Source organism: Spermophilus citellus, assembly GCF_964194105.1.
Source record: "Spermophilus citellus genome assembly, chromosome: 2".
Taxonomy (NCBI): domain Eukaryota; kingdom Metazoa; phylum Chordata; class Mammalia; order Rodentia; family Sciuridae; genus Spermophilus; species Spermophilus citellus.
In genome coordinates this window covers 199,854,113-199,926,201 of record NC_138183.1, presented here as the reverse complement: position 1 = coordinate 199,926,201, position 72,089 = coordinate 199,854,113, and the positions used below count along the sequence as shown (strand labels likewise).

Sequence of the window (72,089 nt, the reverse complement as noted above, 5' to 3'; positions counted from 1 at the left end):
CGAGATTCTAACAGACTCTGGGTCTGTGATTATCCATCTCCAGCAATTCCTTATTTTTGAGTGTTGGAGACAACATTCCACAAGTTCAGCACAACTACCAAAGCCACCCTTAGTCAGGATGGAGCCAAACCTGTGCCTTTAATATATCCCATCTGCAAGACATGGTGGTTCTCCTTGTCTTCTGTCTCTTGTCAGTCACCAGGGTAATGGAGATGGGAATTCCTCCCTGTGAAAATCCTTGGGACTAACTGAGCAGTATAGGAGGTATAGGCAATGCAAAAAACTGAAGCAGGAAATATTCAAGGTTCACAAAAGAATGGGGAACACTCTTCCTTTTGCCCTCTTCCGGCAAGCAGAGTCTTACCCATTGCAGCTGGCCCATCCCTGAAAGGTAAGGAGAAAAGTCCTTAGCAGGCTAGAACTGAGGCCTCTGTGTCTTTCCCTGGGTTGTCTGATTTTTATTCCTCTTCTCCTTTCTTTCCTTGAGGGCAAGGATCTCTCTAGATTTCAGAAGAGATTAATAGAGTCCCTTAAGGAAAAATTCATCTTAGACAAATTTTGAGCCTGCTTTAAGGATAAATTAGGGGAAAATCCCAGAAAAAGAGAACCTGCAATTTTGTCTGTCTTTCCTTCTTTAAACAACGCATTTGGGATCTGGAAGTCCCATTCACAAAGCTTGCAGTCAAAGCTGAGCTAGGAGTAGAAATAGAGTGAGGCAACTAGAGTACAATATTGAAGCACTCTCAGGTGTCTCTCTTTCTTCTTACTAGACCTTCCCTTAGGTGGTCTCTGGGTGACTGGGATCTCTCTAAGATCCCCTGGGAGAATCAAGGAGAATCCCCCATTGTGTATCATAATAAGGCTAGAATTTTCAAATCAAATTTAAGTTAGGAAACTGACAAGAAAAAAATAAGACACAGGAACACTCAGAGAAGACAGGTGACAAACAACCTTCATTAACCAACAAACATGCCTGTCATCACTCATATTACAAATAGCATTTCTGGGAATAGAGAATGAGACTGGGAAATGAGACTGAAAGTCTGTTTTTAGTATTGGGGGTGGTCCAGCATTGCATGACACAGCCAAACTGTGGAATGAAGGGCTTCACCCACTTCAATTAAGACAAGACTTACTGAGATCAAACCATGCACAGGCAGTGTGTTCTTACTCTGAAGAAATCTCAGGGGGATCAGATAGTCTATCACCTATGGACTTAGCAATGGAAAAAAGGGCATCAGTACAAGCCTCAGCACAAGAGGACAAGACAATCCTCCCAAGAGCTGTGTAGAGAAAGATTCCCCTCTAACCTCCCAAGGATCACTCACAGGAATCAAGGAGAGAAAGAATAAATAGGAGAAATGGCATACAGATTTATTTTCATGCAAAATAGGAAAAGAACAATCACAGGAGCATGTTTAACATTATTCATAAACATATAAATCACATATTCCCTTTTTTATAGAGGAGAACAAAGAAGCAGAGAAAATTTTGATGGCTTATAAATTATTATGAGGTGAAAGAAGGGTCTCAGGGATGATCACTTTAAACTTTGAATGAGCCCAGGGGACAGAATTTTGTAAGATAAGTCTACACAGGTAGAGTTACATTCTCAGATTTATTTTTATTTTGTTTTGTTTTGTTTTTGAGATAAATAATGGAATTTGAGGATGGAGTAGAAGGCATCCTTTCTTTTGCAGTCTGGTCTTAATGCAGATAAGGGGAATTCCAGAGAGAGCTTCTCCCATTACATTAAGTTGGTCAGCATGCCAAAAAATAATGGGATATGAAATAAACATGAATAAGAGAGAACCTCCCACCACATAAAAGGAGAACTGGGAGATGCCCTGTTCTCAGTATTAATTCAGCTTCCTCTCACCTGTAAATAGCCAAAGCCTGAGCTACAGCAGTGAGTCAACTGCATACCAGACCTGGGGAAGGAACCTATTCTTGGTGCACTTCTCTCTGAAGCAACCTGAACACAGACACTTAACATCAAGGATACAAACAGGTGAACAGAAGGTAAGAAATACAATAAACAAAGAGATACAAGGGCAGACTCAAAGACTGAAATGTGAACAGAAATTGCTGGCAATAGTCATCAGAAACTGTCAGTGAAACAGAAATTATGACATGGTAAGGATACAAATATGAATTTGGCATCCTCATTGTTCCAAAAAAGAGCTACAAATCTGGGATAACAGACAAGAAACAATTTTGTGATTTGTTTTATCAAATAAAAACAAATCCAGATTTAAGTAAAGACGTGCTATATTTGAAAGATTGATTATTGCCACATTAAAAGGGTCTTGAATGTCATGGCCAAGTCGTTTTTATTGTACCTTAATAGAACAAAAAGTTTTCCAAATTTTATAACCAAGTAATAAGTTATTTAAATATGCTTTTTTTTTTAATGTAGTGTGAAAGAGGGACCAGAAAAAACAAAAGCCAAAAGTAGATGCAAGAGTTATTGCTACACAGTAGTCAAACAGGTCAAACTAATGTCCAATATGTAACAGGCAAAATAATGATCTAAAAATTCTAGGATTTTTATAATCTCTTTGCTAAATCTCTAGTCCATATTAGCTGTGTAATCAGAATTGCTTAAAGACCCATTATCATGATGGATACAAAAAGGGAAAGATAACTGACAAATTTCTGAGAATGAACACAATGAAAATGTTGGCGAGAAATCCTAATTTAAAATATCAAGATATTAGATTTATAGATAATTCATTTTAGGAAAATAAAAGTGCAAAAGTGAGACTAAATAATAAGAACTATCATGGAATGCCATCATCATTTCATTTCATCAGCAATCATTTGTTGAGCCAAATATACTGGTTTCAATATTTTTTTGAGTAAGATTTCTTGTGCAAAGTGAAGCAACCATGAAATTAAGAAGCTCAATATATATAAAACAAGACTGAATGGAGGTAAGTAGGAGAATAGGAACAGGATTTAGAGGGCAGACAGTTGATAATGCAAAGAGGTTAGGAACACTCCCTTGGTGATGTAGGACAGGGAGAAATCCCCTATATAAAACCTTTACTTGTTATGTGGATTCTTTGACTAGATCTAAGAAACAAATTAATAAAAGGCAGATTGAAAAGATAAAAGCAGGAAGTTTAATTAAATTTATGAGGGCATGGGGTTCTTCACAGGGAGTGAAGGCCAATGAAATGACCAATGCTTTTCATACCCTTCAGAGAAAAGAAAATACATTTGGAAGGGATGCCAGGACAAGTGGATCTCTAAACTAGCATAATAAATTCTAGAGATGTCATGAAGCTTTATGGCAGAGGAGAGTGGAAAAGCTAATGGAAGATAGAGTTACCCCAAAGAGTTTCTTTATCGGGTTCATTACACCCTAACTACCAGTCCTGACCTTAGCATCATGAGGACACTTCTCTGAAGATAATTGTTATGGCTTGCTGCATGTAGGAAAAGACAGTCCAAGTGGCTCTTTTTGAAGTCACTGTTTTCAGGTGATTTGAAATAATCAGTATACCTACTAAGCATATTTTGAGATTGCCTATCCTTAACTTTTTGAGAAACCAGAGAGAAAAACATAGAAATAGATTGATGTAGTATTAAATTCTAAGGTGGGAAAGGTCTGACCAGATGGCTTCCACAATATCTAGAATTACAAAATGAAGTAACTAAAGGCAAGAAGAAACTCAAGCAAACTTTATTTAGTGTAGCTCTTCCTGTGCCCCTGGCTTCTTTCCAGGCTCCTAGATTGTAGGTTAAGGGAAATGTTTACCCTTCTAGACCTTTTCTAATCTCTCTCTCCAACTCCATTGAGTAGCAAAGGGGCCAGCACTTAGAGTTCAATAACTCCATAAGTTAGATATTCAATTATAAGTATATGAAGTTTAATGGTACAGATAAGAGGAAAAAGTCAAGTCAAAGAGTCCAAAAGATTGGGAAGATGGAGCTATTACAAGTTATTTTTGTCAGTTATTTTTCTTTCTTTATGGAAAGCATATAGTACTGACAAGCATACATTTTTTTGTATTGACTTCTTTCTCACAACTCAATGTTGTGAGATTAAGCCATATTGTTATGTGTAGCCATGATATTGGTTTTCATTGTTGTATTAACATTTTATTGTATAAATGTGTCACAATTTACATATTCATCTGGATGTGGCTATACACTTGAGTTATTTTGTGTGATTTTTATGAATAGTGCCGCCATGGACTTTTTCATGGATGTATCTTGATGCATATGTGCACATATTGGCATATACCTAGATGTGGAAACCTCTGCTATTTCCCACCATTTCATTTTATGTATATCCATGATTTCTCTATCTTTTTGTATTTTTTTTCTTACCTACCTTTGTGGTACTTACTGAGATTTATTTCATTTTATTATTCCATTAAGTAAGGATGTCTCACTTTGATTTGAATGTGTCATGAGTACTCTCCATTGACTTTCAATACATTAAATTCATTCCCTATCAAATTCACACATATTCACTCTCACTACATGTACACATGTGTGTGTGCGCACACACACACACACACACTTTATCCTCATCCATGCAACACCATTTCCTGCATTAAACTAGCTGGAATTTTACTAACAGTTTTTAATTTCCACATTATACAACAATAATTATTTATACTAACAGTTTTACTTGTTCTTTTACAAATTTTTTAATCTATATAATCTTAGGTTTCAACTCATATTCATTAAAAATATTAAAAATGGTTCTGTATTATCATAGTGTATCAGTGATCGTGCTGACATCCCCATATCAGTCTGATTTTAACTACTCTGGAAATAATAATGTGATCTTTGATGTATCCACTAAATTTTTGTTGTTGTTTGCTTATTTGTTTTGGTTTTTGGATGCCATATTAAACCTGGGGCACAAAACAACTAAGCCACATTCCCAGCACTTTTTTTATATTTTATTTAGATACAGAGTCTTGCTAAATTGCTGAGGACCTTACTAAGTTTCTGAGGCTGACTTTAAACTTGTGATCCTCTGTTTTAGCCTCCAGAGCCATTGGGATTACAAGTGTGGGCCACCATGCCTGGCTCCACTTGAGACTTTTCTCTTTATTCTAGGAGTAGGTAATTTCTATCTGGACATATAAACAAAATAATAAAATTATTGTTGTTATTTTTTGTGATGAATGTTTGATGTATACTTTCAACATGAAGAATCAGACCATATTGCTCTGGAAAATGTTCTTATATGGTTAACATGATTTTTTTCTCCCGTTTTCTTACTAATCTCTCCTCAGAATCATAGCAGAGTCACTCAGATTTGGCAGCATTGCTGGACCTATGCTCTATGTTTCTTTATAGTTCACATTTTTCATTTCTTTATCCTTGAATCTAAATTTCAGAACACCCTTCCACTGAACATTTTAGCATAGTAATTGAAGCTTCTGGTATGCAAATACTCTCCAGACATAATACTTCAGTGAAACTAGGATGCAAATAATCTCAGATCAGTGGTTTTCATGTTCAGCAAATATATGTATTTTTACACTACCATATTTTCTCCACTGAAAATAGCTGTTTAGGACAGCATTTTCCCAAAATGTAATTGACCACTTGATAGCATTTATCAAATGAAAAAAAAATTTAGATATTCATGAAAAATAAATTCCTAAACAATATCTAGACTTTCCTTGTCAGAATCTCTGTAAAAATAGGAATCTGCTTTTTTAATTTTTTTGAGGTGTTTTTTGTTTCTTTGTTTTTGTTTGTGTGTGTGTGTGTGTGTGTATGAGGTTTTTTGTTGTTGTTGTTTGTTTGTTTGTTTCCTAGTACTAGAGTTTAAGTTGTCACTCTCTCATGTGCTAGGCAAGTGTTATACCAGCAATTTTAAAATTCTTAAAAATTTTGAGACAGGTGTCACTAAGATGCTCAGGCTGACCTGAAACTTGTGATCCTCCTGTCTTGGCCTCCTGAGTAGTTGGGATTGCAGGTCTGTGCCACCATGCCCAGAAGGACCCACATTTTACAAACTAATCTCCTTGTGATTCGACCCAAAATAAAGATTGAGAATCACAGCTTTGAACTATTAGCTCAGACTTTTAGCTCTACATTGACTTAAAACCAAGTCTGTTTGATACACAAATGCACTAGTTAAATCAGGCATAGAGTGAGGACTTTATAATCCTAAACACCGCCAGTAGTTTACCTGCCCATGAATACAAACACTTGACTACTAGGCTCAGCCTTGCAATTCCACTTTTAATCTTCATGGTACCCTGGAGATGACAGAGAGCTTCTCTTTTCCCTGTGTTTTCATTCCAGTCCTATTAGAACCCCTTCTTCTTAGACCTTGCTCATCCCATTCAAGCCTTGGGTGTCTTTTCATGTTGTTTTACTTGATTCATTTGTCAGCTTCCTAGGTGATTTGATTCCTAGGCCCATCTTAGCCAGAAACATCAGCAAATTTGCCTTCACATCTGAAAAGAGAAGGAGGCACCTAATGAATTGCATGTGCTGAAAGTCCAGCTAAACTCCTGACTCTCCTTAAGCTCCAAGTTCCTTCTACCAACTAAAGATGAAATTGTGTGTGATGATGGGTAACTTAGAAGTTATATATATTCTCAAATGACAGCCAAACTGTACTGTTTTAATGGGATTAACTCCCTAGGGCTGTTCTCTTTTTCCTGTCTGTGTTATAACTTGTGCTACTGAAAAATTCTCTGAAACCCAATTTGAACATCTATTCCTTACAAGTTATCTGGTTTTGATCTTCCAGGTCCCCAATAATGGCTCAGGAGTTTTTGCTAATTACATAGTAATATGAAAAATAATACCTATTTTTGGCACTGAGATGTTTGAAGCTTATATAACACATACCTAAAAATTTGGAAACAGCTTCGAATCAAGAGGGTGGAGACTAGAAGATCTTTGAGAAGCATGATAAAGTTTAAACTACCTTGAATACACTATAAATTGAAATCACTTAAGGATACACAGAGAGGGCATAGAAGAAAGTAAGAAACATGTTACTAAAACAGGAGGAATAGCCAGGCAGTGTGGCACATCTGTAATCCCAGCAGCTTGAGAGTCCAGCAGGAGGATGGTTAGTTCAAAGCCAGTCTCAGCAAAAGTGAGGTTACTCAGAGAGATCCGATCGCTAAATAAAATACAAAATATGGCTGGGGATGTAGCTCAGTGGTCAAGTACCCCTGAGTTCAATCCCTGGTATACCCCCTGCAAAAAAGAAATAGGAGGAAGAGGATCCTTGTCATGCTGGTTAAGCAGTTAAGGCACTTCCAGGTAAAATGTAAAAGATGGCTGCTGATTTTTGATTATTGATTATTATTGATTATAATAAAATATGAGAGGAGAAAGATAAATCCAGAAAAGAATTTATATACTAAAGGAAAGTATAAACATTGATTCGAAGATGTATTCCATAATTATGTTTCCATAAATTACATAATGTTGAATTTCTCAGCCTGTCTAAAAGGATAAACACATTAGATTTAAGAGATTCAATCATGAATCTCTGAGGGAGACCAACCTCACATGTGACTTAAGTTAACTCCCCTGCTGGGCGATGTAGCCTCAGGCACCCATGCTGCTAGACTGCCCTGCTCTTCTAGGGTTCGAGTGACTTATGTCTTCCTGCCCAGGCTTGTCTTGCTACAGCCCCATGTGTGGAGCTACACTCACCTGTTCCTTTGTAATATAACCCCTTGCCCTGTTTAGGGTAGAATCTTCCATTGAAGTGACTTGTGTGTGTCCCCTTCTCTTACTGTGCCCTTGGGTGTGGCCTACCCCGGTGTCAGTCAACCTGCTGACAGTGGACATCATGAAGATAGACTCAGCTCCCTGAAACCTGATCACTTGCCTCATTTGAATAGCTTCTCCACAATAAAAGGGGTCAGCGAGTGCGCTCTCTCTCTCTCTCTCTCTCTCTCTCTCTTTCTCTTCCTGCGGACCCTTAAGGTCAGAGGAGCCATCACAGCGACCCCAAAGAAAAAGGTACTTGTGTCTCTTGTGTGGTTATTTTGTGTAGCCCAGTTAGCCCAGTTTACCTGGAGTGAATCCTGAGCCTTTTAGTCGAGAGAACAGAAACCTGGCAAATCTCTGCTGGGTTTGATTATGCAATCTTTTGCTAAAGCCTTGGAAATATCAAAGGTCAGAGTAATCAGGTACACAAAGAATATTGTCAAGGGAATAAGAGTTTAGCACCGTGATATCAATCAAACCAGAAATCTTGGAGGGACCTGTAGGACACTGTTCATTAAAAACCCCTGCAGGAGAACAGTGTATGACAGGGCTTCTCTGAAAATTAAGTATAGATATGACTTGTGTCCAAGAGTTAACACCCAATGAAATACACAGAAGAGGGCTGGGGTTGTGGCTCAGTGGTGTGGTGTTCCCCTAGCATGTGTGAGGCACTGGGTTCAATCCTCAGCACCACAAAAATAAATAAATAAATAAAGGTATTGTGTCCATTTATAACTAAAAAAAAAAAGAAAGAAAGAAATACACAGAAGACCCGCAATGTCTTCAGAAAATGAGTTCAGCATAAACACTGCTAGTTTGAATTAAAAGAGACAAAGTACAAAATGACAGGAAGCTGTTATGTTCCTCCACACACACATAAAAAATTCTACTGGCAGGAAGCAAAATAATGTTACCAAAAGATCTGTCCTTGTCCCCAGTGCTACTTCAATAATGAAGACTCAGTTTTGGTGAAGAGGAAAAAGAAGTATTATTGCTCCTCTGGCAATGGAAAAAGGGGACTTGTGTCCCAGAGGCTGTGATTCTGATCATCAGTGGGAACAACTTTTTAAAAGATGATTCAAAGACTACTTTACAGGTGTTCCCTGTCAGGGTCATAATTCACTTGCAGGTAATTGTTTCTTAGGTCTTTTGGCACTATCCCCCAACATCTCAACTACTTCATTCTTGGTGTGTGTGTGTGTGCTTAAGGATAGATAACTTACCCTATATAGGAAGAAGGGTAATTCTGCTTCCTCCAAAGTTAGGGAGTAGAGAGGAGAAGAGAAAGGGGAAGTAAAAACCATGTTGATTTTAAAGGAAGCCACAGTGAGTGGTAGAATAGCAATGGTTAATATCAAAGCATAAAATGTGCCCCAGTTACACAAATAGAACTGCTTATCTGTGGACCTTTGCTACCTTTCATGGAAAAGTAGGAATGACGCATAAGGCAGTGTCCAAAGCCCAGGGAACACAACCATAAACCACTGAGTTTTACCCTCAGACTGGGAAGCCTAATTGAGAAACTCCGATTGAAATTTTCCCAGCTAGATTTCAGAACTGTCGTGGATAAATCATTCTTTTTTATTCTATTCCTCCTACACCTATGTTTTTGATCAGAATGCCAACAGCTGTTATCCTATACCTTTCCCGTTATTGTATGTCAGGTTTTTTGGACTCTGATGGCATATATCTTTAGTTTCACAAGTCCATATGTGGGGGATAACAGTGCCCCAGGACTGACAGTTAACAAATTACAAGAAGGTTAATCCATACTTGGTCCTGATTTACAGGATATTCTGGAGTTCAAGCTTCTGAATACTGAGATGATACTCTTAGAATCTGAGACAGATGAAATTATTTCTTGTTTGGGAGGCACATGAACTCTTAGGGACCAGAGAACACTGTGAGAGGCAAACCTCAAGGTGTCTGTCAATGGTTTTCCACCTCTTTGGGTCCATAACTTAGAGGAATCTCATGCTTAAATGTAGGTGGGTACTAGGACTTCCTTCTAGACAAAGAATATGGCACAGCTGAAGGGATATAGCACCTGTACTTAGATTACATTGTCTGAGCTTCCATTTTAACAGATAGGAGAAGGAAATTCTTCTACGCTGGATTTGAAGAAGAAAGTTACCAATACTGAAAGAAGCTCCTGTGGGGGGGGGTGGATCTTTTGATGAGGAACTATGGGCAGACTCTAGGAGTTATGAGTGGTCTCTAGAAAACTGCCAACAAGAAAACAGAAACTGCCATTCTATAACCAAAAGGAGAGGAATTCTGCCACCAACCCTAGGAGGTTGAAATGAATTTTTTCCCCAGTTATTTTAGACCATTTGTACTACCATAACACAATAACATAAACCATACCATAACACCTAAAAGTGGATAAATTTTGAAGGACAGAAATTAATTTTTTCACCACTCTGGAAACTGGGAAGACAAGAACAAGTCACTGGCATTTGGTGAGGACCTTCTCGATTGTTCCTCTCATGTCTTCAAATAGTGGTGAAGCCAGAATTAGACAGGCAGTCAGTATAGATGGGTAAATCAAATCAGATCGGATCAGGGAGGCCAATTTGAGTGAGTCCAGGAAGTTGGAGAGGGATTGAAATGCTAATGTCTTCAGAGGCTTTCCTCCACCCTTATCAAGATAACCTGCTCCTGCTCCAACTTATTGCTAAGGTAACCTGTCCCAGGGATTGTCCCTCCCTACAGGGAGTTGTTAATAATGCCCTGTTCCTCCCCAGATCACACCACCTTGGCCCCCTCATCTGCTTCACACCTTTTGGCCATCCCACCAAGCATCTCCTGGACCTCGTCACTTACCCAGGAAGACCATGTGGGCAAGAGAGCAGAGCAAAGGAAGCCTAGGACATATGAAAAAGACAGGATGCTCTCACTTCCCGGGAGGCCAGGATACCAGCTATGGCCCCCTTCTCCCTCCTGGAGAAGTCTATGTTACCCCTTTTTAAATAAACCCTGGCTTTATATGCTTGCTTTGGAGTGCTTTTCTAATGTTATACTTCAACATGTGAGGGAGCCGAACTTGTCACCGGTAACCAGCAGTATCAGTGGGAGACAGAAGAGCAAACAGGCAAAAGAATGCCAAACTAGCCCTCAAGATGCTATCACCTCCCAAATGTAAATGCTACATTTTTCTCTCTGAAGTTGCTACTAACTGAAAAACCTGTTAGCTTTGCTAGTTGGATTTATTCTACTAAATGAATCCTAAACTCTGCCTTCTATAAAGCCCTCAGGTATGGATACAATTCAGCAAAGTTCTTTGGCCTTTCCTCTGGTGCCCAATACCTTGTTCCACATTTCTACCTGAGACTTCACAGAATTGCCTTTATCATCCATATTTCTACCAATATTCTCATCAGGACCAAGTAAGTCATCTCTAAAAAGTTTCAGTCTTCCCCTACAATTCTTCTCTTCATCTGCCCTCACCAGAAAGGCCTTAATACTCTATTCATGGAAATACAGGCTTTCTCTAGCCTCTGCCTCCAAGTTCTTCCACCTTCTGTTCATTATTCAGTTCCTAAGCCACATTTTTAAGTATTTGTCATAGTAACATTTTATTCCTCTATACCAATTTCTGTATTGGTCTATTCTGTGTTGCTGTAATTGAACACTTCAGATTGAGCAGTTAATTCTGAACAGATATTTGTGAACTTCCCTATCACCAGAGGAATTCCTAGAGTGTAGGACTCCAGTCAGAACAAGTGGTGTCCGTGACACACATGGAAAAGAATTTCAGTACACACCAGTCTGAGACACAGAAATTTACTTAGGAAAGCAGATGATTATTCACAGGAGAATATTGGCTGTGGAAAAACTTTTGTACTAAAGAAAGGAGAACATGGGCCATTTCCAGAGGGAGAGACACCAACCCCTTGGGTAGGTATGTTGATATTTAGAGGGGACAGTAGCTAAAGGCAGAACAAGAGGTAGATATAGGGTGGAGTTAACACAATTTGACACCAGCTTTCATGGTGCCTACCCATCATGTTACTTTTAGCAGGCAATGAGGCTGACCAAGGACTAGAGCTAAGGACATGCACTGGATGGCTTATTGTTGCTTGTTTTCCATTTCAAAGGTTCATGGGTGTTTCCTATATTCCAAGGGTTCTTGGTTACTTTCTTTTTGCTACTCAGTAGATCTTACTGGGTATTCTGTACTCCCAAATTCCTATTTCAACAGCTGTGGATGCTCGAAAGTAAAAGATCCAGGGATAAGACTCTGGAAAGAAGCTTTTTGTTATATCATCACACATAGAAGGGAGAAGGGCAAAAAGGCAAAAGAGTGTCAAGCTCTTGCTTTGACAATGGCATTAATCCTGCCCATGAGGGTTCAGTCTTCATGACATAATACCCTCTCAAAGGCACAATTTTTTAATACTGTGAAATCAAAATTGAATTTCAGCCTAAGTTTTGGAGGGGACAAATGTTCAAAGCACAGCAGATGGAATGCCTATTATATCCATATAATAAAGACATGAAGACAAAACTAAGGGACACCTGGTAGTGTTGCCAGCATCCTCGGCAATAGGACTGACTCCAGGGGCCCAACAAACCAGGTCCAGCCACTTGCCCCAAATACCAAGCAGAAAATGTAATGGTAAAAAACAGGAAAGAAAACTTTAATCAATAGCCATATTGGGAAGGCAAGGTGAGATCCAGCAGTCTCAACCCTTCTTTCAACTTGCTAACATGAGCTTCAGGTTTAAATAGGGAAAGAATTGAGGTCTGATTGATTATTCTCTCATTAATGATTCTTTGAGGAGACAGCTCCAGAAATGCCCTTATCAATTGAGGGAGCAATCTGCACTTGATGCTCAGTATGTTTGTCTCCCAAGCATGTGTTCCTGGAAGCGGGTGATGACTGAAGTCCTCCAGGCACCATTCCAGGTATCTGAAACAGGCTGCTACAAATCTCTCTGCAAATATGTCTGACCACAGTATTGAAAGGTGCTGAGACATATTTTATATATGCCTAAATAACCTTGTATAACTAGTTTTTTAGATAAACACTCCTTAAATCATTAACATAACTTCATGCAGAGCTGAGCAGAGACCTGACCAAAGCTTAAGGTAACAAGGAGTCAGATACAAAATGAAGGCACAGATATCCAGCTTTATTCTGCTTCTTGTTACCAATGGAGCAACTTTACACCTAGGAGAAGACTCATTCCTTTTAGCAAAGTCAGCTTTCTGATTCCCTGTTTCAGAAGAGTTAGGATGAGATTAAAGACAAATTTAAGAGAATAATTGAAAAGACATGGTGTACTAAATTTACTAAATTTACATTAATAGGAAGATACGGGTAGAATACCAATTAGCTAAGTATGGTACTGACATTGAATGGGAAAATACTACAGGAACATGTGAGATCTCATCTCATTTGTTGTCCAAAAAGAGTGAGTGAGGTAGTCAGCACAACACCACCCCATGCACATTATGCTGCCCCATTGCAACATTGGTTATAGGAGATTCCTCGTATTGACATATACAGAGGACTTGGTATATAAAGTTGTCCATGTAATAGAAAGATGATATTAAAAGGGGAAGATGAAAAACAGGAAGTCAGTGACAATCATAAACTAGGGTAGAAATGCCATCAAAATACAGGACAAAAAATATTAAATAACCTAAGAGGTCAAACAGAGAATATAGTCAATATAGTTCGAGGGTATTGCTCTTGTTTCAAAAATAAACCATCGAGCTATCAAACCTAAGCATGTTCTCATGCTCCAACCCTCAGTCTTGAGCTTTCCAAGTAGTTGATCATGTGTGATAGAAAGGGCTAAAATCAGGCTGTTAAGTTGCAACTCACCATGTAAAATAAAAAGCCAAATCTACCACCCTCACAAAAAAAATGGTTTTTAAATATATACACAAATATATGTAAATATCAAAAGTTAAACAGGGGATGAGAAGGACTTGGACTTGCATCACTAATACACTCACGATTTTGATTATGTGGCAGATTGGTCAGGACAGAGTCAAGAGTAACTGAGTGTCTCTTTTCACAAAGCCATGGCCACAACAGAGTACACCTCAGATGAAGCTTTGCTCCGAGACAAAAGGAGTCAAGATCTCCAAGAAATGCCAAGAGAAGTAGGACTGGATGTTAAGTACTGATTGCACAAACTACAGGAAGACCTGGGTGTGACCTGTGCCCAAGCCTTACAATATTTAACAGGAAAAGACTTCCAGAAGCTGATCCCAGGTACAACATCTATGGGAGAAAACGGCCCTGGAGAGACTGCTTGACCTGCCCCATTCAAATAGTCTTCAAGAGTTCTAGAAGTCACCAATGGAGAGGATAAAGAGAAAGCAGAAGCAGGCAGAACAAGCACTGCAGGAGCTGAGGAACTTGCTCCCAGAAGGGAGGCAGAGACAGGAAGAGACAGTGAAGAGAAAAGAAGCAGAGCTGAGGCAAGCCATAGAGATCCCTGAAGAGTACTGGCCAGTGCCTGAAAGGCCCTTAAGGGCAGTCATGGAAATCATGCAGAGACAACTCAGTCCCATAAAGCAGACACTGACCCACAGGCAGACCTCCCAGATAGAGATCTACAAGATGGGCATCAGAAGGGCTGGCCCTGCAAGGAATTTGCCAATCATGCAACCAAAAGGACCTGATACAAAAGAGAGAGGAGCTACTCAGTGTCCCCAGTAATTTTTCCCTCTTTAGCCCTCAACAAAGCACAAGAATGGATACAAAACAATTTATATCTTTTCAAGAAGAATCCATGTTCACCAGACTATATAAAAATGTAAGTGCTTCCACCAAGGCTAGAGGCTGGGGGATTCAACTAGAGACTGTAATGAATAAAAGCAAGCATTGAGAATCCAAGGAAACCCAACAAGCAAGTTCTGAGCACACTTCTTTATGCTCGACTAAATTCAGTTGTGTCCCCCTGGCCTCTTGCCACTCTCCCATTGGCGAGCATCCATTCTCCAAGCCTGCTCTCCAAGAATGTGAATACAACAAAGGCCTCTTGGATGAGAATGCAGACACAGACAGATTCACCTTGCTGAAGCAGAGGACTGAGAACTACTTCCACAGGTTTGTTTCTCATGTTAACCAAGGCTCTCTGCACCTGGGAGGAATCTACAGGTGGAAGTTTGTTTCAAAGGGTTTGCAAAGTGACCAGCTGGCTGATGTGAAGCAGCAGACAGAAGTTGTCCTGAATATTGCATATGGGACAGCTACAGTGGCTTTGGAGTGGGAGTTGCTACAGGTATGAAGGTTTCAGACTCATATACAAAAAGAGCTTCTAAAAGCCAAAATCTCAAAACCAAGGTCCAATTATCTGTGGTCCAGACAGGTGTCCACAAGAAGCAGATGGCTTCATCCAGTGGAAAGCTGGCCTTGTTGTCAGTAATCAAACTTGGTGTGGGACTTCAGGTGGTGCCCATTTGGGACTTCATCCTCCCCAGCCACAGAAGTGATTTTAAAGATCCCCTTAAGGTAGCTAACTGCCTGAAAGACAACTATACTGCTTTGACTAACCTTACTGCACAGATCCAGGAGGGGACTGAATTATTTAGTGCTGGGAAGGAGGCAAGAGTTTTCTAGGATGATGTAAAATTCTGGCAAATATCTGATCCTCGGGAGCAACTTCAAAACCTGATCAAATTCATGCAAACACTGAGTCAAAAAATAAATCATTATGGCACTTGGATTAACATATGCCTGACAGACTGGGATCTGCAGAATTTCCTAGTAAACACTGTCAATTTTAGCAAAAATTATTTCAGACATAAAATTACATTTATTAAATCACAGTTGTGCAGCCTTCTGGATCCCCAGGTCTACAAAGTGACACACTTTCCTCCGGTTCACTCCATCATGCAATGGATCTACCAGTCAGAGTCACAGAAAGAACAACTCAAAATCTCCCATTTTCTGAGTTCATTAACATTTTAAAGGAAACCCAGAATGAATTCTTTGAGGTGAATGTTAAATGTGAAATGCAAGGTGTGGCTGGGGTTATAGCTCAGCAGTATAGCGCTTGCCTCATAAGTGTGAGGCATTGGGTTCGATCCTCAGCACCACATAAAAATAAATAAAATAAATAAAGTAAAAATATGTGTCCATCTTTTTAAAAACTCATTAAAAAATGTAAAGTGCAAGAAACAGTGGAAGAAGCTCAAAGAAATGCCACATATGAGGTCAACTTAGCTCTCAGCAGTTTCTTGAATCACCTCCAAGCAGCAGGGCAGCCAGACACACAGATCTTGCTACTTTCCAGTGCAGCTGGTGCAGGATATCCTGTGGTAAGCATATTTTTCATCATCTTCTGGGGTGTGATAAGTTGAACTTCCTGCTGGATTTAATGCAAACTGCTTACAATAAATACCAAGACATCAAAAATATTTCCAGCTCCAGGGCCCATGCATTCCTGGTGCTCACAAGTTCAACAGCCACAGCTGGAGTCAGAGTTCTTCTCCAGAAGAGAAGACGCAATGCATGACACTTACGAGACAACACATGGGGAAATTATTATCTAAAGAAGTTGCACATGTCCTCATTAAACTTGGAGCAGATCATGATTGGGAAAACCTAGAGAGAGACTTGAGGTTACTCATTGATGGTGACTATGAAGCCACCATCTCTTCTTTGCAAATAGGCAAGTTAAGAAAGGAATTGGAAATTCTCTTCCATGGAAAGAAATAGTCCCAGGAAACAAATGATAATGAAAATAACAAATGGGAGGTGATAGAAAATGAAGCCATTCTAAACTCACTACAGCATCTAAACCTAGAACATTACTACTCAAAAAGGATGAGTAGAGCTAACTTCCAACTGGTCTACAAGAATTCTGTGTACAACATCAAGCCAAAATTAGAAAAGAAACTTCTCATCTATTTCCTTCAGAAGCTACTAATGCTGGATTATTGACTTAGATTCCTGGTCTTCAATGATGATGAAAACATAGAACATCAGGTCTCTCCAAGTGCATCTAATCAGGAAAATGAGGCTTTTGATCCTTGTGAAGATCCTTTTTTGAAGATGGAGATATTCTCACTAATACTTTTCCTATTAATCCCAGACCCCACATTCACGCCATGGATATTCAAATGGCCACTTTTCACTGTGCAGATGATTTTGCCAGACAATATATTTGGGGCAAACTATCCACCTGTCAATTTGTCCTGTGCCTCCTGGTGCAAAATTCCTGCACTTCTCAAATTGAATTCACTCTCTGGTCTCTCAGACAAATTAGAAGTTGGCAGCAAGCAAGAAAAAATCACCACAAGGGAAGCACAGTCCCAGGAGTCAGCGGATGTGTTGTGTCTCCACCCCCATTGTGTCCTTCATTAGAGTTGACAATGGCCTGTGTGCTTCCAAGTCTCAGAACATGAACCGTCTTCTTAGTAAACATCAATATGATGTATTTTTCCACAACACTGCAGACAAAGCAGCAAGAACTGCCTCTTTTAAAAAAATAATAATGTTTTATTCATTGATTCTAATTAGGTATATATGACAGCAGAATGCATTTTGATTCATTGTATACAATTTCACCACAACTTTTCATTTCTCAGGTTGTATACAATGTAGCCTCACTCCATATGTGCAGTCATACATGTACCTAGAGTAATGTTGTCTGTCTCATTCCACCATCTTTCCTGCCTCCATACCCCCCTCCCTTCCCCTCCCTCCCTTTGCCCAAAGTTCTTCCATTTTTCCCATTCTCCCCCATTATGGATCAGCACCCACTTATCAGAGAGAACATTCAAGCTTTGGTGTTTGGGGATTGGCTTACTTTGCTTAGCATGATATTCTCCAACTCCATCCATTTACCTGCAAATGCCATAATTCTATTCTCTTTGAATGCTGAGTAATATTACATTGTGTATATATACCACAGTTTCTTTGTCCATTCATCTATTGAAGGCATCTAGGTTGCTTCTACAGTTTAGCTATTGTGAATTGAGCTGCTATAAACACTCATGTGGCTGCGTTACTACATTATGCTGATTTTAAGTCCTTAAGGCATAGACCAAGGAGTAGGATATCTGGGTCAAATGGTGGTTCCTTTATTAGGTTTCTTAAGAATCTCCATTCTGCTTTCCAAATTGGTTGCACCAATTTGCAGTCCTACCAACAATGTATGAGTGTGCCTTTCCCTCCACACCATCGCCAACACTTATTGTTGTTTGTATCTTGATAACTGCCATTCTGACTGAGATGAAATTATAGAGTAGTTTTAATTTGCTTTTCTCTAATTACTAGAGATGTTGAACATTTTTTCATACATTTGTTGATCAATTGTATTTCTTCTTCTGAGAAGTGTCTGTTCAGCTCCTTAGCCCATTTATTGATTGAGTTGTTTGGTTTTTCTGGTGTTAAGTTTTTTGATTTATTTATATATCCTAAAGATTAATGCTTTATCTGACATGTGGGTGGCAAAAATTTGCTCCCAAAATGCAGGCTTTCTCTTCACCTCATTGATTGTTTCTTTTGCTGAGAAAAAGCTTTTCAGTTTGAATCCATCCCATTTATTCATTCTTGATTTTATTTCTTGCACTTTAGGAGCCCTTTTAAGAAAATTGGGGCCTAACCCAATGTGATAAAGATTTGGGCCTACTTTTTCCTCTATTAGGCGCAGGGTCTCTAGTCTAATTCTTCAGTCCTTGATCCACTTTGAATTGAGTTTTGTGTATGGTGAGAGATGGGGGTTTAGTTTTATTTTGCTGCATATGAGTTTCCAGATCTCCCAGCACCATTTGTTGAAGAGGCTATCTTTTTTCCAATGTATGTTTTTGGCGCCTTGTCTAGTATGAGATAACTGTATTAATGTGGGTTTGTCTCTTGTGTCTTCTATTCTGTACCATTGATCTACATTTCTATTTTGGTGTCAATTCCATGTCATTTTTGTTACTATAATTTTGTAGTACAGTTTAAAATCTCAGTTTTACATTTATGAAGAGTAAAGTCCAAGTTCTGTATTTTAACCCAACTAGTAGTTACAAAAGTATGTTGCTATTTTCCCTATCTGTATTTTATTTTCTCTAAATATTATTTTTAAATAAAGTAGAATGAAAACAGTAAATCTAAAAAAGAGGGTGAGAAACACAAGGAATTAAGGCAGAAAAAAAGAGCAATATAAAGTTGCTTTAACAACAACTATCTAATGTTGCCCAATATCGTAGTTATTTTTATATTTTGTGTGCAATCAGAGGTAATAGCATAAATTGGGGAAGATGGGAACCAGGCCATATTCTCCTGGGAATAACACCCCACCCCCATAGTTTAATTATCTTTCTTTCTTTCCCATTGAACTAGAAAAACAATCATGTTTTTCTGGTGCCTTACACTCTGAGTCTTGTCAGCTCCTCTAGGGTAGAACAGCAGTGCGCCACCCAGATCCTCCTTCAAGGAAGGACTGCTGCCCAGCTGAGGGGAGTGAAGGAAGCAGCCATTCATCGGTTGTTACACCTTTCACATCTACCTCACTTGCAGAAAGCCTCTTTGCCTGAGTTCATGCTCTCCTGGACAACTTTTATTCAGTGATTGAGTGAGACACAGAGTCCCTGCCATGTTGGCCGGACACAGGATACTCTCTCTGATAGGCCCCCTCACTCCAGTGTTCTACCTGTTTCAAGAAGGTTTCTGAGGTCTGCATCACAGTTCACTTTCTACCTCTGACATATCCTATTTCTGCCCCCTTCTTTCATAGGTGTTGATCCCTAAGAAATATCTTGCATACTTGCCGCAGTCTGGCTGGGCACAATTCAGGAGCCACTTGTCAAAAGAAACTAACTTTATTTTTAGAACTACAAACACCAAACAAAACAGCTCCTCAGGAAAAAACCCTCAGAGCCCAACTGCCACCACCGGCTTCCCACAAGCCTCTCACCCCCACACAAACCTCACCACCTCCCACAATCCTCCTGTTCTTGAGGCCGATTGGCTGGGTTGCATGGGCGGAGCCAAAGAAGTCCCCCAATGAGCAGCTCCATGGAGGAGCCAATCAGCTAGATGTTGCTGGGGCCGCTGTGAGCCAATCATCAGCTGGCAGTCTGAAGGGCAGGGAAACAGCCCAATGAACATCACTGCAGAGGAGCCAATCAGCTAGATGTTGCTGGGGCGCTGTGAGCCAATCATCAGCTGGCAGTCTGAAGGGCAGGGAAACAGCCCAATGAACATCACCGCAGAGGAGTCAATCAGCTAGATGTTGCTGGGGCTGCTGTGAGCCAATCATCAGCCGGCAGCTGGAAGTTTGCTGGCAGCTGGAAGTTTGCTGGGGCCCCTTTGGCTGTGGCTCTCAACACATACTTTTTCAGAATCTGCTTCTGGAAAACTTGGTCATTGACATTCCTATAGGTCTTGGTAAAGATTGTCATGTCCAGATGGATTTGAACAATGGTTGTGCATAATAAAGATGCAGCGCAAGAAGAAAATAAAGGCTACATAATATTCTCTTTCCACCATCTGTAGAAATGGAGCATCATCTTTTCAAGGGGTGAGAAAATGCAAGTCTTCCAGAAATGACTAGCAGGGAGGAAAGTGAGCTAGTCACCTTTACATTACCATGACAAAAATACTTGACAAGCACAATTTAGAGGAGGAAAAGTTTGTTTTAGATCACAGGTTCAATGATTTAGTCCGTGGTGGGCCAGCTTCAATACCCTGGGACCAAGGTGAGGCAGAACACCAAGGCAGAAGGTTGGGGTGGAGGAGCACAGCTCTGCTTAAGGCAGCCAGAGAGCAGAGAGAGAAAGGGAGAGGGGCTGCATGGATGATGAACCCTGCCAGAGCACACCCTAGTGACCCACCTCCTCCAGACAAGCCCCACCAGCCTACAATTACACACAATTAGTCCATTCAAACTTGGATGGACTGAGTAGGTTACTGTTCCTATAATCTAATAATTTCACCTCTGACTATTCCTGCACTAACACAGGAAGTTTCAGGGGATACCTGGTGTCCAAACCAAAACAGGACCTCAGCCCTGTTGAAAGCACTAAACAGGAGCATGAGATGTAGCAGTCTTGTGGGCAACTCATTAGTCAATGGTAACCAGAAAACTGGTGGTTTTCAAAAAAAGAGATAAAACTGATGGGCTAGAGCTAAAATAAACATTTCCCCCATGGTCTTTGAAATGGGGGTGGGGTAGTCAAGAAAAGGAACCTAGTTCTATCAAATGAATTCCTTAGAAATGATAGGGAGGTAGATTGAGCCAAGAAGATTTAATTGCCTTGGTCCAACATGCTTCAGCCTAGAAATTTTCCTGGCAGAGTAAAATCTTCCCATCCTATGTACTAAGGAGACACCTATAGGGGCAATTAGAGATTCTGAACTTCCATCTGCCAAATTAAATCTATAAAGTTTACCCAAAGACTTTCTTGCACCAGCACATAGTTTTCTGGGTCTCTAGAGACCCAATATGACTGGAAAATAGTAATTGTTATAGGTTCTTCTGGCACAAAATGTTATCCTTGGGAGCAATTACTGGTCTTAGTAAGAGCATCCTGAAAACATGAATTTTCCTTGCTCTTTTCCTACCTTCAACCCTACAACCACTTCCTATGACCTCCCATCTTATTACTGAGGTCTTTGTCATCTAGCTTCTGGTTAAAGTTTCATGAAGTTGCAGGCCTTCTCTTACCAGCAGGTGGTAACAAGCCTTATTAGATTCCAAGATACCTTGATCTCAGTACTGTCAACATTTAGGGCCAGACAACATTGTTGTGGGGGACTGTCCTGTGCATTATAGAATGCTTAGAAGCATCCCTAGACTCTATCATTAGATGCAGGGAGCACTCCCAGCAGACATGACAACCAAAAATGTCTGTAGCCATTGCCAAATATTCCTGAAACATTTGTATTGCCCCAATTGAGAACCATCATTCAGTGGGACCCTAATGAAAATAAAATAAATAAATTTTGATGACGTTTAATTATTTTGTCACTTTTTGAATAAAGAACATGCATTTTGTTAAAACAAAAACATTTTAAATGTGGAAAAATATTAAATATCCCACCTTCTCGAAACATTTCAATGGCCATCCTCCCAGACACATGGACTTAAGGATAAAAGCACACAGTTTAGCAAGGCATAGCATACACACTCTCCTATAATCCCCTTTCCTCTAAAAATCTATTATGGACATATTTCTAGGCCAACAATTATTGATCTATTTAAAAATTAATTTTAATGCCTATATCATATATTAATAGGAATTAACTAGGTTCTTAAAGGTGGGCAAGGGAAGTTTCCCGATTTTCACTACTATAAAAGAGCAATTCACAGTCAATGTGGCCTACATATCTAGAATTTTGACAGGACACAGTTTTATAGTATGATTAAGACATAGCTCTTCTTCAAAGTTGTACACAAACTGATGGAAAGAATATGAACACAGACAGAATAAAATGTGATTAGTTGCCTTGAAACACAAGGTGCAGATGTTGGCAAAAGGTGAAGAGATAACTGCTTAGGGGGTCAGAGCTGTCTTCATAGAGTTCAAGGATGGTACTTATAACAATCGTGTGGGGTTCTTTTTTAAGTCTTTTTTTTTTTTTGAGAGAGAGAGAATTTTAATATTTATTTTTTAGTTTTCGGCGGACACAACATCTTTGTTTGTATGTGGTGCTGAGGATCGGGCCGCACGCATGCCAGGCAAGCGCGCTACCGCTTGAGCCACATCCCCAGCCTCACAATCATGTGTTTAAATGCCTATTTCTCCTGCGCCTTACTCCTTACATGCAGGCCACGGCCAGCTTTTTCTTCCTTATATGTCCTATACCTGGGATGATCATTAGGGCCTTACACTTAATAAACCTTCAGTGAGCTTCCCCCTTAATCGAGGTATTTTTCAGAACCTTCCCGACTGGATAGCATTCTCTCAAGGAATGAGAAACAAGAATGACAGGAGCAAGAGGGCTATGTTTGAATTCCCTCCAACTTTCCAAACTCAAAGACAGATCAGAAAAGAGGGAGAGAAAAGAGAAAGTTCAGTTTATATGCGGCTGATTCTCTTTCCTCTTCTGAAACCTATTCAAGGAGAAATATCACTGACTTTGCAACGGAGCAAAGGGATGAATTCTAAGGCTTATGCCACAAATTCAGATGATGTTCAGAAACAGAGTCTTGCTAAGTTTCTCTTTATTTTGCTTTTTAATCTGATATTCCTCCCAAATACCCATCCATTATTTGGCATAAGGAAAAAAATTAACTAAAATTTCAAGCTAGCTTATTTCAATCTAACCATATAAATAAACTTTTAGAAAAAAAATCATTAAGATTTTACTATATCCCAGTCAGAATGACTAATTATATATATGTATTTAATATAATATACTAATTATATATATGTATATAATGTAATATATATATATATATATATATATATATATATATATATATTACATTCCCATCAACAGTGTATAAGCATTGTTTTTTTTCCATATCCTTGCCAGTGTTTGTTTTATATATATAAAAAATACAATCCAGATAAACAACAAATGCTGATAAGGATATGGAAAAAAAAACAATGCTTATACACTGTTGATAGGAATGTAAGCCATTGTAGAAAACACTATGGTGACTCCTTAAAAACTAAAAATAAAGCTACAATATGACATAGCTATTACATTCCTATGTCTACACATAAAAGGAATGAAGTCAGCATAAAGAAGAGATACTTTCATACACATGATTACTGTGATACTTTGCATAACAGCCAAGTCATGAAATTAGCCTAAGTGTCCATCAACAGAAGAATGGATAATGCAAATATGGACTATATATAAAATGTACTATTATTCAGTCATGAAGAATAGTGAAATTGTGTCATTTTCAGTAAAACAGAACAGGATGACATGGTTTTAAGTAAAATAAGGCAGACAAAACTACTAGTATTGCATTTTTTTTCCCTCAAATGAGATTTTTTTAAAAATTATTTGAGAGTAGAAAAGAGACTATTATGGAAAGGTAAGGCTGGGCCTGGGGGTGGGGGGTGGGGTAGATTAGAAGGAAGATGGATAAGATCAAAGCACAATTCATGCATTGTATGAAATATTGCAGTGAAGTAGTTTTTCAAAATAATAATAAACAGATGCCTTTAGGAATATTTAAGTTACTATTGGATAAAACAATGCTTGGTCAGTTGGAAAACCACTCTTTTGTCTGCTTCTTTCCCTAGTGTTCCAGGCAAAGTGTGTGGTTTATACAACCTCCTGACACTGAGAAGGTGCGCTAGCTGCCTGCTAGCATTTTATGCTGTCGCTGGGCCATCTGCTGGTCTCTGGAGTACAGTTCTATGTGTACCCAGTGAACATTTATGACAAAGCTCTGAATTGAGTAGTTAGCATGGGAACTCTACCATTTGCAGGAATAACGTTTTTGAGCTTTTCTCACTGTACCAAGGATTCTGATGGCTAGACAACCCTAAGTTCTTTGCCACATTTTTCATCCTACAAATTGATACAGCACTTCATACTACCTTATGGTTAAATGAAGTCACTCTGCTATAAGATAGGGCAGCTCACTGGGTTTCAATTTAATATCAATAACACATAAAAGCTCAGGGCAGAGCAGGGCTGGGAATGTGTCATAGTGGTAGATTGCATGCTTAGCACGTCTGAGACCCTGGGATCAATTCCCAGAATATAAAATTGATAGGAATGCTTTACTACTGAGCTCTATGCCAGTCCTTTTATTTTGAGACTGGATTTCAGTAAGTTGCTGAGAGTCTTGTTAAGTTTCTGAGACTGGCCTTGAACTTACAGTCCTCCTGCCTCAGTCTCCCAGGTCACTGGGATTACAGATGTGCACCATCACGCCTAGTCACTACTAATTTTTTTGCATTGTTTTAGCATATGATTTCAATTCCTTTCTAATTTATTCTGTTTAAAAATATATATTTTCACATCCATTTCCCTACTGCCTACAATTAACCTCTTAAATACATATTTTTAATTCGTACCATATTAGCTTCCACAGGTATACAAAAACTTAAGTCTTTACTGTTCTATCCACCCTATTTATGTTGATGTTGTCACAAATATGTCCCTTTGCATTTTATGCAAGTTAACCAAAATTTATATTTAACATTTTATACATTTATCTTTTAATTATATTCAGATGTGAAAGACAGTTACAGGCAAGAAATACAATAGCATGAGGTTTGTATTTTCCTAAGTAGTTTACCTGTGTTTTATATTCCTTCCAATAAGTTTGATTTACTTGTCTAGTTTTTTTCATTGCCACCTAAATTTAACATTTCCTGTAGGGCTAGGATTACTAATAATGAATGCCCTTGACGTTTCTTTATTTGTAAAAGTCTGAATTTCTCTATAATTCATTAAAAAATAGTTTTTCCACTTGTAAGACTATTGATTGACCATCTTTCTTTCCACATATTAAATGCCAACCCACTGGCTTCAAGACTTTTTGATTTATGCTAAGAAATCATGTTATTTTTATTCAGAATCCTTTACACAAATCACTTCTGTCTGGCTGCCTCCAAGACTCTTGCTTTGTTATAATTTTCTTTTAAAAGTGGTTAAATACATGTCAGAGTGGATCTCTCAGGCTTGTCCTTCTCAGAGTTTCTTGACCTTCTTCAGTGTGTAGATTTATGTCTTTTGTCAAATTTTGAATTTGAGGGCTATTGTTTTTCATAATTACTGTATTTGTTCACTTGTCATCACTCAAATAAAATAGCTGAGGCAAGATACTTATAAAGACAATAGGTTTACTTAGAGCACAGTTTGGGTGGCTCAAAAGTCATAATCACATGGTCCCCTTGGTCTAGTTTGGCAAATAATGAATGACATCACATCATTGTAGGACCACATATAAGAGCACAAGTTGTATATTGAAACAGGAACCGGAGAGAAAGGGAGGGGCCAGTAATACTCTTTTTTTTTTTTTTTTTAGAATTTTAGTATTTATTTTTTAGTTTTTGGTGGACACAACATCTTTATTTGTATGTGGTTCTGAGGATCGAACCCAGGCCACACGCATGCCAGGTGAGCACGCTACCGCTTGAGCCACATCCCCGGCCCAGTAATGCTCTTTTTATAAGAACCCATTAGACAGAACTAACCAAGATATTGTCCATGATTTCCTTTGTACCTCTGAGTATATTTAAGCCAGTTGACTTCAATTCTTTGCCAAGTGATTCTGATGACTCTCTATCACCCAAAGAATCTGTTAATTTTTTGTGACTAGGTCAGACTTTCTTATTTATTACGTGCTTTTTAATTTTTGGTATAAATCTAGACATTTTGAAACTCTAATGTAGTTAACATTGCAAATCAGTTTATTCCTCATGCTCATGATTTTTTTTTTTTTGATTGTTTGATTTTTCTGGCTGGTGTGAGTTGTAATTGTCTAAGGGAATTTTTGAAACCTTTTTTTGGAAAAACAGAATCTGAATATATGGTCTTAAATGTGTCTTTCCCTTTAGCATAGTATATGTTCAATCATGTATTAATAAACACTTTTATAGTTCTTGCAGGAAAAAAACAAAACTCTCATCCAGTCTTTACTTAGCTTAATGTAATTCCTTCAATGCTTAACCAGGCCGCTTATCATTCTGCCTTACTCTTTACTTCCTGATTATACTGAGCCCAAGGACCAATGAGAGCTATAACTGGGGATATATCCTGCTCTGGAAAGGCATGTAGCTTTTCAAATTTCCATATACGGGGATGTTTCAACTTGCTAATTCCCTACAAAATTTCTCTTACCAATCTTTCCTCTTAGGTTTTCAGTTTTTGATTTCCCTCATAATCTCTTCCCACAGACAATAGTGGATTATTACTCATTTGCCTCTAAATGTTGTCAAGAATTCCCTCTACATAGCCATTTTTTGGGGCTATGAATTTTATCCAAATCAGAAAGGTTTTATTTAGCCAGTTGGCGACTGATCCCTGCAGGACCCAAATTGTCTCTGCCAGGAACAGCATTGGGTCCAAGTTCTATGGGGTTTATAAGAGAAAAAACCACATCTTAAAAATGTAGGTGCAGGCAAGTAAGCAGGATACAAAGGCTGAGAAAGCAATTAGCAGAGCAAAAACAGACAACCACATCCTGGGTTCGAGCACATTTGTGAGTATATGAAGTACAGAAAAACAATTTTTTAACATCTTAGAAACAGCTTATATTAATGTTTCACACAGGAGTCATAAAAGTGGAGTCACTGTGGCTATATTTACTTACACTTGCTATATCTTGTACTTAACTATTGTTCCATTAAGATATACTTATCTGTAACTATATTAATCTGTGGGCTTATACTTATTACCCTACACTGTTTTATTTCTAACAACTTATAACTTAAGTTACATGATTACCATTACTTCTTCTAATTTATAACTAGAGAAGCTTAACATTATTTATTCTATAAAACTTATCACAAATCCTAGTATCCTACTTATTAATATTTCATGACTTATAATCTATAATTTATAACCTATAATCTATATTGATTAATCTCAGACCATAACACTATGATTTCCCACCATGGCTCAGTGCACCTGCTTTAGTGTTAACATGTTAGATTTTTTTCCAACAGAGTCTCTATTATTTTTCTCCAGATTGACAGGGAGCTATCTGCTCATAGGCTTTCCCTATCTGGTATCATGGCCACTTGGGTACCACCCAGGGGCAGAGTCTAAATTTCCTTTCCCCACTTTCGTGCTCATATCAGTCTAGCTACTTATTCTATGAGACTTGAAGAAAATCTCCTTTGACTCTGGCCATTATGGAGTAGAAGGTAGATCCCCAAGTCTTCAGGCAGTCCTGGTCCTTTTTCTTTGATGGGCTCAGCCCAAAGAGCAGCACTCATTGACTGGAGTTTCATGCCTGAAATCCCCTCAGGCTTGCATTGCATACTTGTAACGTTCAAATGCCATTGTTGTATCCTCATGTGAGGGATTAATGTCATTAGAAAAGAGTGACCTTATTCCTCTTCTGCCTCCTTCTCTTCTGATTCAGCCATGTGATGAAACAAAAAGAAGGTCTTTATCAGGTGTCAGCACCTTAATCTTGGACATTTGAGCCTCCAGAACTAGAGTATACAAACAGTCAAACCACAGCATTCCACCCTGACCTCTTCAAATTCATGTTCTTTTGTATACAAAATATGTTTATTTCATCCCAATACCTCCAAAAGTCTTAACTTATTCCAACATCAATTCATAAGTCCAAAGTCTAGAGTCTTCTCTAAACTGGATATGGGAAAAATTAAAAGTAAAACTGGAAGTTTACACAGTGGTTCGATTGCCCTGGGGCCTTAAGTGAAGGGCTATAAAATCAGGATGCTACCTGGACCCAGAAAACAATGAGGCAGAGATGGCCGTTCAGAGCAGGATTGTTGCAAAATGGGAACAAAGGCAAGAGAAATGAAAAATATACATGTTTTGGATGGACTTTAGGTTTTGTTAGAACAGCAAGTGGGAACTTGGAGTAGCATGTAGCCTGAGTCCATGGATTGTCATGCCTTTTAGGGCCTGGCATGTGCACAGCTGCTGCCCTCTGGTGAGAAGTCTCATGTACGTACATACGTACGTACACACACACACACACACACACACACACACACACCACATATACAATGTTAAAATGAGGGTATACGCTGCTCATTTGGGTCATTTGGCCATTTCTGGCCTAACACCACAGGTAGAAAGTCATATAGCCACCAACTGAGTTTCTGAGCAGTTCATGGGCCAATGTAGGAGCTTAGGATGATGTTAAGTGCCTGTTATTCTAGGAATTAACAGTTGGTAGATCACCTTTTGAGGAATAAGAAGAATGCTGGTGATTCTGTTTATAGTTCTGAGTAATCTGACCACCTTCCCCTAACGGATGTCTTCCATAATGCAACCCACAGAAAGGTAGGGCAGATTAATGTCCTTATATGGTTTTTCTCCTTAATGATAGTGTCAGTTCATGCTGAGGACCAGTTCTTTCATATCAATTGCTTGTCAGAGGCTCTGACAGACCCACAAAGGAAGTGGGACCCTTAAAATGCTCTGACATAGTATGCACTGTGTTAAAACCCACCCCTCTTAGCCAGAGAAGCCACTAGGAAACTACACTGTTAAGTCTATTGGGAATTAAGTTCAACTGTGCACAACAATCCAATTCCTCTGGGTACATCTGAAGGAGAGAATGATGTCCTAAGAAGTCCCTCATATAAATGTGAAAAACCTACAACCCAACAGATGTGAATATCTCAACATAAAAATTCAAGAAACATGAAATACAAGGCAACGTGACCCCTCCAAAGTTTTCAGTTTCAGGAACACCTGAGAGGTCATGGCCATGAGCAAACTGGAAACCATGTACAACCAGTGGACCTGGGAGCTCAGAAGTCATATGCTAGAGAAATTCAATCAACTTTGGAAAAAAATGGGTCTATGAATTATCCTCTACTGTCCCTCAAGTCACAAAGCCTAATATTGATGTGGATTCAGAAAACAGTCTCTGGGAGTATTTCAAAAAGGAGACAAACCTGGTTGACAGACTCAAGGGAAATTATGGTGTTAAGTTTAAAATCAATTATGATGAGCATGTCCAAGTGATTTAGAATAATTTTCTTTTCAAAAAGAAGTTAGAGGCCTATGATAGAGATTTCATTATTAACTGCATTTTTTTCAAGATTTCATGAATCTACTAATAGCATTTTGAGTCAACAATGTGACTATGATCAAAATGACTTCCATGAAATCTTCAGAATAATAGATTAAGTAAAATCTGTACACACTAAAAAAAGATATGTATTTATAAGCAAACATTATATGAATTATCTTTGTGTTTATTCCAAAGAGCAACAAAGCATTTTAAGAAAATACACAAGGCTTTCAAGTTAGCAAATGATTCTATAAACTATCTAGAATTCAAGAAAAATGAAATTTTCATGACTTTCAAAATCTCCTCCCAAGATACAAACTCTATCATGTCTTTTGTTTATTTTCTATGGCAAAGCTCACTCCTGCTGTCTCTGCCACCAGCAGAGGACATTGTGGGGGAGATCTGAGTTACCTGCTCTACATTCAGTGGAAACAGGGGCAGCCTGAAGAAACACATTCTCATCTCTCTAGCAGAAGAAGAAAATTTGATAATTATTGGCAATACATTCATAATCCAGAATTTCAATGGCTTTGCAGAGGGGCAAACAGAGTGAATTCTAAAGCTCATGCCATAATTCAGAGTATGTATGGAAACATATTACTCTCTTTATGTTACTCTATAGTCTGATATCCCTCCCAAATCCCCAATCCATTGGTTGGCTTAAGAAAAAAATTAACTAAAATTTCAATCTAGCTTGAATTTATTCTAAATATACTTTTAGAAAAAAATCATCAAGATTTTTACATTATCCCAGTCAGAATGACTAATTATTTTTAAAAATCCAGAAAAATAACAAATGCTGGCAAGGATGTGGAGGAAAAGGGATGCTTATACACTGTTGATGAAAATTAATACAGCCACTGTGGAAAACAATAGGGAGACACCTCAAAAAACTAAAAATAAAACTACTGTATGATGCAGATATAACAATCCTAGGATATACACAAAGAAAATGAAGTCAACATCAAAAAAGAGACATTTGACTACCTGTGCTTCCTGCAGCACTCTTCACAACACCCAAGACATGGAATCTGCCTAGATGTCCATCAGCAGATGAATGGATAAAGGAAATATGGAACATATATACAATTCAGCCATGAAGAATAATGAAATCATGTCATTTTCAGGAAAAGGGATGGAACTGGAGGACATTATGTTAAGTGAAATACGCCAGACAAAATGACTAGTATTGCATGTTTTCTTTCAAATGAGAAAAAAATATTTAATTACCTGAAAGTAGATGAGAGACTATTAGGGAAAGGTAATGCTGGGCCTGAGGTAGGAGAGGAAGAGTAGAAGAAAACTAGATATGATCAAAACAAAATTCATGCATGCAGTATCACAGTGCATTAGGTTTTAAAAATAGTTCCTGGCTAAAAATATATAAATCACTACTGATGTAATTCTATTCTGCAAAATAAAATAATAATAATAATAATAATAACAAAGTATACCTTTAAGAAGTATTAAGTCCCTATTGGATAAAAGAATGCTTGATCACTTAAAGAGCCTCTCCTTTGCCTGCTTCTTTCCCTAGTGTTTAAGTCAAAGAATGTGGTTTATATAATCTCTTGTCATCCAGAAGGGTGCTCTAGCTGTCTGCTGGCTTTTTTATGGTGTAGCTGCGCCATCTGCTGGTGCCAAAGTATAGTTCTATGTGTACCCAGTGAACATTCTGCAATTGCATAGTTAACATGGGATCTATACCTTTGGCAGGGACAATGTATCTGAGTTTCTCGCTGTACCAAGGATTCTGATGGCTGTAGAACAATGAGTTCATTGCCACATTCTCCATCCTATAAATTGGTATAGCAGTCCATATTACCTTATGGCTGAGTAAAGTCACTCTTCTATGATAAGACAGGGCAACTCCCTGGGTTTCTATCCAATATCCATATGCAGATGCTAATTTACAATAAGGTGAGGGGCTAAGAAAAAATAGAAATACTTTGCTTTAGGCAGGGCAGAGTGAAGGGAGGAGAGGGAACATGGGAGTATGAAGAATAGTAGAATGAATCAGACATTACTACCCTTTGTACATATATGACTACATGACTGACATGATTCTGTATTATGTACATTCCAAGAATGCGAAGTTATACTCTATTTATGTGTAATGTGTCAAAGTGCATTCTACTGTCATGTATAACTAATTAGAACAAAAAAAGAAAGTGTTAAGTGTGATATTCTTTTATACAGAATTTAGCAACATGTGTTCACTTTAAAATGTTTCTGTATCTGTCATAGAAATTTTACAACTAGTTATACTGAGAAATAATTAATAATTAGGAGCATTGAGGTGCATAAAGATATTAAATTTAGTTTCCTTTAATAATAGTAGCACTTGAAAAATAACCTACATTTTTATACCTGGGGAAGGTAAGTATCTGGTGATTAATCTACAAAATAAAATTATATACAACCACTGGAAAAAATAAACTTCAGGGAAGGGCAGGGTTGAGGATGTGTCTTAGTGGTAGATTGCTTGCCTAGCATGTCTGAGGCTCTGGGTCCAATTCCCAGAGTCTAAAATAAGAAGAAATAAGAAAGAGCAACTTTGTAACGACACCTATAACTAAGCATGCTCTGCTACATTTCTGTGACTGAATACTAAAGTTGATCCATGGAAAATCCATTTTGGATGCCAAAAAACTAATTTTTCTACTTTTCTTTTGTTTTGTTTTTCTTTTTTTTATTGTTGGTTGTTCAAAACATTACATAGTTCTTGATATATCATATTTCACACTTTGATTCAAATGGGTTATGAACTCCCATTTTTACCCCGTATACAGATTGCAGAATCACATCAGTTACACTTCCATTGATTTACATATTGCCATACTAGTGTCTGTTGTATTCTGCTGCCTTTCCTATCCTCTACTATCCCCCCTCCTACTTTTCTTTTGTAAGAATTCTTATCTCCCATCTTATCTCAGATGGACTAAAGAGAGGTCCTAATCATACCATTTTTATCTACACCCTCATCCTCAGTTTGTCATGTCTGAAGAGTACAAAGCCTATACTCTGTTCCCTTCACTTCCTGGCCTTTGGCCTGAAAAGTGTGAGATCTGAAGATTAGATTGGGAGACTCTTCCTCTTATACAGAAAGGGAATGAAAGAGAGGGCTGAATTAAGAGGAGCCTTAGAAAATTAACCTGCTGGGAATTTCCTAGACATTTTCAATGTAGTCAAAATTGGGCCTCTACAAAAATTTAGGGGAAAAGAAAGCTGATTTCAGAATAACCATGGTATGTGAAAAGCAGGTAAATCTTTTATATCCACTAATTACTGTGGTTACAACCCAGCCAGGCTGCCACTGCCTTAGTAGACACAAAGGCTTGACTAGAGCGGTGTCATGGAAAGACTTAAAACTGTCACCCTTGACAGCAGGGCCTGATGGTTACCATATCCCCCAGGAGAGTGAGGAAAAAGATATTATTATAGGGTGTACCTCCCAAATATACTTGGCCCACTGAACCTGTTCATTGTCTAAGGGGATAGGGATGAGGTTGGATGGAGTCACTGGTCTAGAAGAAAGATGAGAACTTTCATGACAGAATCATTCCGGTGTTATTTTGCCACAACGTCCTTTGTCTAAGACACATCTGCTATTAACAGAGCTCTCTCTTTCCCCCTATTCCAATGTGTCCTTCATGGTAGTTGCCAGAAAGCTTTGTTACTTTACAAGTGATATAGACACTTAAAACTTTTTTCAAATAAAACTATAACTCTTGATGATTCTCCCAAAAAAACTATCACCCCCCTTTCTGTCTTATCATGAACTTTCACCTCAGTTAGATATCTGGTAGTCATTCCTTACACCTAGAGAAAGCACTTGCCTTAAAGTTAAAACCACACATCTTTAAGTCTTGGGAACAGGTGAACTGTGGCTGGCCTCCTGTAGCTTTTCCTCTTAGCCTCTAGAAATATTTTCCCTTTGAGGCTCTCAACAGTTCCCTAAGTGCTTATTAAGCATCTGTCAATCCCCAGAATCATTTTAGACACTAGAGATGTCATATATATCAAAAGTTTGTCATTAGTCAAATAGTTGCCTGAGATATTGACTAGCAACATAAAGATGAGAAGAAATCTCTTCCATGAAGGATCTCACAGTATAATGTACCATTGCCACTGTCAAAGTGGCCTCAAGGGACAGTTGTATCTCCTCTAATATTTGGACCCAAATATTAGTACATAGAATCCTAGAACACTTGCTAAAGGCTCAAGGACTACACAAGGAAGATACATTGTATTGAGAATTTTGCTAAACTGTCCTATTAAAAACTTCACCTCAGTTTGTGAATGCACCCTCAACTTCATCTAGACACTGCTTTAATTAATTCCAAACATAAGAGAGACCCAGATAAACTGAGAGCTCCTTCTCCATTTTCAAAGGTTCTTCGTTTTGGGCTCCAGTGCATTACATTAAGGTTGACAAAGTAATGTTCCTACCACTGCCAAAAAAACAAAATGACAATTTTATTCTAACATTAATAAATAACACTGTGTAAGCCAAATATACAGCGGAGACACAGTTAGAAAAGCCAGGGACTGTCTCCTTATATTCATTTTTTGTAAAACTAAGTCACATTGATTTTATTTCCATATTATTCAGACCTGCATCCCTTGTTCCCTAATGTGAAATCCTGCAAATCTCTATCCTCCATTACTACAACAGCCTCCTCCTCCCTCCTCCCTCCACACTGCACATAAGCTGATCATCTTAATTTCTTTGTATCTCTAGTGGCTCATTTCTAATGGAAAGAGTCCAGATTGCCCTGTCTCCCTTTCATGACCAACCATACTCTGCTCCAGCTACTTCCCTTGCCTATAATTTTATGTTCCAGAAGCATAGAAGTCCTTATTTTGGTTGTTTCCCTGTGTGCAGCTCCCTTTACTACTTTTTATTCCTGCAGTCCCTACTACCCTGAAACCCTTCTCATTTTCAAAAACTTTTGGGTGGCTCATCTGAACATCCCATACCTAATTTCTTTTCTTTTAGGAATCCTGATGGTCTTGTCCTGAGAGGCTAAGGAATGAGGAGTCTACAGCCCTTGCTGGCCCATCTTCCAGGAAGTCAGTTTGAGTATATCTACCTTTGAGTAGAAATCATACATAGTTTATAGCCCACCAAGAGTCTCAAAATGGCTTATTAAACTCAGTTAATGAAAGACCTAACAGGATGGGCTACAACAGACAGACAATCATGGACTGGAAACACAATAGAGAAGTGAACATGGGCCTAGCAGAGATAGAAGCAAACACAAGAAGGTTAAAGGCCTCTCTGGAGGTAAAACTGAATACCATATCTTCCCTTTTTAATAAGAAGCTGGACAACTCATGGTGGGCTGGGGGTGTTGGGAGTGGGAGAAGATGGCTCTTGGTCACTCACAAATTCAGTAGTTTTAGGCCCAGAATCTTGTTTACAATCCCTTGGGTATGCTATCATTCTATCATATACTTACCCCACACCTGTAGATGCCCCAACTAACACTCTGGTCCCACCATTACATATGATCCTTACCTCTATTAACTAGTCAGCCCCTCTTTACCAGGCCTCTGACCCTTTCATGACCAGACCTGATTTACTCCTCAAATTTTACCCTCCAGATTCTCACTATGAAAACCAAGCTTCTTTTCTCTGGTCCCCTCATCCCTTTCCATGTAGATATCCAAATTTTAAACTCTTACAACTTCAGTTCTTTGGTCTCACTCTTTTTTCCTTATATATACCAAGTGTTTTTTGTTGTGGTTCTTTTTAGATATACATGACAATAGAGTATATTTTGACATATTATATATACATGCAGAATATCTTATTCTAATTAAGATCCCAGTCTTGTGGATGTACACAATGTTGAGATTCACTGTGGTGTATTCATATATATTCATAGGAAAGTTATGTCAGATTCATTCCACTGTCTTTCCTATTCCTATACCCCTCTCTTCCATTTATTCCCCTTTGCCTAATTCACCGAACTTCTATTCTTCCCCTCCCACACCCTGTGTGCTAGCATCCATATATCAGAGAAAACGTTTGACCTTTGGCTTTTGGGGAATGACTTACTTCACTTAGCAGAATAATCTCCAGATCCATTCATTTACCAGCAAAAGTCATGAAGTCCTTCTTCTTTATGGCTGAGTAATACTCTATTTTTTATATAATATATATGTAAACTATATACATTATATAAATTATATATTTACATATATTATATATAAATATATTTTATTTAAATAAAATATGTAAATATATTATACATAAAATGGACTATCATATATAAAATGGAATATTATATATATATATATATATATATATATATATATATATATTATATTCCATTATATATAATATATTCTTTTTGCCTTTTCAACCTAGCCTGGATGTCATCATTTCACCATTCTCAGCCAGCTCAATTTAATCCTTTGTCTTTCTCTCCCACCCACCTACTAATCACCAGATTTCTCTACTGCTATGCTCTCATAACTGAGAACTCCTAGGAATAACAACAAACAAACAACAACAAGAGAAGTACCACATGACCACTAAATTTGGAACCAACAGAGCTAGACCTTGAACACAAGAAGCCTGGGTTGCTCAATCCTGTCACCTCCATTAACTCCTGAAATCTTTCTCCATGTTTTTAAAACTCTTTGTATCACCTTAACTTTTTACAATGAATCCTTAGCCTCAAAATCTGTGTCTTACCCACACACACCAAAAAGAGACAATAGATAGGCATAGTCTTTCTGTTCCTATCCTCTTGGCTTTATCTAACCTAGGAACAAGGCAATTAGTTGAAATGTATTTGTTAAAGATGCTCAGTCATCAAGCTACCCAAAGGACAATTCACCAAATTTTCCAAAATTATCAACTTATTAAAATTTGCTTTTTGACAACAAAATCCAATTTGTTCAAACTATCAACTCACCAATAATTTGCTTCTCTTAGTGATTTATAAAGGTTATAGCAATCATGTTACCCGGAAAGGCTCAATAGTTTGGTAAGCTTTCTTCTTTAAGGTTTCAATTAGTTTCAGTATGACTATAATTAGTTGTAGTTTTACCAGTGTTCTTTCATTATGTCTGTTATGCAGAATATTGAAGTTGAAATCCTTTGAATATCATCTTTGTGTGTGTTATGTGTGTCAGATTCAGATGCTTAAAACAAATAGTTAAAACTTATTTGATACAGCTGATAAACAAATATATGAATTAAAATGTTTAAAATTAGCATTTTCTAATTCTTTCTATAAGGCAAGTATTAAACTGATACTAAAACAAGAAAAAGATCACAAGGAAACAAAAACATGTCAATACACAGGCAAAATTCTTCAATAAAATACTGGCAAAACCAAATCCAACAGCATATAAAAAGAATAGTACACTATGCCAAATGCCATGAGGTTTACCTATGAATGAAAGTTTGGCTTACTATCCTGAAATTAATATAATACTTCATATCATATCAAAAGAATCAAACTATGCTATATCAAAAATTAAACTATATAACATCACAAATAAAAATCATTTGACAAAATCCAACACCTTTTCATTAAAAAACATGCCATAAGCTAGGAATAAAGATAAATTTCCCAACCTATTAAAGTCATGTCTGAAAACACACATACCTCACATCATACTTAATGTTAAAAGTATGGATGCTTACTCCTTAAAATCAGAAAAAGAAGGTAGTTCATTCTTGCCACATATTTGAGATTTCACCAGGGTAATTAGACAAGAAAAAAAATTAAATCTATATTGAAAAGTAAGAAGTAAAAGTATCCCTAGTCATAGATGACATGATCTTATATAGAGAAAATCCTAAGGAATTCACAAAAAAATCTTAAAATTAATAAATCAGTCAGGCATGGTGGAACACATCTATAATTCCAGCACTCAGCAGGCTCAGGTGGGAGAATCACAAGTTCAAAGTCAGCCTCAGCAATTTAGCAAGGGCCTACTTAGCAAGACCCTGTCTCAAAATAAAAATAAAAAGGGCTGGGCTATGGCTTAGTGATTAAGTGACCTTGGGTTCAATATAATAATAATAATAATAATAATAATAATAATAATAAAATCAGTTCAGGAAGTTACAGGATATAATATTGGTATTCTGAAATAAATTGTATATGAAAGTAAATTGTTTTTCTACCTAGGAACAAGGAACAACTCAAAAAGGAAATTAAAGCAATTCTACTTACAATTGCAAAAGGTAATAAAATGCTTAGAAATAAATTTAACACAATAAGTACAAGATTTATACTGAAAACTACAAAATTTTTGAGAAAAATTTTAAAAAGCCTAAATAAATGGAAAGTTGTTACATATCTATGAATTGGAAGATTTAACATTATTAAAATGCCATATTTCCCAAATTGATTTGCAGATTCAACATAGCTGCCTATTTTTTTTTTGCAAAAATTGCAAAACTAACTGTGAAATTCATATGAGAATTCAATGGATTCTAAAGATCCAAAAGGCTCTTGAAAGAGAAGAATAAAGTAAGACTCACAATTTCCAATTTCAGTTTAATCAAGATTGTGAGTTACAGGTATACAGATACATAACAGCAATGGAATAGAACTGAAAGTCTAGAAATAAACTCTTACATGTATGGTTAATTGATCTTTGAAAAACATGACAAAAAAAGGAGAACAAAGAAAGCAAAAGGAAACTCTAAATGCCAGAAAAGGAGAAGTAGGACAAAAAAGGAGTAGAAGAAAATCAGGAGGCAATAATAAGGGTCTCTCTAATAATACAATAATCCTCAGGAGGGGGGGAAAGACCTTCTCTGTGAAATGAGCTTGTACTGTGAGCAAGAAATAAAAATTCTCACAGGCTCATCTGTGGACTTCCACCCAATTGTATATGTTGGGTTTGCTCAAACCTCCAAAGCCCTGATTCCAGAACTGAGCCTTTCAGAAACAATGATGATGCAATAGTTCTGAAGATGCAGAATTTTGCAATGAAGCAAAATTGTGCAAAGGAAGCAGTTAAGAACTGGGTCCAGCCCACCCAGACCAAGCTCAGGCCAAGGAAAATCAAGGTCTTTGACTCTTATTCCTTTGGGGGGCCAGGTGAGGAATGAAAAAAAAAAAACAGGTGGCTGTATGTGAACGAGAAAGAACAAGCCCTACCTGAATTCTTAAGGTGCCAGAGGTTTTGAAGCAAATTATCAGAGTGAGAACATCTCAGAGTCTTGATGCCCAAGCAAGTTTTGGCAAGTGTGAAGAAACTTTCCTTGGAAATCCCCGATGCTAAAGAACAGCTGTAACTTGCATGAACATGGACCAAATTGTGATAGTTCAAACACACACACCACAGCTGGCCGGGGAAGAGATGGAAGAAGTGGAATTGAGTCTGGGAAGTTCAGGGAAGCCTGCAGATATACAACACTTTCAACTGGAACTATGTCTTCTATCATGTTTGCTTATGTATAAAAACCCTTACTTTCATGTCTAACATAAAGAAGCTTGATGCAGGGAGAGAAGTAACAGAAACAAACAAGATATTCCTTTATTCCTTTCCAAAATTAGCAAAGGTTGGAACACAGACAAGGGAGGTATTCAATCTGAATATAATAGTCAATGCTCCACAGGTCATTAGTCTCTTCAGAGATGTCTATTTAAACTAGCAGTCAAGGTGCTGTATTCCAGGGACAGAAATTTGGAAATTTTTATAATTCAAATTATCAAATATTCATGTCAAAGAAACAATATTCTTGGAGGCTTTTTGAAAGAAAACATATTCCATTTACTCTTCCCAGGACTTTAAATATACTTGCTTACATTCACATTTGAAATAAGAACCTCAAAACTCTCCAGATGTCAGCCGCAACATTGTTGTTACTTGCTATACAATTAACTTACTGGTCTTGGTACTGCAATTATTGTGACTCTCCTGAGAAGTTTTAGATTTCAAGGATACTAAATAGTAAGCTTTTCCCATTTTTCTCTGACTTCTAGAAAAATTAGTGATTAAGAACTTGGAGTCAGGAGCCAGATTCCCTGAGTACTAATTCCAATTCTGCCATATCCTGACCTTTGAATTTAGTAAAATTACTTAAGCTTTATGCCTTTGCTTTCTCATTCCAAACTGAGGATATTTATAGCATCTATCTCTGAGGAACACTGCAAAAATAAAATGAATTACCTATATAATGCCCTTAGAATAGACTTCAATACAGAAAATCTATTAGCAAATGATAACTAGTATTACATTATAATTATTATCATAATTTAAAACAAGTTTGTATTCCACTAAGAGGAGATAGACATGCCATTATTTCATGTCTTATTAGCCCATTTGTGAAACTACTTGAAGTATCTACTTTATAGAATGCCCCTTTCATGATCCATGTTCCCCAGAATTTGTGTAGTCATATCCACACTGTAGTAGGATTGGCCTTGCATCAAAAATAGAACTGGGAGAAGTGACAGTGTATGACTTCCATGATTAGGTCATAAAAGGCCTATAACTATCACTCTGGTGTTTTACAAAACATTCCATCTTGAACCTGAGATTCCATGGAAAAAGTTCAACCACCAGAGATTATCAGGCTAAACTCCCACCCACATGAGCCCATACTGACAAACTTCATGGAAGGAAAGGGATATGCCCATATTTGAGTTTCCATGCCATCCAAGTCATCTTATCTATGGCCTTAAACATCGTGGCATTATCCTTACACAAATTACAGATGTATGAGTCAAATAGATGTGGAATTTTGGGCTGGGATTGTGGCTCAGCGGTAGAGCGCCCCCCTAGCATGGGCGGGACCTGGGTTCGATTCTCAGCACCACATAAAAATAGAGACAGTGTGTTGTGTCCATCTACACCTAAAAAATAAATATTAAAAAAATAGATATGTACTTTTATTTTGGGTTGGTTTGCTATGCTGCAGTAAATAATTGAAGCAACACTTTCCCCTGTGCCTGGATTTTGGTTTTTGGCTTTTATTTTTGTTTTTTCCTTTATCCTCTACATATAATTAATGAGGTCTTATAGATAAAGTTCTCTTTAAAATTTCTTTAAATTTACCTGCAAGAAAGCATACCATTTATAAAAGCAGACAAAGAAGTAAACATATAAATGGATATTAGGTATTTGGAATTTGACCTCTGATCCCCATGTCATCTGTACAGCACACTGTTCTGTGAATAATCTTGAAATTGTTTCTTCTTAAGTGCCTGGTATCTCTTTTTTGTTATGAAATGAAGAAGTATAGGCAGCATGTTCAGGGATGAAATAGGATTTTTTTTTCTCTGTATGCCTTACTATGTCAGCACAAATTGTTGATCACAAGAGCTTCACTCAAGCTACTTTAAACTCAAGATCTCAGAAGAAAAAAACAGGTAAGATCTATCCTTTTCATGATGTACTTGTGTCTTCCTGTTGAGTCATTTTACATGTTCCTTCAAACCTTATCTTTCTCTATATTTCTTGGATGGGTTATCTCACCTTCGAAGCCGAAACTGTGCTGGCTGATCACAGATATCTCTGTAATATTCTGTTCTATTTCAGGCTGGTTTGTTCTTACTCTGCATAGCAATGAGGTGCTGCTCCCTTCACTCCCTAATGTGGACAGAAGTATCTCAGTTATTCGGGCTTTACTCTGTCCCTCCATATCTACTCTCAGCCTGTCTCTTCTGTTCTCTAAGCTATTGGAAGCTGATCTCTACAAACTGCAACACTCAGGCTCTCTGATCTTCTGAAAAGGAGCCACATTAGGCTTGGGAAAATGAGAAACCTTGGCAGAGTTTCCATGGGAAGGCTTCGTAGGAGGTGTTTCATGGGTACTGGTAAGCCTCATTCACAGAAGAACAGGGAGCACAAGCTAAAATTGATTCTTATTTATGAATTCAGAATAAAGTAGTATAAGAAGATCATTATGATTTGACTAGATTGTGGAACTTTGTTGACTTTTCCTTGTTTATTCTATAATACAAAAAATAAGACTTATTGTGGATAATAATAAGGAAAAAATGGCTTTCCCAGCCCATTCAAATCCACTGTATATGGACATGAATTGTTAGATATCTAGTGCATATTAAAATGTATACAACACTCTCATCCTTAAGTCAAAAATAATGTTATTTCCATAGTTGTCTATCCCAATTAAATTTTTTAAATTATCCAAGTATTTTCTAAGTTAATACTTCTCACACTATTCCTTAAATCAGGTCTGCCATAGGTTTGCTAGCTATGATGGGAACTCATCAGGAATGGTTGACTTTTTCAATCTATTTTATCAGTTTTTCTCTGCCAACCTCCACATAAGTATTATTGCATCAACACTGGAGAAAAGGAGGATAGTGAAACACCATGTCCCTGAAATGCCCCTTACCATTCCCAAGAACCTAACCAAGTTAAGGGGGAAAGGGGAGCAAGTATGGGCCAGAATATTTAGATAAACTTTATTTTGAAGGGCACTGACTTTTTCTCATGTTTGCTGGGAGTTAGGAAAAGTTCGTTTTATCTTTAAAAAAAAACTCTTCTTTTGCATGCACACCAAGTTCCTTGGGTTGTTATTCATACAATGGGACAAGGAAAGCTAAGCAAATGATGTCACTGGTTTTGTAACTTGGGAATCCAGTTACCTTCCTGTGGTAACTGGTGCAGAACAAAGCACCATGGACAGGGAGGTGTTCATCACTGGACCTGGGGGGGATGTAGGTTCTATTTCCTGGTGAAGGATTAGAGGTACCATGTGAAATATAGGTGCACCCGTTCAGCCTTTTGCCACTGCACTTTCTGGCAAAGCACTTGTCCAGTTGGTCATCATCAAAATTTATGATGAACCATCTTTCTAACCCACCATTACTACATCTTCCCGATAAGCATTTTCAATATTAACATTATGCTTTGCATCCCATCTCTTGGTATCTGCTTTTATCTCTTGGCAACCTATGTCATGTCTAACCCAAATAGGCCATAGACGATACAATTACAAAGCTCTTTGAGTGGTTGTTCTGAGCTAAGCCTTTTTCTATAGCCATCAGATGAGAAACAAATTCAATTCCCTATCCCTCCATATGTACAGATGAGGTAGGAAGAATATACAAAGTTTATTGACAACTTTCTCTAAAGTATCCTTTTCTGAATTCCATCTTCTGACCATTTTATATCTTTGGTGTGAACTAAGGGTTATTTATTCATTAGCAATCACAGGTCCAGTTGGCTTTTTTTTCCCCATGTTTTTTGCAGATCTTATATGGTGGCCTTGCCCCTTAATTTTAAATATGCTACTTATTGCTTGAGGCATAATCTAAAATAGACAAAATATTTCAAATAAAATCCTATGGTGATTTAATTATTACATATATATTAAGGGTCTGTTAAGTATAAGATACTGATGTACTATAAATACTACCATAATTAGATACAATTATTATCCTTGAAGAAATCAGAATCTAGGAGAGGCAACAGACACATCATGACCAATCACTATACTGTGCTCTGTTGGCAAGCTCTGTGCACTTTGGCAGATAACATAAATACCCAATACACTGGGAATGGAGTGGGAGAATATATCCCAGAGAGGTGTTGCTTGGCTGAGTTCTAAATGAGTAAGAATTAGCAATGTAAAGAAAAGGAAAAAACAATTCAGAAAAGAGAAAAGAAAGTAAAAAAAATGATGCAAATAAAAAAAGATGGAGTTATAAAACACAAACTAAAGAACTGCAGGAATGTGCACGTGATTGGTGGAATGAAGATGGGAATGGTAAGACATGGGAGCGGTAGACAGATCATGAAGGGTCTTGTATGAAAAACTTTACTATAGAGATAATAGAAAATAATTGAAGGGTTTTAGCAGGGTTTGTTTTGTTGTTGTTGTTGTTGGTTTTTTTGTTTGTTTGTTTTGTTTTGTTTTTGTTTTGTTTTGTTTTGTTTTGTTTTGTACTGGGGGATTGAACCCAAGGGTATTTAACCATGTCCCAGACCATTTTGTTGTTGTTTTATTTTGTTTGTTTGTTTGTTTTGTTTTGTTTGAGACAGGGTCTTTCTAAGTTGTTTAAGGCCTTGCTAAATTGTTTAGGCTGCTTTGAACTTGTGATCCTCCTGTCTCAGCCATCCGAGCTACTGGGTTACAAGTGTGAGCCACTGCATCCAGCTAGCATGGAAATTTTCATCTTAGAAATCTCTCTGAGAAATAAAGGTGAAGTTTCTATGGATAATATAACAGTTTAATAATAGGAATGGGTGCTTCCACTCTCTGGTTCTAAATCAAAGTTAAGTTACTTTTCTACACACAATGTAAGTTCTGAATTCAAGCCTTAAGTCTGAAGAACTAGAAAAACAAATTTAATTTTGATTTACACAATGATCATACATCAGAAAATAGGAAAAATATGACTCCAGCATCAGTTCCACAGGTATTCAAAGAGAAAGTTCCAAATTGCCAGGGACATTCATCTCTGAGATGCTTTATAACACATTTGGATGGTGGAAAAAGTCTTTTGCAGGACTGTTTTTGGTCCCTATTGTTAGGAACAAGCAGTGAAATGGGAACCAATTATATAGCAGGGTCACAGAGTTTCTTTGAAATTGTCTTTAGTGTACAAACAACCTGTAGAAAACAATTGATATACTAACCCTGAGAATAAGCAGGTGGAAAAAATGGGAGTCAGTTAAGAAATATCCCATCTATGCATGACATATCAAAGTGCATAAATGCATTCTACTGTCATATATAACTAATTAAAACAAATAAAAAATTTAATCAAAATACCAGAACTTGAGACCACTACATACCCTCCAGTACCATTAAAATGAAATAGACTGACAACCTTTCAGCATTGGAGAAATGTGGAGCAACTGAAACTTTTATAGATTATGGTGATGATGTAAAATTGTACAACTACTTTGAAAAACGGGTTGGAAATTTCGTATAAACATAAACTTACTGTAGGATCCAGAATTTCTACTTCTATACCAGTCATAGCAGCTTTATTTATAATATCGCAAACAGGGAATAACCTAAATGTTTATCAACAGGTGAGTAAATAAAGCAATTTCAGAATCTCCATAAAATAGATTTTTTTAAGCAATAAAAAGAAAAACTGCTAATACGTGCAATGGAATTATAAATCTCAAAAACATGGTGAGACAAGAAGCCAGGTGCCAAAGAGTACATAGCATATTAGTTCATTTACATGAAACACAAGAAAGGCAAATCTAATACAGTGTTACAGAAAGTAGATCAGTTGTTAGTTGGGCTGGGGTGGGGAGTTAACTGGGAGAGGACTTTTCAGGGTGATAAAAGGGTCTATATCTGATGGTAGTTCCATGGGTGTAATTTGTCAAAATTCATAGAGATGTACACTTAAAATTGGTGCATTTATTGTAGATAAGAAATGCCTTGGGGCTGGGATTATAACTCTGAGGGAGAGCTTTCATCTCGAATTCATGAGGCACTGGGTTCAATGCTCAGCACCACATAAAAAATGAAATAAAGATATTGTGTCCACCTATAACTAAAAAAAATAAATATTAAAAAACGAAATGCCTTCATGAAGTTGATTTAGAAAAGAGTATTTGTTTTTTGGAAAGTAATCAATCCTCGTCATCCTCCAATATAAGCAATATGGAAAAGTACAAGGGAAATTAAAACCACCAGAATATTTAAAAAAAAAGAAGAAAGAAAGAAAGAAATACATCAAGAAAGCAAGATCAATAGGACTGACCCTTGACAGGATCTACCAAGGTCATTATAAAGTCAGGATTTATGGCTTTGTTTCTCCATATATTTTAGAAGAGAAATTTTTTTAGTAGCCCAGGTTCACTAAGGTAAATTTTGTCTGGCTGCTGACCCCAATATCCACATTAAGAGGATTAACTTGTAGATGAAGCCCCCCTGAATAAGATGGCCACCATGAAAATTTCAGACAAAGCTGAGGTCAAAACTTCCCCTACCCAACGTAAAGAAATTGAACCCCTGATTGGAGAGGACTGCGGAAGGTGAAACGTCAAACAGCAATCAATCTGGAAGTGGCATTGTTTCCTTTGTAGTTCTCTACTCAGAGATGACCCACTCTGTCTTTGTGAGAGTGCTTTTTGCTTGAGCCATACTTTATTTTCACTTACAATAAAGTTTTCTTGCTTGAATTTTTGTAATTTTCTTTCATAAGAACACAAGAACTGAGGTTTGGAGCTGCATCTCTCCACCTCCCTGTGACACTATGACCAGAGGCATCACATAGCCTTTTCTCTTCTGAGTCTTAGAGCCAGCATTACAAAAAAAAAAAAAAAAAAAAAAAAAAAAAAAAAAAAAACAGGGTACATAAAGAAAAAAAAGGGGGGTACATAATTCCCTTTGGTGGAACTGTCACATCTCTTTTTACCTCCCTCTCCCTCTGCTTTCCCTCTGGGTGAATCTTTCTTTGGTCTTGGAAATATAATTCCTATTTCTTCAACACACTTTACTCTGTGGTAGCCAATGTGCTGAACTTATGTTAAAATGTCCTGTTTTATGCTCTCCCCAAGGCTGTTATTCACAGATGCGACAAGAGATTTGAATGGAGGTAAGAAATGGACTGGGTGAAATACTAGGTAACCTAAGTTAATATCTCAAACTATTATCAAATCACATGCTCAGAGGAAGGGCTGCAAAGAAAACAGGCCAGGGCCTGCCTAATTAACACTCCTTAAATACCCTGATGTTTGGGGGAGATTTGGCCATAGCCACCCAGGGCTGCTGGGAACTGAATCCTGAATCAAGGAGTACAAAAAGAATGCAGAACCCAGCAGGAAGCAGAGGACTCCTCCAGGCCAGGGCAGCAGTGGAGTCTCAGTCTCCAGGGAAATGGAACACTTGCCAGGACAGTGAGACCCTCCTTGCTGAGCAGGTGAAAGCAGCAGCTGCTAGGACAGAACCCTTTCAGAGCAGGTGGGTGGGACAGTATATTACTTAGCAGGTGTGTCATGACATCTAGTCCAAAGACAGGTTAAAAAAAAAAAAGACAGGTTTCTCACTTTTAGTGATGGCCTATGTTAGTTAATCTACACAGCCACTGCTCAGGGTAGTTGGGCCAGGTGTGTTTCTGGTGTCTACTGCCCCAGGGACCTCAGGGACCCAGAAACATCAACACCATCTAAGGGATGATACTAGGATTTTTTTTAAGCCCTCAGGTAAAGAATGGGGAATATTTTCTCTCTCTCTTTTTCTTTTACTTTATTAGTTCTTTGTAGTTATACATTTCAGTAAAATCCATTTTGACATAATTATACAAGCATGGAATGTATCTTATTCTAATTCAGTCCCAAGTACCTCTCCTTTCCCTTCTCTCCCCCCACACGCTGTTCTCTTCCTTTATTGATCTTTCTGCCACTTACCCATAGTTATTTTTTTAATTAATTTCTTGTGGATGCACACAATGGTGAGATTCACTATGGTATATTCATGTATTTTTTTTACATAGGAAAATTATGTCAGATTCATTCCTGAATTCCACTGTCTTTCCTTTTCCAATCCTCCCCCAGTCCCCTTTGTCTACTCCACTGAACTTCTATTCTTTTTTGTATTCTTCCCCCTCCACTTATTGTGGGTTAGCTTCCACATATCAGAGAAAACATTCAACCTTTAGTTTTTTACATATTTTTACCCTGAATTGGTGCTTCTTCCTGATAACTACCTTATACAAAAGGTCCAAATCAACAATACCAAGGAATCTTCCAACATCTCTCTCCCTAAGGAAGACATTTTTATGTAATTTTTTTATTTATATATGACAGTAAAATGCATTATAATTCTTATTACATATATAGAGCACAATTTTTCATATCTGTGGTTGTATACATAGTATATTCATATCAATTCGTGTCTTCATACATGTACTTTGGATAATGATGTCCATCTCATTCCACCATCATTATTAACCCCCTCACCTCTCCCTTGCCCTCCCACCCATCTGCCCCATCTAGAGTTCTTCTATTCCTCCCATGCTCTGCTCCCTATCCCACTATGAATCAGCCTCCTTACATCAAAGAAAACATTCAGCATTTGTTTTTTGGGGATTGGCTAACTTCACTTAGCATTATCTTCTCCAACGTTATCCATTTGCCTGCAAATGCCATGATTTTATTCTCTTTTATTGCTGCATAAAATTCCATTGTGTGTATATGCCACATTTTTTTATCCATTCATCTATTGAGGGGCATCTAGGTTGGTTCCACAATTTAGCTATTATGAATTGTGCTGTTATAAACATTGATGTGGCTGTCCCTGTAGCATGATGTTTTTAAGTCCTTTGGGTATAGATCAAAGAGAGGGATAACTGGGTCAAATGGGGGTTCCATTCCCAATTTTCCAAGAAATCTTCATACCGATTTCCATATTGGCTATACCAATTTGCAGTCCTACCAGCAGTGGATGAGTGTACCTTTTTCCCCACATCCTTGCTAACACTTACTGTTGTTTGTATGCATAATAGCTGCCATTCTGACTGGAGTGAGATGAAATCTTAGAGTGGTTTTAATTTGCATTTCTCTAATTGCTAGTGATGATGAACATTTTTTCATGTATTTGTTAATTGATTGTACATCATCTTCTGAGAAGTGTCTTTTCAGGTCTTTGGCCCATTTATTGATTGGGTTATTTGGTTTTTTTGGGTTTTTTTTGGGGGGAGGGTATTTAGCTTTTTGAGTTCTTTATATATCCTAGTGATTAGTGCTCTGTCTGATGTGTGAGGGGTAAAGATTTGCTCCCAAGATGTAGGCTATCTATTCAGTTAAGGAAGACATTTTTTAAAACATGTTTTTAACACAATAGGGAATCCCTTCTGTAAAGCTTCCCACTACAAGAAAAATAAAAGCTAACCTTTGTTGAATACTGATTAAGAGAACATCAGTATGTTAAGTGGTTTACCTAGTTATTTCATTTAATTTTTAGTCAACCATAGGAATTAAGTATTATTATTCTCATTTCAAAAACAAGAAGACAGACACTGATAGTTTCAGTAATCTAATTCAACTAGCAAGTGATCTCATTGGAATTTAAGTATGGATCAGTATGAATCCAATTCATGCTCTTACCCACTAGCTAGATGGGAAAAATCTTAAATCCCAACATTGGACTTGATTTAATATGTAAAGAAGTGTAATTGACAAAGTTTTAAAATAAGGATAACACCTCTAACTACACCCATTCCCCACCTTCCTGTAGATAGTAAGTAACTAGGCGTGGGCTGGTAACACCTGTGGAGCTCATATCTCCACATATCTCATTTTTCAGTCACATTTTTTTAAAAAGCAAACTGGTTTTCTCAGTTTACAAACTGCCTCCATAAAGAGGGAAATTTCTACCTGCAAGAACAACCTTCCCTCCCCTGGTGTGACTGAACTGAAAGAAGACCCAGGATTCATTCTGGTGAGTATCCCCTTCCCACAGGGGGCCCCAGTGAGGTTAGAGTCCCCTCTTATCCATATGCCTAGAGAGACCTTCTTTTTTGTTCCTGGTCTTTGCTTTCCTTTTCTATTTCAGTTTCTCCCTTTCTCTTCTTTGTCTCTCCTACCCAGTCCCACCTTCTGTCTCCCCTTTTGTATCTCGTCATCATTCTCCATTGCTTTATTGCTCTTTCTCTGCCTTTCTTATGTCACTGTGCCTTTCTTTCTGTCTTTTTTGTCTTTTAAGTAAGACCCTGCTTTAAACATATGGTTTAGAGTTATTCAAATTTAGGAAGCTTTGAGAGAATCCTCATCAAGGGCACCAAGGCTGACCTATTCCTGGTGATATGAATGGTGTGGGGAGGACACAAAGACCAAAGTGCAACTGCAGCTTGGGTCAGCCTAAACTCATGGTGGATTAGTCAATGTGAATTAAAGGAGGGGTCTCTGGATAGGCTCAAAGACTAGATCTAAGTCCTGGTTCAGCTGCTAGTATGTGCAAAACAGGCTGGCCACAGCCTGCTCCTAGATTTCTAATCTCTAAAATGGAGGCTGGACTATGCAATCTGTAAGGTAATTTCCCATCAGTCAGAATCTCCTAAAGAATGTAAAGTCTCATCTGCCTGCCAATTCGCTGGAGCCTTATCCCACTTTAGGTGGTCACTGTTACTGGAATCAAAAAAAAAAAAAAATTACTGCTCCTGTCATCAGGATGGAAGTCCTAAGGAAATCCCCTAAAAGGGAGATGGATCTCAATTCAGGCTGTGAGGACCCTTGATATCACTGCAGAAAGGAATTTAAGGACAGAGCAAAGTAAGATGCAGATTGATTTTTATTGAGAGACAGTAAGAAGTACATACTCTAAGAGACACAGTAGAATGCAAGTGTTGGAAAGAAATGTGCTAGCTACATATCAGGCATGTTTATGCATGTAAATCTATAGTACAGGGATATGATCAAAGAGGGGTTTTTAGTGCCCCTTTGGATTGGTAACTGGACTCATTGACCACCAATGGAATGGTGATAATTTTCTTTTCTTTTTTGGTTTTTAAAGGCTATGTTTTGTGAATTTAAACAGTGTCCTTATGGACAAGGTCTAATAATTGCCTAAATAGTGTTGTTCATGATCAAGGTAGGTGGAAGTGACCTTTATATCTGGACATATAATCCATATAAAAATGGACTTTAAATCTTGACTAGTCTTGTTTAGTCCTGCATACCTCCTTTCTACCTATCCTTATACCTTCTGTCCTAGTTCACTCTCACCACATTCCACTGTGCCCTTTACCTACATCCATCTTCATCCTAAAATACATGAGTCAGATTCTGTGCCCATGTCCCCCACAAGACACTGAACACTTTTAATATTAACTTTTGAATCCCCAGTATATAGCCCCTGACAGATGTAATGTGAAACAAAAATCACAAACAAGCCAGGCACAATGGGGCATGCCTGAAATCCCAGCAACTTGAGAGGCTGAAGCAGAAGGTTCACAAATTGAAGGCCAGCCTCAGCAATTTAGCAAGACCCTAGCAATTTAGTGAGACCCTGTCTTAAAATAAAAGCCAAAGAAAAGGGGGCTGAGCATGTGGCTTATTGTTAAAACACCTCTGGGTTCAATCTCCAGTACAAAAAAAAAAATTAAAAATCACAGAGATAGTTTTCTTCTGCTGCAGAACAAACATAAAAACTGGGATTTCAGATTAGAAACCCTGCCCAGACATTGGAAGGATTAACAGATTGATAGCCCTTTCTCAATTCCATGGATGATGATACATGGACCTTCTTAGTTGATGGAGCAATCTACCTGGTTAACTCCCATAACAATTGAGACTCTAGCATGTTAACTACTTATGCAACCCCCACAAGCAGACTGTGTCCTCTAACTTCTTACAGGGACAAGTGGCATCCAGCCATCTGAGATTGAGCAATAAAATGTCCGTGATGCCCTTACTGTTCTTTTTTGCTGATTTTGGAACTGAGGCCATTATTGAGAGGGATTGCAGAGTGGGATGGAGAACATTCTTATTATGCCACTAGAGTGAAATTCTTGGGCCACCACCAAACAGATCAGAGCAAAAGCATTTGCAAAGGTTTGTTTTTACTAATCAAGAACCAAAGTTGGAGGTTTCAAGATGATCAGATAGGTCCTAGTTTCCACCACCAACTATGCCTGATGATTTCACTTCATATGCTTCTAAATTTTGTTGTCTACAAATGTTGTACTTGTCTTTCCAACTTCTGTAAGAGGGGAACAAAACCTCTGCCAGTATGCTTGCCCAATGATTCATATTGACTACTTGCAGTTCTCCAGACCAAAAAAAAAAAAAAAATGAAACTTAATTGCTGTGTTTATACTTATGCCATTTGTGTATCTGTTGGCATCCCTAGAACTGTTCAAACCAAAAAGCATTGCTCCAATTTGGCCCTGTCTTTCAAAGAACTTTTCCTGCATGCCTCTTAGGATCACTGGACGCTTCCCTCCTTCCTGGGACACAGCTTCCTGCAAATGAACTTTCCCAGCACCATCAAATTTCCCCTGAGCAATGGGGAACACTGCTTTGTTAGTGGAGCAATCTGCCTGGTTAAGCATCTTTAGACACTGGATGAAAAGGGGAAAATGATAGATTAAAAGTCAGAATGGCTTCAGAATGGCCAAAGACAAAACAAAAATCCTTTTGTCAGCTTTAGAGGCTTGCTGACAGGGACAAGTTGCTACACAGACATTGTGTCAAGAACTGAACATAAACAATTTTTGGTACTTTATCAGTGTGCTGAAGATCTGAAAGGATGCCAGAGTGAGCATTCTGTTTTTGGTGTAGATATTTCAAAGGACTTGAAAATTTTGCAACCAACCTGATTCACATTAGTTTCTCACCATTGCTCAATCTTTGCTTATCTCCAAAGAATGCCGACGGAGAAATAAATTCTGATATTCCTCTTCATTTTTGTTATAAAAAATCTCAATCCTGCCTCTTTTCGTGGGACCATCCACTTAGTTTCCAACCTGAACTTCTGTATTCTGATTTGCAAATCTATTGTGTACCCAAATAAAGCTGCTTTGCTTTCATTTTAACCTCATTTGTGAATTTTGGCTCATACTAGGATGCTGAAAATTTTTTTCTTTTTTTTTCTTTTTTCTTTTTACTATTTTGTAGTTGTAGATGGACAGCATGCTTTTATTTTATTTGTTTATTTTTATGTGGTGTTGAAGATTAAACCCATTGCTTCACACAAGCACTCTGACACTGAGCTATGGCCCCAGCCTCTGAAAAGTGGCTTTTTATACTTTTAGAATTAATAAATTCAGTGAATGCATAACAATAACTCCTTCATCCTCTAAATTCCTGTACCACACGCTGAAGTAATTGCATTCAAGCTTAATCACATTCATGCTGTACTTAGGTCTGTCATTTTTCATAAATTTCTTAAGGGCAGGAAAGTACTCAATTTATCTTTGATTCTCCATCATCTACTATAGCACCATATAATATATTCAATAAATTATTGTTTAAAAATTAAGTAGTAGAACAAATAAACAAAATAAAATAGAGAATATTACTCCTTGACAGAAACGATCCAGGACTCATTGGAACCTGAGAAGCTGGAGAAGGGGGGAATCTGGAAGTAAAAGAATCTATTTATCACAGTATGAAAGCACTGTATTTCAATATTTAACAATTGATAAGATCATCCTGCAGCCTAATGAATATCAGCTCTGCATATAAAGAGCCCTTAGTTTACTAATCTCTCTTATCACATTTCCTCTATGTGATTGCATTTATTTTTTATGGTAGTGGCTCTTATCATTATGATGATTTCCTAACCTAAATCTTTAGCTCAAAGAGGCCTCCAGAGCACAACTATGTAACCAGTTTAAGAGTTGGTTTCTCCACTAGGATGTTGATATGGGAGTTAAAAGCACTGGTTCTAGGGCTGGGGTTACAGCTCACTTTGTAGAATGCCTGCTTTGCATGCACAAGGCCCTGGGTTCAATCCTCAACACCACAAAAAAAAAAAAAAAAAAGCATTGGTTCTAGAACCAAGTTGTTACAGAGCCATGGACAAGATAGACCTGATTTATCATGTATAAATTACACATATGATATTACTAATATTTTGTAAGTAATAAATAATACATGTAAAGCACTTAAAAGAAATTACAAAGCATACATGTTAACCATTATATTAAACTCAATGTATGATAACTGAATCAATTGTCTTCCTCTATTCCCAAACCCTGTAGTCCTCCTTCTCAATAAATTACTCAATTATGCACAAACTTAGGAATCACCTTTTTTAATTCAAATGTTGCTTTAATTTCTTTTTTTATCTTTTATTGATTTTATTTTTTTAAATACACGACAGCAGTGGAATGCATTACAATTCTTATTACACATATAGAACACAATTTTTCATATCTGTATATAAAGTATGTTCATGCCAATTTATGCCTTTACACATGTACTTTGTTTTTTTGCATTACAATTTTTAATATACATATATATCAAAATTTTTCATATAGGAATCACCTTTAAAGCCTCCTATACTTCTATTTCCACAGATAATTTAAAAGTCCTGCTATTTTAATCCTTTGAATAGTTTTGATTTTTTATATCTAATCAGTCCCAACTTTGACAGTCATTACTTCCTACTAGTATCAAAATATCAACCTTTTGTGGTGATCTTCTACCACTGTATTAAAAAATACTGAAAATATATAAAGAAAACAAAAATAGATTCTTTGGAAACTCAAGGGACCAAGACGCAGTCTTCAAGGATCCCACTTGTGTCTCATTCCCTAACTTTTCCTCCTTGGATCCTTCTGTTTAGTCCCCTTTACTGCTTCTTTAAATGTTGGAATGTTACTTAGTGACAGGGCACTTTTTCTTCTCTCCTATACCTTCTTCCCAAGAGACCTTACAAGTCCCTGCCTTCAAATACTGATGGCTCTCTAATTAGTATCTCCAAATTGGACCTATCCCTTAAAATATACACCCCCCCATGAGTCTAATCACCATCTTCACTTACCTTTCTAGTATATATTGTAACCTAAGAAAGACCCCAATCTGTTCATGTAATAAATCTTGACCATCTAAAAGCATAGCACCATCATCAATCTATTTGCTTGTGCCAGAATTCTCTGTATTTGTTTTCAATCACTACATAAAAAATTATCAATTTAGTAGCTTAACATACTAAATATTGCCTAATTCGTTGTAAGAATTGAATATATTGCTATCATCATCATCATTAATCACCTTTCTAATTAAATTTCATGAATGATGCAAAATTATTAAATAAATTATGTAAACTATTTTAAAAAATACTAATTAACTATTTTAGTTGGGTCAGGAGTCTAAATATGGGTGGCCTGGATCTTCTGTTCAAGATTACAAGAGGCTACAATATAAGTATCAAAATGCCTCAGTTCTCAACTCAAGTTCAAGGACATCTTCCAAAATCATTTAAATTATTATAATAATTCGGTTTTTTGTACCTATAGGACTGAGATCCTTATTTTCTTGCTGGCTGTTAGCCTCAGATCAGTCTCACTCCCCAGAGGCTGCCTGCAGTTCCTTAACACGTGGCCCATGCAGGCAGTTTACAACATGCTCCCTTCTACATAAACAGGAGTCCACCTGCTGCTGCTTCTTATCTCTTTTAAGAGCATAGCTTATTAAGTAAAGCCTCCCAGTAAAACTTTCCCTTTGTCATCAAAGGTAACGTAATCACAGAAGTGATGTCTGGTCATATTTATGGATTCTGCTCACATTAAAGAGAAAAAGATGATGCACAGTATGTATACCAGGGGAATATCTTAGACTCCTGTCTACTACATTATCCTTTAATTTGCACTTTCCTTTATATCCCATAACCAAACCATCAATAATTCTGGCTGGTAATGCCTACAATGTAAAACCTAAATATGACCATTGTTCATTATTTCCTTACTATACTCTCAGTCCAATTTGCCATTATTTTTGGACCTTTACAATGCTTTCTTAATGTTTACCAGTATTCTTTCCATATTTCAGTGTTCTTTGATTGCTTCCCATTACATAGAACAAAACCCCAAATCCTTACATGACCTAAAAAGATGCTATAGGAATCACAGCTTTCTGACGTTCATCTGTTTTGCAGTTTTGTTCCAACCACACTGGCCTTTATTCTAGTACCCAAAACACAAAATTTGATTCTGTTTTAGGCATTTACCTTGTCTCTTCCTTATTCTTTTTTTTTATTGTTGGTCGTTCAAAACATTACATAGTTCTTAATATATCATATTGCACAGTTTGATTCAAGTGGGTTATGAACTCCCATTTTTACCCCGTATACAGATTGCTGTATCACATCAGTTACACTTCCATTGATTTACATATTGCCATTCTAGTGTCTGATGTATTCTGCTGTCTATCCTATTCTCTACTATCCCCCCTCCCCTCCCCTCCCCTCCCCATTTCTCTCTCTACCCCCTCTACTGTAAATCCTTTCTTCCACTTGTATTATTCTTCTCTTACCCCTCATTTCCTCTTATATGTAATTTTGTAAAACCCTGAGGATCACCTTCCATTTCCATGCGATTACCCTTCTCACTCCCTTTCCCTCCCACCTCTCATCCCTGTTTAATGTTAATCTTCTTCTCAAGCTCTTCGTCCCTACCTTGTCCTTGGTTACTCCCCTTATATCAAAGCAGTCATTTGGCATTTGTTTTTTAAGGATTAGCTAGCTTCACTTAGCATAATCTGCTCTAATGCCATCCATTTCCCTCCAAATTCTATGATTTTGTCATTTTTTAATGCAGAGTAATACTCCATTGTGTATAAATGCCACATTTTTTTTATCCATTCATCTATTGAAGGGCATCTAGGTTGGTTCCACAATCTTGCTATCGTGAATTGTGCTGCTATGAACATCGATGTAGCAGTGTCCCTGTAGCATGCTCTTATTAGGTCTTTAGGGAATAGACCGAGAAGGGGAATAGCTGGGTCAAATGGTGGTTCCATTCCCAGCTTTCCAAGAAATCTCCATACTGCTTTCCAAATTGGCTGCACCAATTTGCAGTCCCACCAACAATGAACAAGTGTACCCTTTTCCCCGCATCCTCTCCAGCACTTGTTGTTGTTGGACTTCATAATGGCTGCCAATCTTACTGGAGTGAGATGGTATCTTAGGGTGGTTTTGATTTGCATTTCTCTGACTGCTAGCGATGGTGAGCATTTTTTCATGTACTTATTAATTGATTGTATGTCCTCCTCTGAGAAGTGTCTGTTCAGGTCCTTGGCCCATTTGTTGATTGGGTTATTTGTTATCTTATTGTCTAATTTTTTGAGTTCTTTGTATACTCTGGATATTAGGGCTCTATCTGAAGTGTGTGGAGTAAAGATTTGTTCCCAGGATGTAGGCTCCCTGTTTACCTCTCTTATTGTTTCTTTTGCTGAGAAAAAACTTTTTAGTTTGAGTAAGTCCCATTTGTTGATTCTAGTTGTTAACTCTTGTGCTATGGGTGTCCTATTGAGGAATTTGGAGCCCAACCCAACAGTATGTAGATCATAGCCGACTTTTTCTTCTATCAGACGCCGTGTCTCTGATTTAATATCAAGTTCCTTGATCCATTTTGAGTTAACTTTTGTGCATGGTGAGAGGAGGGGATTCAAAATGGCAATATTACCAAAAGTTCTCTATAAGTTCAATGCAATGCCAATCACAATCCCAACAGCATTTCTTGTAGAAATAGATAAAACAATCATGAAATTCATATGGAATAATAAAAGACCCAGAATAGCAAAAACAATGCTAAGCAGGAAGTGTGAATCAGGTGGTATAGCGATACCAGACTTCAAACTATACTACAGAGCAATAGTAACAAAAACAGCATGGTACTGGTACCAAAACAGGCAGGTGGACCAATGGTACAGAATAGAGGACACAGTAACCAATCCACAAAACTACAACTATCTTATATTTGATAAAGGAGCTAAAAGCATGCAATGGAGGAAGAATAGCATCTTCAACAAATGGTGCTGGGAAAACTGGAAATCCATTTGCATCTTCCTTATTCTTAGATGGTTCTTCTCCCAGTTCTTCACATATCAGCCTTCTTATCTCCTTTCAGGTTTAATGTTAACTATCACATCATCAGAGTAGTCTTTTCCCAAGAGTCCCTATTCTCAATTCCATGGTAGTATTTCACCATATCATCCTATTTCATCATCTGAATAGCAGAAATAATCATACTAATATTTCTATTGTTTTTCTACTGTTTTTCTCACATTTCCTTCAACATCCTACCCTGACCTGATATGAAAGTATTCTGTGGGAAGAAATCTTGTCTCTATTTTTATAATTGAGAATCCATCACATGGACCATTTCTTGTTGCACTGTGTTAAAATATTGCCTGATGTTAATTTGGCAATGAAAGCAAAAAGTTAAATACATAATTGGTGATTTTGGGGTGAGAAGGTGGGCAAAAGAAGCAAAGTTAAAGATCTTTTGATTTTTGTAACCATTAAGTAAAAGCATTTTATATAAACTGAAGTATACATAATAATGAGTAATATCCATTGGTGTATTGGGAAAATGGTGTTTCTTGAACTGGAAAGACTTGTATGTATTCTTCTACTCACAAACTTATCTTACTGTACTTAGCTTTACAGTTTTTAAATCTATAAAATAGGATAATACCTATTTATTTTCTGTTACAAATAAATAAGATAATTATGTTGCACTTCTATCATAGTAGTCAGGATGTAATTAATGCTCAGTATATTGCTTATTTAGATAAGAGTCCTTGCTACCTAGCAGAGGGAAATAATTGAAAGACACAGAAAATTATAACAAGTGTCATAAGAATTATGAGAGTTGAAAATTAGATAACATCACATCTTTGTGGGAAAATCAAAAGAAACATTAGAAAAGAGATGTTTTATTGTAGCTTCAAGAATACTCAGGGTTTTAATGGGGAAGATGGGGTGGGTTGGAGAAGACAGCAATATTACTGATAAAAGATGGTGATAATGGCTTTAATTTCAAATACTTACACACCTAGAAAAGTTATTTTTCAGCTTGGGACAAAGTAGAAGCAAATGAGAGCAGGAATCACAGGAGAAGGGTAAAGATTCTATTGAATACCAAGAAATCAGAGAACTAATTTTTGCTATGCCTATTGTTTGTCCCAATTTTCATATGCAAATAAAATCTCCTAAAAAAAACTGCCTGCCCACCCAACACACACAAGAAATACAAGCATAAGTATCTTTGTCTTTCTGTTAAACTTTCATTCATTGTAACTGCTTATAATTCACTTACTTCTTTACTAGGAAATAAGTGTCTACTAGGAAATAACATACATCCCACTCCATAGGATCCCATCTCATTCCATTCTCCACAAACAGATATCATCTAATAGATAATCTTGGGAATTCTAGGGATACAGCAAGATTGTGGGGAAAGGGGAAGGCAGGTAAGTTGTTCTGAATCTTTGACAAATATCCTCTATGTAAGGAATATATACCATAGGCACATCTTCTGAGGATCAGGGTTTGTTTTTGTTTTTCAGCAAAACATTACTGATCTCCCTTCTACTTCTCTTTTTCTGACTTCTCTTCAAGCACTTGCCTCATGTAATTCCCATCATTCATGTGATAATCCATTTCAGGTCAGTAACTTCAAGGACATCATTTCCTCAGGATTCAACTGTGCAGAATGGAAAGCACATCAAAGGCATTCCTTCTTACCATCCTTGAGGACCTCATCGAAGAGGAATTGTCAAAGTTCAAATTCCGACTGACAAGCATACCTCTTGCTGCAGGATATGACCACATTCGTAGGGGCACTCTGCAGCAGGCAAACGCACTCACACTTGCTGACCTATTGATCCAATATTATGGGGAAGAATACTCGAAGACTGTGACCCATGAGGTCCTGAAAGCCATCAACCAGCGCAGCCTGGCAGAGAAGATCAGCAAATTCACAGAAGAATGTAAGTCTAAAACTAATCCACCCCTTCGTTTGCCGGACATGATTCAGGACTTTCCCTGAAATCTTCATTGTAATTAATTCCACATAGACATGACAGCATCATTTATAAAAAGAGCTATGTTTCATGCTGCTTCATTAAAAAAATAATTTACTGAACTCAAATGCACATAAAATAAAATTACATATATATAATACATATAATATATTATATAATATATATATATATATATATATATATATATATATAGTAGATGGACACAATACCTTTGTTTTATTTCTTTATTTTAAAGGGAACAATTCAATGGCATTTAGTACATTCACAATGTTGTGTAAATATCACCTGTCCAGTTCCAAAAAAATGTCCTTTACTCTAAAGTTAAGCCCCTTACCCATTAAACAGTTTCCTCCCTTTACCCTCCCTACTCCTCCCAGACCCTGGAAACCATAAATCTGTGTTCTGTATATTTATATGTATTTATATATTCTGGATATTTCATATGAATGATATCATACAGTGTGAATTTTGTGCCTAGATCCTTTCACTTTAGTATGTTTTTGAGCTTCATTTACATTGTGGCATGTATCAGCACTTTATTCCTTTTATGTGTAGATAGTATTCCATTTTAAGTATTTGCCACACTTTGTTTTCCATTTGATCTGTTTCTACCTTTTGGCTAAGGAAAATAGTGCTATTATGGCAATATATACATACAAATAACTTGTTTGAGTACCTATTTTCAATGTTTTGGGGTGTATACTTGGGAGTAGAATTGCTGAGTTATATGATAATTTTATAGTTAATGTTTGAGGAAACACCAAAGTGTTTTCCATAGTAGCTGAACTGTTTTGCGTTATCTCCAACAATGTACACATTTCCTAATTCATTACCTCCTCTCCAGCACCTGTTATTTTCCATTTATTTGATTTCATGCATCATAATGAGTTTAAGTAGCACCTCAATGTGGTTTTGATTTGAATTTCCCTAATAACTGTTGATGTAGAGCATTCTCTAATGTGTTTAATGGACATTTTTATGTCTTCTTTAGAGAAATTTCTATTTAATTTTTTTGCTCAATTTTTTGGAGGTGGAATTACCAGGGATTGAATTTAGGGGCACTTGACCACTGAGCCACATCCTCATCCCTATTTTGTATTTTATTTAGAGACAGGGTCTCACTGAGTTGCTTAACACCTCACTTTTTTTTTCAATATTTATTTATTTATTTTAGTTGTAAGTAAACACAACATCTTTATTTCATTTTTATGTGGTGCTGAGGATTGAACCCAGAATCTCACACATGCTAGGTGAGTGCTCTACCTCTGAGCCACAACCCCAGCCAAGCACCTCGCTTTTGCCGAGGCTGGCTTTGAACTGGCGATCCTCCTGCCCCAACCTCTGGAGCCAGGGCTACTACAGGTGTGGGTCACTGCACCTGACTCTTTTGCTCTTTTTTAAAATCAGTTTGTTTTGGGGGGCGGTGTCCTTGGGGGGGAGTTGTTTGTTGCTATTGAGTTGTAGGAGATTCTCATATATTTTAGACATTAACACCTTATCAGATAGTTAGTTTATAAATAGTTTCCCCCATCCCATATGTTGTCTTTTCACTCTGTTATTTTCTTCCTTTAATGTGCAGGAGCTTTTTAGTTAGATGTATCTCCATCAAGCATAAACATTCATCTTCCTGTTAAACTTTCATTCGCTATAACTGGCAATCCTCCTGCCCCAGCCTCCCACGCCACTGGTATTACAGGTGTGGGCCGCTGCGCCTGGCTCTTTTGCTCTTTTTTTATTTTCATTGCCTATACTGTTGCTGTCACATCTAAGAAGTAACTGCCAAGACCAATGTCAAGAAGTTTTCAACTTGTGTTTTCTTCAATGAGTTTTACAGTCTTGGGTTAAGATGTCTACATTAAGTGTGTGTGATTTCCAAAAATACAAATAACCCAATCAATAAATTGGCAGAAGAACTAAACAGACATTTCTCAAAGAAGAAATACAAATGGCCAATAAATACATGAAAAATTTCAACATCTCTAGCAATTAGGAAAATGCAAATCAAAACTACAGTAAGACTCCACCTCACTTCAGTCAGAATGGCATCCTCAGCTTTAAATCAAATACTGAAATTTGAAGTTTAAATAGAATTTATTGGATATCTTTTTATTAAAATATTAATGGAGTAGTTATAAGGACTGCCTGCCTAAAAATGCATTCAAGACAAGGAATTAAAACTTCAAAAAATATATTGAAATGAATAAGATTAGATACATCTTATTAAAATACATGCTCCAAGTGTTCAATATAAGAATCCTAGTGAAAAAAAATTTTATAATAGGGAGGGAGAACACTCTATCAGCAATGCCCCAATTACTCTGAAATGATTATTGTTGTTTTTGTGCCATTTTTATATCTGACATCACAATTATTTATGTCAAACTGTTGGTTCCAAACTAGTGGTTATAGATGAGGAAAAAGCCTCTTCATGCTTTCTTAATTGAGAGATTAATTAACATTATCTTCCCTTCAAAGCTGGATCTTCCACTGGAAAGTGTGGCAAAAAGCCAAACAAGAGGAAACAAGAGAATGAAGCAGGACCAGATGAGGAAAAGCAGAATCTAACCGTTTCTAAGGTTTGTAATCAACTCTGGGGCACATATGCTTGCCCTAGAATGGAGTGGAGTGCCTAGGTCATAACGATGGTCTACATCTCAGAGACTTACTAACTCTAGTAGTCTTTCCAAGTTGGCACCAACATGCCTCCAAGTTTTCCTAGAGAAAATCAAGGTCCCAAAGAGGTCCATCTCCCTCTTCATTTCTGTATCACTGCAAACACATTTTTGTATTTTTATGAATCATTTCTCTCCAAAATTAGAATAATAATAATAATAATGTGAGATTATCAAAGTCAAAAGTTACTGAATAAAGTTCAATTTATTTTCCTTTCAGTTTTCCTCACTAGTTACATTTTTTTCTGCTCACATATTCAAAATTTCTTTCTGTTACCTTAATATGCCCAACTTTCACACATCTTTGCCTTGACTTTTCTGTTCTCTTTATCTAAGATGCCCCCACCTACCACTCTTCTGCCTGAGAAAAATCCATTTCATTCCATAATAAAACTTGCACAAGCATCTTTCTTATGGTAGGTTCCTTCCTATTTCTTCTTAGACTCTCTTTTCTTCCTATCAACTTTCATGATGATCTGCTACAAAAGTCGAGTAGTCTTCTCACTTTTATCTACCAAGAAAATCTAGTCACTTTTTCAAATGTGTTTCCAGTGCATTTGTGTTTTAACTTGCATAACAGTGAAGTATGATTGACTACATGCTTGTTTAAAACTCTCACTATTAAGTTTTAAGCCCTTCAAGGTTGGATTCTGAATTATACTTCATCCCTTGGTCAGCCCATACCTAGCACATAGAAGGACTCAATTTATTTTTGGAAAGCTAAAGAATATATTCATGCATGAATAAATTATAAGTTTAACTAAGTCTCTTTATTGTAGAGTGTCAATAGCCATTATCATTGTTTCTGTTCCTTTCTAGAAACTTAAAAAATTCTTTAACCCAAAGAAGCCATCCAGCGGATTTACTCCTCTTCCCAGAGATATTCAACAATGCAATGATAAAGAAGTAACAATTAAAAATCAACGCTTTCATGACTTGATCAGGAGGCTTAATATAGAATGCTATTATCCCAAGAAGATGTCCAAAGTCAATTATCTTTTGATAAATAAGACCTCCTTCCTTGGCAGTCAACCAAGAGCTGAGGGGGAACTACCACATTGTTTTTTAGAGAAACTCTTGGTATTAGATTACCATTCAAGGTACCTAGTTTACAGAGGTAAGATAGAAACAACTTCTAATGTATCCCAAACACTGAAAACTACAGAATCAGAGACGAAATTGCCAACATTTGAAGACTTTTTCACTATCAAAGAAGCGCATACAACCATAATACCAAATTGCATTCACCCAATGGACATACAAATGGCAATTTTTCACTGTGCAGATGATTTTACAAGACAGTATATGGTGACCAAACTTTCCATTTGCCAATTTGCTCTCCCATTTTTGGTTCCCAATCCTTGTAATCACCAAATTGAATTCCCTCTTTGGTCTCTTAGGCAAGTCAGGAGAAGCTGGAAAGAGGTGGAAAAAATAGGTTGGGAGAAAAAAATTAGGAATTATGATAATCAACTGATTTGCTGGCAACCTACCCCCATTGTGTCTTTCATAAGAGTTGGAAATTCTGTCTCCACTTCCAAGTCACAGATTCTGAATTCACTCCTGAGTAAGGGCAAACATGACAATTTTTTTCACCATCATTCTAAGAAAGACAATAACAGCTGTCTTTTGATGGAAGGGGTTGTGGAAATATGCTGGTTCTGTCCAAGTGGAAGAGCTGAGGACAGATTTGAAAACTGTATTGCCTTCACCAGTCTCCATGGAAATGGTGAAATGCATGAGAAGCAAGTGAAGTTCTTGCTTGAGGTCTCCTCAGTTACTATACTCCTCCTATCAACTTCTGACATTGAAAAAATGAAGAGTTCCATTCTACCTGAATTTTTTAAATCACTCAAACCACTCATCTGTTTGTTTGAAAATGTAGAAAACATTGTGGATGAGAAGTGTGATCCTCACAAAGTAAGAATTGGTATCAAGAATCTAAATAAGGTAGAATTAGCTGAAAAAATTACAGCTACATTAAAAAAGTTGCTGAAGGATTCTACATCTCCTTGCAGTTTGAATAACTGTGCCAACATTGCTAGGAAGTATGAATTTATAATTGATGAGGATCAAAGAGATTGTCAAGAAGCAGGAAAAAAGGCTGACATTATCATGGATCTCCTGGGGAAAGTGAAATTATCTCAGAGAAAAGAAAAATTGCTTCCCCTTCAGGGACAGCTATGGTATGATTTGTGCAAGAAGGATAAGGAATTCTATCAAGTGAGAAAAAAAGGGAACCAGAGCATTGAACAATACAAAAATGAGATTGAGAAGCAAAAGCAAAAAATACGCTATGAACAATATCACAAAGTTATTGACCTTAATAACCTAATGAATTCCCTTCTTGATGGTCTTCAGTCACACCCAGAGACTCACATGGAGCTCTATTTTCTGCAAAGGCTAAGTATGCTCATGGAACAACTAAGCAAGAAAGACTTAGAAACACTCCACCAGAGGCACAGTTTCTTGTTGGCTCAAGTGCAAACAGAGAAGCAGAAGCAGTCAAAGACTGACTCCCTCAGACTCTGGGAGGCTGAATTAGCAGATGTTTCCAAAGAGATCAGTGACTCCACCCTAGGAATTGAGCACTTCCTGAGAGAGGTGGGCCAGATCTATGAAGCTCTGGAAGAAGCTTCCTCCCAAACAAATACACTATTTCTCTCCCTTCCCCAAATGGCTGCTGATCTGATGGTATCTGGGGCTCCCATTGAATTGATGGATGGAGATGCTTCATATGTGCCCTTGAAGTGGGTGGCAGCTGTTTTTGACAAGGTCTCTGAGAAACTTGGAGAAAAACGGGTGTTTGTTCTTTCTGTCCTTGGCTTGCAGGGCTCAGGGAAGTCCACATTGCTGAATGCAATGTTTGGCCTACAGTTTAGTCTCAGTGCTGGGAGGTGTACCCGGGGGGCCTACATGCAGCTTCTGAAGGTGGAAGAGATGCTCAGAGAACAGCTGGGTTTTGATTTTGTGCTTGTTGTGGACTCAGAAGGACTTAAGGTTCCACAGCTCATCAATGAAGCACAGGTTAAGAAAAATGAGTTGGCAACCTTTGTCATTGGACTTGGAAACTTAACTCTGATCAATATTTTTGGAAAGAATCTTTCAGAAATGCAAGATATTCTGCAAATAGCTGTCCATGCCTTTCTCAGGATGAAACAACTGACTATCTCCCCAAGATGCCTATTTGTTCATCAAAATATAGAAGAAGTTATAGATACAAATCAAAATATGGCAAGGCGAAGATGGCTGCAAGAGAAATTAGATGGAATGGCCCTTGCTGCTTCCAGATATGAACAGTGCCCAGATGTATGCCAGTTCAATGATATCATTAAGTTTGATGTCAAGACCCACATCCATTACTTTGCTTGTCTCTGGGAAGGTTATCCCCCAATGGCCCCTCCCAACCCTTCTTATAGCCAAAATGTCCAGGAGCTGAAAAGCCGGATTCTTAACCTTGCCAAAGAAGAATCCAGGGGAAATATTTTAAAGTTATCAGAACTTAAAGTCCGGATATGGGATTTATGGAAGACTTTAATGAATGAGAACTTCATCTTCAGGTTTAGGAACACCAAGGAGGTTATGGTCATGAATAAACTAGAGACCTTGTACAACAGCTGGACCTGGGAGCTGAGAAGTCATGTGCTAGAATTGCAGAAACAGCTAACCAACCAAATTCAGAATGGAGAAGTTGAAGAGATCAAGAGAAGCTCAGTAGAGAAACAAGTGGTGGAAAAACATGAAACCATTAAGCAAAAATTTGAAAAGTATTTTCGAGAAGACACAGACAGAGATATATTAGCTCAGTGGAAAGGTAAATTTGAAAACAATTTGAAGACTCTTAAAGAGGAGCTTATAGTAGAACTAATGAAAAAATGTGAGGTTATGACTAGTGGAAAGAAAATACAAGATCTTTGGAATGAGCAAAAAGTAAAATTTGAACATATGTTCTTAGAAAAAATCAGGGGAATGGCTGTGTCCTCCAAGACCATGGAGTTAGATGATAAGGAACTGAGGGATGTGTTCAACAAGATCTGGTCAGAGAACATCTCCATTCTACTGCCTCCCTTATCCCCATCTGTTGAGGATCCTGATATTGAAATTGATCTAGAGAACATTCTGCTAGAGCATTTTAAACAGCATCCTAATATTGTCAACAAAATTAGGTACCATAAAACAAAGAAAGCATTTTCTATCAATTATTCTAAACATGTTTTCACTTCTCAAAAGTCCCAAGCATATGGGTCTCCTGTGGAAGAATTTGAAAAAGACATTATAAAGAGAACAACTCAAATTATGAATGTGGTTAAAGAAATAATACACATGAGAGAACAACGAAATGAAGGATACAGTTCTAGTTATTTCCATGAAATTCTACAAGTGATCCAAACTGAGACTGAGGCTGCATCTCAAGGAATCACATACTTGCTAACCAACAGATATAAATTAGAACTTGCCCTAGAGCTATTCCAACAGGCAGCAAACAGTTTTAAAAAGATGTGCACTGCATTCAAGATGGTAAACAACCCTGTTCTGTATCTGGAGAGCAAAAAAGAGGAATCTTTTACTAATTTCAAGTTGTCCTACAAACACTGTCAAAGCATTGATTGATTTTTTTTCTGGTACAAAGATTTCTACTGCCTTATAAATTAGGATAAATACTCAAAAATCTTATTAGTTCCTCATCTGTCTTTTCTGTTGCATTTCTTTCTGTGATGAGCACTTTTGTAACACAGATAATTAAACCTAACTAATTAAACACATAGTTTGGATCTATTCTGGAAGTTTTTAAATTATTATATTATTCTAATTTCCATTTAGTAATTAACCTCTAGAACTGCTATTTTACCAAAAGTTTAAGTTGAATATTTGTTAGAAATAACACAAAACATGCAAATCACTTTTTGGTTAACCAACATAACAATGCAAAATTATAGAAGTAAAAAAGGAAAATTTAAGAACTAAAAATGTATTGAAACCCTTCAGAGCAAAAACAAATTAAAATGGTGCAAGGTAAATAAGAGAAGTGTGTTTCAGGTGATGAGAAGGCAAAGGTCTCTTGGCAGAAGTCCCAGCAGAGAACTGGATATCTTTGTATTAATATGGGCAACTAGCCTGGACATGGTGAAAAAACTATGTCAGGATTGCTGAATAATAGTGCGCACATACTGTGATACCAAGGAAAAGATAAAGGGAAATAAGATTAAATGAGGGTGATACCATGATTCAACTGTAGAAAGCTTAAAGATAAAAGTAGGACTCAGAGTAAGATTGTATATAAAAATGTTGTATATGGACCTAGCCTCTCTAATATCAAAATGGATGTAATGTCTGAATGGGAGACACTCCTTTCACAAACCACTGGAGAAACAGATAATTGTACAAATATTCTCTCTCTTCCATTTTAATTGAGCATGCTAGATAGGAAACTTTAAAATTACCTAATCCTAGACATGTGGTTAATTTAAAAACAATACAGGACTCTAGAGTAGAGGAAACTTCAAGAACTTTGAATTTCAATATGTTCAATACAGGGGCATCAGTATTCAAAATTCACTTTAAAAAGAAGTAAGAGATTCATGAAATTTAATAATCTAGTACCCAAGAAACAAACATCAGCCATGCTCCCATAGATATGAATAATTTAAGTTGAACAATATGCTAAAGAAGATTGGTTTGATCTATTTAGCTAATGATTCTTTTGTGAAGATTGGTTTGATCTGTTTAGCTAATGATTCTTTTGTGTTTCTATTTTCAAAAATAAAACAATTTCCATTCATGTGAGATTGACACCAATAGATCTTTACTATGTTCCCACAAGTTTACTTAAATTCTCCTATTTCACCAAGTGCAACTTGGTGAAAAAAAAGACTTAGATTGATCCAATTAAAAACACTGATATATAATGCCAATATATCACTATGAAGACAAAACCATCACTGTATTACAAATGTGTATTCATGATATGACCAACAGAGAATAGCTGATTAACCCAATTGAGATACAGGGACCAGTGAAAATGGTGAAATTCTCATATTAGGATCACTAAAGACATCTTTCAGAGAACTAAAAATAAATAATTGTCTTTGTCAGTTCTTAAAACAAGATGCACAAAATTCATCAAGTGTGGTTTATGGAGAAATTACCTAGAAATATGTTAAGTCTTAATCCCAAAGTTACCAGGAAACAAGCTGAATTTGAGTGGAGCTTTAAGCTACCCCAGCCTCTTTTGGGGCTTCAATAACCAAGGCCAGTTGGATTCTTTGCATCATTACAGACTCTGTGCTTTAATGATCCTGTAAATTTTGGCTAGATGCCACCATGCTAATTGTACACTTTGGCAAAAGCCTATGACTTCATCCAGGCCAACCACTAGGATATGAATTAGAAAACTAAAGTATTTGAGGTATTTCACCACTTGAAGGGATTATTACCCTTTTACTGGGCTTTATCTTCTTCTATTGTGAAAGAACATAAAATGTTTTGACATCTGAAATATCCATATGTTATAGGTTATGACAGATCATCATTCCAACAGGAAAGAAAAATGTTTTAGTCAGCTTTTTTGTTGCTGCAACCAAAAGACCTGACAAGAACAATATTAGAGGTGGAAAAGTTTATTTGGGGGCTCATAGTTGAAGAAGTTGGCCCATAGACAGGTGGCTCCATTACTCAGGGACCAAGGTGAGACATCACACCAGGAAGCAAAGAAAGAGAGAGAGCTCTGCTCAACAAGGACTAAATATATACCCCAAAGGCACACCCCCAGGGACACACTGCCTCAAGCCACACCCTACCTGTCTATAGTTACCATCCAGTAAATCCTTATCATTTGATTAACACACTGATTTGGTTAAGACTCTTATGGCCCAATCATTTCACCTCTAAGCTTTATTGCATTGTCTTACACATGATCTTTTGGGGACACCTAGTATCTAAACCATAATAGGCTGCAATAAACATGATTATGTATGTGCCACAATACTATGCTGATTTGAATTTTTAAGATAAATACCAAATCATTGTATAACCAGGCATATGGTGGTGGTTCCATTCCTAATCTTTTGAAGAAACTCCATATTGATTTCCATATCATTTGTACTAATTTACAATCCCACCAACAATGTAAAAGTGTTCCTTTATCCTCACATCCATTCCAATATTTATTATTGCTTGTATTCTTTTTAAATATATATATTAGCTGTAGATTGACACAATATCTTCATTTTATTGGTTTATTTTTATGTGGCACTGAGGATCAAACCCAGTGCCCCACATATGCAAGGCAAGCACTCCACAACTGAGCTACAACTCCAGATCCATTGTTTGTATTCTTGATGGCTGGCATTGTGACTAGAGTGAGATGATTTTGATCAGAATTTCCCCAACTTCTAAAGATGTTGAACATTTTTTGTATACTTGATGGCTATTTGTATTTCTTTTTTGGGAAATATTTGTTTAGTTCTCTTGCCCATTTATTAATTGGGTTATTTGGGGAGGGGTATTAAGCTTTCTGAGTTCTTTATATATTCTGAATATTTATCCTCTGTCAGAAAGCAGCTAGCAAAGATTTTTCTTCCATTCTGAAGGTCCTCTTTACATCCTTAATTGTTTCCTTTGCTGTGCAGAAGCTTTTTAATTTGAAGCCATTGAATTTATTAATTCTTGATATTATTTCCTGAGCTTTAGGGGTCCTATTGAGAAAGTCATTTCTGTGCCTATGCTGACCCTGGGTTTGCTTCAGACGAGTTGAATAGTTTCTGGCCTAATCCTAGGTTTTTTATTCATTTTGAGCTGACTTTTGTGCAGGGTGAGAGATAAAAAAAAAACTAGTCTCATTCTTCTACATCTGAATAACCAGTTTTCCCAGCATCATTCGTTTAAAAAGCTATCTTTTCTGCAATGTGTGTTTTTGGCACCTTTGTCAAGGATCAGATTCCTGTATCTGTGTGGGTTTGTCTCTGTGTCTTCTGTTCCATTCATCTATGTGTCTATTTTTATACCAGCACCATATAGTTTTTATTACTATTCCTGTGTAGTATAATTTGAAGTCAGGTATTGTGATTCCTCCAGCATTGCTTTTTTAGCATAGAATTGTTTGGCTGTTCTGGGTTTTTTATTCTTCCAAATGAATTTTAGGACTGTTTTTCTAGTTCTGTGAAGAATGTCATTAGTATTTTGATCAGGATTGCATTGAATCTGTATAACACTTTTGGTAGTATGGCCATTTTGATAACATTAATTAATTATCCAAGAATGTGGGAGGTCTTTCCATCTTCTAAGGTCTTCTTCAATTTCTTTCTTCAGTGCTTTATAATATTCGCTGTAAAGTTCTTTCACCTATTTGGTTAGATTTATTCCTAAGTATTTTATTTGAGGTTATTGTGAATGGGATAGTTTTTTGTTTTTAATTCTAGCTTTCTTTTAATCATTGTATTTCAGTTTTTACAAATGATCTTAGGACAATTCAGGTAACTAAGGTTTTGCAGGGGAACAGTTCTTGTACATGAAGAAAAATCACATGCTCCACTCTTTGTAAATAACTATTGGCTGGATTAACAAACATCGTCACAAACAGAAGAAAAGCCATAAATCACTGCATATGTGTTTACAAAAAGCCATAAACTAACATGCATTTCTTCTTTATCAGGACAACTTAAATAGATGTTTGAACATTAAGGTAGTGATGATTCTAAAACAATGAAAATCTAAGTTAAGGCTTTATGTTCATTTGGAAACTCATATTCATAGGTAACTGTGACCAAAGCAAACTTATCTACTAGGTATTAGTTCATCTGCTTGGATATGTTATTAATCCATTACCAATTCTCTTTCAGACATATGGGATAAGCATTATTACCAACACCATCAATTTACTTTAATGAATCATTAGTTTCCTTCTTAAGTTCTATTTTGAGGAGTTAGCTTTCAGCAGCACAAGCATGTGCCACAGAAAGAACAGAGCATTTTGGGGTAAACTCTGAAAACACACAGGCTGCACTTGCCTGAGAGTTTGGCAACAATTAAGAATTCAGGCTGGGCACAGTGGCACACATCTGCCATCCCAGCAGCTTGGGAGGCTGAGGCAGGAAAATCTCAAGTTCAAAGCCAGCCTCAGCAACATAGTGAAGCTTTAAGAAAAAATAAAAAGGACTGGGGATGTCACACAGTGGTTAAGTGCCCCTGGGTCTAAACCCCAGTACCAAGAAAAAAATCAAACAAAAAAAACATGATCTACTAACTAGAGAACCCCCCAAACATACTTGATGCTGTCCTTGTCTCAAAATAGAAAATATTCTTGATTACTGAGTAAGTTTGATAGTTTAGATGTACCTATTATGTAATTGCTAGCCTCAAGACACAAATGATACATTTATTAGACCTGTGTTTCTTTATTCAAGGAAAAGATGGGTGATGGATGGAAGAAAAAGTAACTTTAAAATAATTGCAGATTGCACTCTCGCCCTATCAAGTTCACAAGTATAAAGTTTTGGAATCTGGGGTTGTGGGGTGGTGTCCTCTTTCCCTTTAACACTGAGGATAAAAGTCAGATGCAGCCTGTAGGTGCATGGTGGGAAGCAGTTCTGGTGCCCCACTTTGGTCTGCTGTGGAGTGTGGGAAGGGTGTTTATAGATGTGGTAATGTTAAGAACATATTTGGTCTTCCTCCATGGTAGTAAACAATTCCTAAAACCCTTGTTATTTCCAGAAATATTTTTGCATGCTAATGAGATCATTGGTAGCTGGCAGCCCCTAGGTAGCTTTACGATGAGGACTCACCAGAAGCAAAGACATGATTAGAGGGGTGGGATTATCTTCAGCCTCACCCTGCCTTACCCCTCTACCTTCTGGGAGGGGAAAGAGGCTGAAAGTTAAGTTGATCATGGCCAGTGATTTCATCAATCATGCCCTTGAAGTTTCAATAAAGGCCCAAAAGGACTGGGTTCAGTGAGTTTCCAGATAGTCAAACGTGGATTCCTATCGAGGTCATGGAAGCCAGTTCCTTCCCACATACCTCACCCTGAGCATTTCTTCATTTGTATCCTTTGCAATAACCCGTAAACATGTTTCCCTGAGTTTTGCCAGCCACAATAAATTGAACCCAGGGAGGAGACTGTGGCAACCCCAATTTATAAGTGCTGGGTTAGACACTCTGGAGGCCTGGACTCCAGACAGTGTCAGAATTGAAGAGCATTAGAGGACACCCAAGTGGCATCTGCTGCAGAGCTGCTTGCTGGTACATGGGGAAAACTCCCACACATCTGGGCACAGAAGGCTTCTGAATTGATGGTGGTATGAGAGCAGAGGACCACACACCCCAGGATGAACTAACAGGCATGATTTAACAACCGTGTCTCCATAGTCTGGATGTAGTACTCAGAAGGATCACTATTTACACTGCTGCCCTTTATCTAGGCAGTAATGATTTCACAGCAACAAACCTCTTGTGAGGAAAGGACTGTTCACGCATGTTAGCATCAGTAATAGCTCACGGGAGAAGGGATGGCAGTGACTACATGGAAACTTGCAAAAGCTGAAGACAGCTGTAAATTCCCTTGGTGTCTTCAAATCAGAAGAGAGATGGCAAAGCAGATGAAGCTGCAGCAACAGGAGTCTCCAACCACAGAAGCATTGTCTAGAAGACATTTTAAGTGCAATTT

At 37.4% G+C, this 72,089-nt stretch overlaps 1 pseudogene across 1 annotated transcript; it reads left to right on the top strand.

Annotated features, from left to right (window-relative positions):
* Positions 1-13,764: 13,764 nt before the first annotated feature.
* On the top strand, positions 13,765-66,040 carry LOC308641751 (interferon-induced very large GTPase 1-like; annotated as a pseudogene). The gene is made up of 3 exons: positions 13,765-15,712; positions 15,869-16,809; positions 62,687-66,040. The product of its transcript is annotated as an interferon-induced very large GTPase 1-like (transcript).
* Positions 66,041-72,089: the final 6,049 nt, after the last annotated feature.